This window comes from Microcaecilia unicolor, chromosome 14 (genome assembly GCF_901765095.1).
Source record: "Microcaecilia unicolor chromosome 14, aMicUni1.1, whole genome shotgun sequence".
NCBI lineage: Eukaryota > Metazoa > Chordata > Amphibia > Gymnophiona > Siphonopidae > Microcaecilia > Microcaecilia unicolor.
Genome location: NC_044044.1, coordinates 35,413,009 through 35,473,956, shown reverse-complemented (window position 1 = coordinate 35,473,956; position 60,948 = coordinate 35,413,009). Strand labels below are relative to the sequence as shown.

At 43.7% G+C, this 60,948-nt stretch overlaps 1 protein-coding gene across 4 annotated transcripts; it reads right to left on the bottom strand.

Moving 5' to 3' along the window:
* Positions 1-1,605: 1,605 nt before the first annotated feature.
* ADAR (adenosine deaminase RNA specific) lies at positions 1,606-59,256 on the bottom strand. Of its 4 annotated transcripts, none has more exons than XM_030186410.1 (15): positions 59,136-59,256; positions 53,188-54,506; positions 48,966-49,125; positions 48,635-48,765; positions 43,596-43,737; positions 35,036-35,256; positions 31,465-31,618; positions 27,146-27,317; positions 19,823-19,916; positions 16,462-16,581; positions 15,917-16,050; positions 14,884-15,066; positions 14,553-14,665; positions 3,039-3,166; positions 1,606-2,445 (listed from the first exon to the last, which is right to left on the bottom strand). In XM_030186410.1, exons 2-15 carry the CDS (start codon positions 53,880-53,882, stop codon positions 2,205-2,207), a joined length of 2,688 nt encoding a protein of 895 aa, XP_030042270.1. In that variant the 5' UTR covers positions 53,883-54,506; positions 59,136-59,256; the 3' UTR covers positions 1,606-2,204. The 4 variants fall into 4 exon arrangements, with proteins under 4 accessions (XP_030042270.1, XP_030042267.1, XP_030042269.1 ...); XM_030186407.1 differs by lacking the exon at positions 59,136-59,256 and adding an exon at positions 58,721-58,739; XM_030186409.1 differs by lacking the exon at positions 59,136-59,256 and adding an exon at positions 56,956-57,194.
* Positions 59,257-60,948: the final 1,692 nt, after the last annotated feature.

The following is a 60,948-nucleotide window of genomic DNA, read 5'->3' as shown; positions in this document are numbered from 1 at the left end:
AGGAAGCACAGTTCCCAGTGCTTCTGTCGCAGGAGTCACAATTAAATACTGTAGCCTTCACGGACTAAGAGAAAAATGAATGCTGTTTCTGCAGACAGGAACAAGAGGCCACACACATGCACTGACCTGGTACGTTGCCAAAAAGCATACAGCACTGCAGCTGGGGTGGGAATAAAGACTATGTTGCAGCTGCCCTCAGCATGTGGCAATTTACAGCACCTCTAGCAATGAATGAAGCAACCTAACCCACCTCTTCTATAGCCCTTATTCTGTTGCTGGCTCTTTTAACATGGATCCTCCCTGGCTTGTCTTACCTCTTCCACCTGGAAGCCACAGAGCTCAGAGCTATGCTAATTCGCCCCTGGCTTAGGCACCTTCCGTTTTTCTTGTCTTTCTGTCTTCCCGGGGTGTGTCTGTTTTTCTTTCCTATCTAATAGTTGAGTTCTTTTCTTTTTGAAATGAGATTTTTAGTCTAGACACTGCTTTGTACTTGATTGTTATTTAACCTTCCACAAGTTGATACTGGGAGAAGCTGGGATAGGCTTTGTATGTATAAAACATCAAAGACTAACATACTGCACTGTCAGCCAGAGTGGTCTAGCAAGTTTTAATAAACTATAAACTTCAGTGCCACCCTTAAATAATTTAATATTGTTTTATTGTCCTGTTGAGCCCCCCCCCCCCCCCTTCAGCCAATAGGGGGTAAGTGAGATGAGGGAAACAGTTCAGAGAAGGTGTGAGGAGGGCCTGTGGGTCCTCTTCAGGCACCTACCCACTGTCCCTACTGCAATATCCAGTCAGCCAACTCCTCCTCTCAGGGCTGAGGCACACATGCCAGAACTCTGGCACCAAAGCAAGGAAGGGGGTGAGGGTGGGAACATTAATAACTGCCCATTAACAGAAGCCCCAAGGAACCTTCATCAGGCCAGCTGTACAGAGCCCTCCAAGCTCCAACAGGGTTAAAGGTCAGTAGACTGATCCCTACAACTAGTCTCAGGCTAGAGAACTCAGCCATGAGGCCAAAGACTGCACCCTGGTTGTTAGGCTTTCTTCCAGAAATTCTGCTGCACGAGGCAGAAAAACAGTGATTCCAAGGTTGCACCACCTTCTTATACTGGTGCCGATGTCAATGAATTGACTGTGCTCTGTACCTCCATCAGCTACTTAGTGAATATAACCCACTCATCTGGGCTGATCTAACAGGATAAGTTATGTAATTAACCTAAATATTCAATATATGATTTTTTCCTTTACCCGCTCATTTTGTTTAAACTTGATGGTTATGAAAGATATTAAGGTAATCTCGAAAAAAGAACAGAAAAAATTACAGCAATTTGTGTAAAAACAAAACAACCCCCTCCCCCCAACTTTTTAAAGGTATTGAATTGGCCTCTTACACCTATATAAAATATTCCATAAAGAGTACATTTTTTTTTCTTATAAAGAATAGCCTATATTCACTGTTATGATGTAAGCCACAGTGACATATACTTAAGAACAATCCAGGTGCAAAATGAATGAACTTTTAAAGTAAAATCTATTGCTCGACACAGAAGTGATTATACAGAACCTGGCTTCTGTTCAGACAGGAAATGCATTACAGAGTTCTCTCTCAGGACTAAATCCCACAGATTTATTTTGAAGTAGCAACATAACATGTCAACATTACCTTTTCATTTTGTTTAAAATTCATGCAAGTCTGTTCCAGTCTTGATCACTGCCTAAAATTCTCGAGTGGGAGAGCAATTGTACAATGACAGATGCTCATTTAGATACATTGCAAATGTATTTGTGCTGAACAATTGGGGATGATAATATACAGTGTAGATTTAATGGGATTCAGACTGTAGCTCAAAACTACTCAGTTTAAAACTATAAGGGAAAACACATTTAACAACAAATGAAATAAAAAAAAAGCCTAAGAGAAAAAACACAATCTTCCTAAAAAAATGTCTAAAACCTGAACTTCATCTTTGTTTGGACTTTTGCTTCACCAATGACAGTGGGTCTTTACTGACATTTTATACAAGGGAATGGTCAGGGAGGGAGTGTCCCAGAAACATGAAGATTTGCAGTGCAGAATTCAGAGAAGGGGACACATACAAAAAGAACAGATCTCCCTCCCCCAAAACATACACTGCTCTGTCAAGCCTAAATAACATGGCTAGCTTCATTAAGAACAAACGTTGCACACAAAAACTGTATTATTCAATAGCAAGAGAAAAACTCTTCTCTTCTTGGGGTTTACATATCCAGCTCCCATATCCCATCGCCTCTACAGCTTTGAAGAAGTGTTCTTTAGCAGCCTGGTAGTCCATGGCCGCTTGCTTGACTTCACTATAGGTCGCGTACTCTAGCAGGTCTTGTCTGCTTGTTTTTTCACACAGCTCTTTGAACAAAGTGAACATGTTCAGCTTGGACACTCTGGAAACATCAAGCTTTGGTCTGGGGCAACAAAAATGGAAAATACATAGTATAGTTAATTAATACAGGGCTGTTAAGTCTAATCAATACTGCCATCACAAATATTAAGAACTGACTCTTCAACCAAAATACACACTTTTCAACTCTCGTTTGCTCATTGCTCGAACACCTGAAGGAGTAGGGAATGCATGTAGACCAAACCAGAGGTTGACTGTAGTAACACATGTGTAAATGCTCCTTTCAACACAATTTCAAGCGTTTACTAAGCTTGACTTTCTCTTACCAACTACTGAAATTACAGATCTCTTACAGACAGGCAACCTTTTGCTGAAACACGGATTGTGTCAAGTCTGTAGTATCTGTTTTTCTAAGTAAATACATATTACTACAATCAACCTCTGGAGACCAGTTTGCTGGATTTGGCATACATCCTTCCTTGCTCATTGCTCTGCCAAATGCAGTTTTTTTGGGATTTAGCCTTGCATTGAAGGGGCTCTGCTCAAAACTAAATTCTAAGGAGGAGGTAAAATGTCATCAGGAATACTGTCTACTTAAGAATACAAAACAGTTTCCTCCCTTTGCTACAGTAAGTGAAGTATTTGGTCCTTTCTTACCCATCAATTTTGCCCTTTGTTCCATCCAAGACTTCTACACTGACATCATCTGCAAGACACCAATTCACACTGGATTCCTTGGTCTTGCCAGTCTGTCTGGTAGAATCATATACACTAACTCGACCAACCTAAATAAAGAGGGTATTAGCAAAAACAAATGTTTTTAGCAAGAGACTCGTGCCACAAAATTAACTGAGAAACAAGGGCTTTATAATCATCACTTTTACAAATCAAGTTAAATTTCAGATAACAGTTGACAGGTCACTTGCCCATAAAACTTACAATTCTAAATTTGTATTTGAGGTAGCAGTGGTGAGTGAAGCAATCCAAAGGTCACAAGGTTCATCAGTAAGAGCTGCAGGATTTGAACCTAGGCTTTCTTAGTTCTTAACTTGCTGCTCCTACTCTAAATCAAGTTCCCCCAGTCCAGAACAAATACTTTACAACCGTAAAAGTAAATAAGACAATATCCAAAGCAAAGTACTCAAGTATAAAGCATTTTGCATGTTAACTGGTTGTCTCAAAACTGCTCCTTCCTCCCCCTTCCCCAAAATTACAATGCCACAAACCAGGAGTGGTTCAGGTTGGAGGAGGAACCATATGCACACAGATGGCATTAACTATGCACATATTTTTTTAAAGAGCATTTTACCTGCAGGAAAAAGCAGAAGCTACCTGTGACAACTGTCAGAAGTACGGAGAAATTGGATCTTACCGTTAGACCTTCCCACTGCTCCAGAGCCTGTGGGATAGTTGTGTTCATCAACCAGCAGGTGGAGATAGAGAATTGAAAACTGAGATAAGAATATCTCTACTGGCATCCAATCTATCAACTCGCTAACCTAACAGTAACAAGACAAGCAAACTTCTCTCATCTCTGGAGATATATCTAGATTGTAAGCTCTTTGGGCAGAGACTGTCTTTCTGTGTATGGTGTACAGTACTGCGTATGCCTTGTAGCACTATAGAAATGATAAGTAGTAGTAGTAGATATGCAGGAAGCACCATGCAAGGTGATAGTCATTACTTGACTCATTACCTCGCACTGACTAAACATCTCAGAAACCTCAGGCAGGCCTCGAATAGTGGCAAGGACTAATGGAAAGAAAATTATCATCAGGTAAGACAAATTCTCCTTCCATTACTAACTTCCCACTATTCAAGAACCCGAGGGATATTCAAAAGCAATCCCTAGAGGAATGGATCAGTGCTGGCGGAATTGTAGAGCAGCTCACCAATTTTGGATGGACATTTTACAGCTACTACAGAAGATATTTCATGTTAACTATCCTCATAATGTAGTACATTTCAAACCATGGGCAATAAAAAGAACTCTCATGAATTAGCTGCCAGTCTTTTTGTTGCAAGTAAATTGGTAATTGCATCGGTCTGGAAACAGCCGGAGATGCCAGCACTCCCCAGAATCCTTCAAAAATTAGCCTATATATGCCAGATGACTACGCTAACTGTATTGCGCTCTAGTGGATTATTGAGCTTCCACAAAATCTGGGATGTTTATGCTGCGCGGAAGAGCACTTCGCTGACTAATTAGGCTATGTTTTTTTTCCTTTGTTATGCTGACCTTTTCTTAACCACAGACAGGTCTCTACTCTCCTGATAATGTGGTAATGTTTAGAGGGGGGGGGGGCTTTTCTTTTGTACTGTGAACATTTTGGCATTTGCTGCAGTTTTCATCATTGCTGATTGTAATGTCTATTTTCTTACTAAATGCAAAAAAAAAAAGAAAAAAAAAAACCCAAAACAAAAGCAATCCGTAGGGTGGGTGAGATCCTGGCACTGCCATTCGAGGACCGAAGTCCCCAAAGCTGGCTTCAGAGTGGGCCACAATGTACACCTTTTAGTGCTTTGCAAGGGTATACAGCATCCAGAACACAAGCACGGTGTCCAGCCAAAACCAAATGCCCAAGGCAAGCTACAAACAATCAACTCATAATAAACGTCAATGGCCAAAAGAAATTGGCTCTTAAGACCTTGACCAAATAAGCCTTCTTGGAACACAATTCTCAACTCATTCCCCTCCCCGCCATTTATATGAATGCCAGACTCTCCTACTCAGGGATCTTATAGAATCTTTGGATCCGGGTTCTCTGTTCATCTCAGAAACGTCAATAGTCCAATACTGCCCCAGTTATACCCTCCTGGCTAAGACATTCTTCATTCCTCAAGACAGGGTAAAAAAAGGCGACAGACTTGCTCTTATCTATTTTTCCATATTTCTCTAATAAGTTCTGGGGTTTTCATGCTATGTAAATTCAGTGACGATTTAATTGACGCAAGACAAATTATCCTACTTCTCATTTACCAGCTGCCAGGAGCCTAGTCCAAGGCAGAACCTCTACTAGCAGAGACTGCTTCCGCTGCCATGTCCAAATTTTCGAGGGTCATCTTCCTGGGAGACTTAAATCTACACTTGGAAAATCATTCCTGAAGGTCTGTGACCTAATTATATTTACCAAAGGTGCAACTCATGAATAAAGCCATATGGTGGACTTCATATCCTACTAGTCTGGTTAGCTCATTCAAATGGAAGCCAGTACCATGGTCTTATCACTTCCAACTTGACTTCACTATGGATATCTGTATGTAGAGGTCATCTAAGCACAAGCCTCTCAATTTCATATCCACAGGGTGCAAAATCAATGAGCCCAGCATCTGGTCTGAGTTAAAGGATTCCTTTATCCCCTGGACCAAAAAATCTCCATGGTTTTCAGAAGAACTAGCCAACTTGAAACGAGAGTGCTTACACCTCAAAAAGCAATGGAGAGGAGGAAGTGACGTCACGGAGCTGGATGGCTGCCTGAACTTCTGGCTCCTGCACTGTCTTGCACCATAGTGCTACCATCTGGACCCATCCGCTATAAAAATCGCAAATTGACCTACCGGCAGGTAGTGTAGTTACCGCTGAACAAGATGAGCAAAACACCGGGGTCGCAGCAACGAGAGGGGGAGCGGCATTCCACCCGACAGTTGGCGAGGGGCCTTTCCCGCCGCGAGTCCCCGGAAACGCGGAGATCGTCCGACTCCGATACTGCATCTTCCCATGTTGATCGTCAAAGTACAGTTATAAAAAAGAAAAGTCATCCTAAAGACTTAACTAAGTGCCTTGAGGCGATTAGGGAAGAAATTAAGGCCTCGCGTTTGGAGATCTTGGAGCACGTGGACGCCATTAGCCTAGACCTGCGAGAGCTGGGTGGGCGCGTGGAGGTTCTAGAGGAGCGAGTAGAGGAGCAGGCAGAAACGGCAGTGGCGATGGAATCGCGAATGTCACACTTGGTGGAGCAAGCAGAGGACCTACAGTACAAACTAGACGACCTTGAAAATCGGGGTCGTAGGCACAACCTGAGATTCCGTGGAGTGCCGGAGAGTGGAGGCGGAGAAGATGTCCCTACCATTATACATACCCTGTGCGAGAAGATTTTAGGCGAAACTGTTGTCCCTAATGAGCTACAGATCGAGCGAGCGCATCGGTCCTTGGGCAAGGCACCGGGTAACAGACCACGAGATATAGTGGTGCGCTTCGCCTCCTATCCTTTTAAGGAACGAGTCTGGCAGCAGGCCCGAAAAAACAACACTTTGGAGTACAACGAGGCGAGGGTCACTGTTTTTCAGGACCTATCGAATTATACACTGGCGCAAAGAAGGGCTATGAAGCCGGTCCTGGAAATTTTGCAAAAAGAGAAGATTGCATATCGCTGGAGCTTTCCCTTTGCGGTGTGTTTCGAGCTCAGAGGCAAACAGCTTCGGTTTCGCCGAGTCCAGGAAGCATGGCAGAGCCTTCATGAAGCTGGGTTAACTGCAGCGGCAACGCCACCGATGGGATTGGCGCCAGTTACACAAGCAAAGCTCCAGAAGTGGAAGCGAGTGGGGCAGAAGTCATCGAAGCGAGGGACCTGAATTGGTTTGCATGGCACTGGATTTGAGCAATATCTTAACCTTGGGACATGTAACACAGGTTGGACTCTGGACAATATACCAGTGGTAATTATTAATACAGTGGTGGATGGGTGTTGGATGAGTGGGTAACATGTGCGATGGATAAAAGAGGATGTGGGTGTAGGATTGATGCGGGGGGGGGGGGATGGGTGGCTAGATGGGTCAGTGTATTACTTCCCCTATAAATCCCATTCAGTGCCGGCAGGCATTGTCTGGTGGATGGTTGGAAGGGGGGAGAGGGGAGGAGGGGAGGGGACTGGGGCATATCATGGGAGGTTAGATATGGGAAGAGGGTGGAATAGACGGATAGGGAGGGGGGAGGGGGATGAAGTGTTGCTAGGGGAAAAGGTTAGAGACAATGGGGATATGACCTGGAGGACGGTTATACAAACAGTGATTGAATATACAGTTATTTGGAATGCAAAGTTAAAGATAAAAATGTTGGAAGCATGTTCATTTTGAGTTAACTTATGAATAACGACTTAAAAGTATTGTCTTACAATGTAAAGGGCCTTAATATGCCCCAAAAAAGGCAGAAAGTATATAAAGAGCTGCAGCAGCTCAAACCACACGTGGTCCTTTTGCAGGAGACACACCTTCAGCGTAGATATGAAAACCTTCTCTCCTGCTCGGGTTACTCTGGGGTCCATTGTGCTTCCACGGAAGCTTCCAAAACTTGTGGTGTGGCAATTATGATTCATTCATCAGTTGGGGCACAGGTATTGGCAGTTAAGAAAGACCCGGGAGGACGCTTTATTTTTATGCATGTTCAAATTAAACAAGTAGACTTAACGATAGCGTCTGTATATGCCCCTAACTCTGGACAGATTGAATTTTTTACAAAGGTGAGGAACTCCTTGGCGGGGTTTGTAAGGGGTTCGTTAATAATGGGAGGTGATTTCAATGCAGTTATGAACCCTGCTCTGGATCGTTCTGGCTCTCCAAAAATTGACGGAGGGAGGAAAGAGGCGCTAGCCCTAGAATCCATGGTGCATTCCCTGGGAACACTAGACTTGTGGAGGTTGACACACAGGGCGGATAAAGATTACACATTCCATTCTAGAGTCCATGATTCATACTCACGCATAGACTATATATTTGTAGATGTGGCACTGGTAGAGAGGGGTCCGACGGCGGGACTGGGCAGTGTAACAATCTCAGACCATGCTCCCATATGGGTTACCATACCAACCATAAGAGCTGAAACTAAAGAGAGGAGATGGACTTTAAATACTAGTCTACTATATGAGCCAGAGGTGGAGGCGGGTTGCCGAGCAATGTTGCAAGAGTACCTAGAGCTCAATCTAGACTCAGGGCCCTCTCTTGCTACTATTTGGGACGCTCTGAAAGCTGTTTCCAGGGGTTACTATCTGCAAATTGCTAGTAAGCATGCAAAGATACGTAGGCAACAAATAACAAGCTGCCTAGAGCGCATACGTCAACTTGAAGGTCAGCACAAGGTAGACAAGTCACCCCAGATTATGCAACAGTTGAGTGGGGAGCGGATGAAGTTGGATTCTATCTACTCAGAGCAACTTAGTATGTTGCAGGCAAAGTATAAGGTGGGAGCTTACGAATTTTCTAATAAGGCAGGTCGGCTTCTTGCAATAAAATTGCGCAGGCAAAAAGTGGATAGAACGGTGCAGCAAATACGGGACGAGCACAATACGGCGTTATTTACATCTGAGCAGATCCGTAAACGTTTTGCGGAATTTTACACAACATTATATGCCCAAGAGATAAATCCAACTAGGGAAGATATTGAGGAATATTTGGAGAGTTGTCCGCTATCTTCACTGGCAGGTAGTCACAGGGATTTGCTTGAAGAGGCAGTTACGCCACTTGAGGTACAGACGGCCATTAAAAGCCTACCAGCAAATAAATCCCCTGGGTTGGATGGGCTTCCCAATGAATTTTATAAGAAGTTTGCTCCTGAACTGGCCCCGTTGCTTGCAGACCTCTTTAATCAGGTGGGAAGGGGAGGGGAATTGCCCCTTTCAATGATGGAGGCATGGATCGCGGTGGTGCCCAAGCCGGACAAGGACCCAGTGGAATGTGGATCATATCGGCCAATCTCGGTCCTGAATGCAGATGTCAAAATTTTGGCAAAGGTCCTGGCAAATAGACTTGGACCTATAATGCCGACGCTCATTCACCCAGATCAAGTGGGATTTGTAGCCCATCGTAAGGCCATGGACAATATTAGACGTACTCTAGACCTTATGTTTTTTGCGAAGAGAAATCAAAAGCCATTATGCCTTCTTAGTTTAGATGCTGAGAAGGCTTTTGATAGAGTACACTGGCCTTTTATGTATAAGGTACTGGAGGTTATGGGGTTTGGTGATCAATTTAAGCGGTGGATTGAGGCATTTTATGTAGCTCCTAAGGCGTGTGTCAGAGTGAATGGGAGTAACTCCGCTCTGTTTACCTTGCACAGAGGGACAAGACAAGGGTGCCCGCTCTCGCCGTTACTGTTTGCCATGGTCATAGAACCATTTGCAGCAAGAGTGCGGGCAGACCCGGGCATCTCGGGGGCCCTAATAGCGGACACCATGCATAAGATGGCCCTTTTTGCGGACGATATTTTGCTGTATGTCACTCGCCCTGAGACTGCTTTTCCTACTCTGATGCACCTTATGAAGGACTACTCAGCTGTGTCGGGGTTTAAGGTCAACATGACCAAATCGGAAGCATTGAATGTTACGCTTCCGACAAATGTAGTGGCCTCTCTGAAAACATCGACTCCTTTCAGATGGGCATCTAAGCGTATCAAATACTTGGGGGTTAATATACCATCTGATCTTTCTGAATTATTCGCAGCTAACTACACGGGACTGGTTCGTAAGATAAAGGCAGACCTGGAAAGATGGGGGGATCAGGAATTTTCTTGGTTTGGGCGAATAGCAATAGTCAAGATGAACGTGCTACCGAGATTACTATACTTGTTTCAAGCGCTGCCTGTGATGATGCCCAGACGTTTCCTTGCTTCCTTGCAGGATTCTATAATGCGTTTCGTCTGGGCAGGCAGGCGTCCGCGGTTAGCGCGTAAGCTTCTCTATCAAGACAAGAGAAGAGGGGGGTTAGGTGTCCCAAATCTTACCTGGTACTATAGGGCTGCCCAGGGGAAGGCTGCTATTGAATGGTACCAGGAATATCCTGATAGGCAGTGGGTGTCTATGGAACAGCATGCCTTGGGGTCGATGCCACTGGGGGCGCTTATGTGGGTGCCTAAGAAGTTTCGGGAGATAGGGGAGGGGGTGTGTCCGTCCATGTGTGTCACCTTTCACTATTGGGATAGTCTATTTCCTAAGGGGCAATGTGTCCTTACAAGGATGTCACCTATAGCATTCAACCCACTGTTCTTGCCTGGGACTGAAATTGGACCGTTTACACGATGGTACAAAGGGGGCTTGAAGACCTGGGGCCAGCTGATGGAAAATGATTCAATATTGTCATTTACGGCACTGCAGACCCGATACGATGTCGGGGAGGGAGATGAATTTGCGTATCATCAACTTAAACATCTCCTTACAACAAAAGCGATTAGTCAGGTCTTTCAACGGGAAGCACTAGAAGTGGAAGAGATATGTGCTAAGTCTGTTTCTTCCAGGGGATTGATTGGCCGTATATATAAAAGCATTAATGCACAAGGTGCTCGCTACACTCTACATAGGACTAGTTGGGAGCGGGAGTTGGGTGTGGCCCTGGAGGGGACCGAGTGGGAGAGAATAGAAAGAGGGGCGTTAGGTGTGTCTGTACATGTGCCCCTTAAGGAGAATGCGGTGAAGGTACTGTTTCGGTGGTATCTTACTCCGGACCGTATTCGACGCATTTTCCCTGGTACATCGGGATTGTGCTGGAGAGGATGTGGTCAGCAGGGGACTATGGGTCACGTGTGGTGGAGCTGTATTAAAGTACGAGCTTACTGGAAATCAGTTCAGATCAGGTTGCAGAACTGGGTGGGATGTGCAGTTCCATGGTCCCCTGAGTTTTTCTTGTTTACTGCAAGAATGGAGGGCTTAAAACTGCATCAGCGGATCTTGATGCGGCAGGCATTAGGGGCAGCAAAGATAGTTATAGCATCCCATTGGAAACAGACAGGGGTCCCTTCAATCAAAAAATGGCTTCATAAGCTAAAATATATTTGTGAGATGGAGCGATTGCTTGCTGAAAGAAAACACCAGTTAAATAGATGGCATTCCATTTGGGAACCGTTAACCAAAGATTGAGAACAATGGTCTAACCTGTTAAGTGTATAAAATAAGATATGGTAATGACTGGGAGGGTATGGGTGGCAGGGGAGGGGGGTAGTTGGGGGGAAGGAGGCCTTATTGATAAGTAAAACTATAGAAAATGTATCTTAAAACATTGAAGTTTATAGAGGTTTAAATATGATGTCTGGATGACGTACTGAAATGAATAAGGAATGTTATATTTGTATGTTTAAAAAAATATTGGTAGTTCACTTTGTTTGAAATGTATGAGGCAATATTGTACCGTTGTCCTGTTCAATAAAGACTTCATGCAAATAAAAAAAAAAAAAAAGCAATGGAGAAAGAACAAAGATAATACTGATAAAAACCAAATAGAAGTTTAATTTCCACCGCTATAAAAAGAAGGTTGCTGATTCAAAAATGACAGTACTATAGCAGCATAATAGGTCAGGACGCTTATGACAAACTTTTCTCATCAGTCAGACGTCTAACATCCACTGTAACCAACGACAACACGCACCAAGCTCAACCATCCACCGAAGAACTAGCCAACCATTTTGCCAACAAAAAATCAAAATTAGATCAGAACTATCCAAAGCCACTCCATCTGTGGAAAATGATCCAAGTCCTGTTCCAGTGTCAAACACTGATATTCATCCAATCCAGGGACTCAGATCTGGGAATGATTTCAACCATTGACACCTGAAAATATAAGATTGCTATCGAAATGTTCACGAGCTCACTGCTTCCTGGATCACTGCCCAAAATTCTTATTCCAAACCATCCATATTGAGACTATTAACTGGTTACTATATGGCTTCAATGGTTGTTAAAATCTGTCTCTCTTTCTCCAGATATGGGCAAAATTGTTCTCACTCAGTTACTGAAGGGATCGTGTTTAGACACATCACCTGCAAATTATCGTCCAAAGCTAGAATACCCCTCTTCACTTAAAATGTTGGAAACCCACATCAGGAAACAATTTTCCACACACCTTGATAGATTCACTATCTTACATCGGTCACAATTTGGTTTTAGACCAGCCCACAGTACTGAAACCCTACTACTAGTCCTAACTACAGATGTCGAATACCTATGCAAAGGAGATCACGTAATACTACTCCAAATCGATACCTCGGTGGAGTTTGATGCAGTTGACCACACACCACTACTTCAACGCCTGAATCAAATAGGAATAACAGACCCAGTCCTCAAGTGGTTTGGAGAATTCCTAACAAACTGAAGCTATTCCGTTAAACAAACCAATCAACTCTCCAACTACTGGTCCTCGGACTGTGAGGTACCTCAGGGATTACAGCTCTCCCCTATACTAATCAATTTCTTCATGTCCTCCCTTGGCTCAATACACCTGGTACTACTTTCCTATGCCAGATGACATCTTGCTTCTCTTACCAATAACCTCTCAGTTGAGTCTGAAACAAGAGTACTACGGGTCTTCCTCGACTCCTTCCTAACCTTTTCCTTCCACGTTAACTATGGAAAATAGCTGCCTTCAGAATGAGACAGCTTTGTCTAATCAGATCGTTCTTTGACCAAAAAGCCTTTGCACTGCTAGTTCAAATGTTAGTCCTACCGCACCTCAATTACTATAACATCTTATTTCTTGGTATTAAGTGTCAATATCAGAAAAAAATTGCAAATTATACAGAACACAGTTGCTAGACTAATTTTCAATCTGAACAGATATACTAGTGTATCATCATACCTTATCAAACTGCACTGGCTTCCCATAACAGAAAGATTAGGTTTAAAGCTGCCGTTTAGTCTTCGAAATCTTACATGGCTCCACATCAGATCTGCTAAATAGTGTTGCTTCACTCTGTCTGGTCCAGTCCAACAAACTAAAAGATCAACTTATGCTATCTTCACCATCTCATAAAGGAATCTGATACCAGAAGATCTTTGGCTCACTATTCCCGGTGCTAGGCGTTACATTATGGAACTCATTACCTACTACTGTTAGATCTGACAATAACTACCTTAGCTTCCGGAAGAGGATAAAGTTTTTTTTCCTCAAGTCCATATCATAATAATCCATTACTTTTACCGTGGTCCTCAAATCATCCACAAGACTTTCCAATAATGATCTTTGTCATGCTTACACTCAAGACAGTTTCTAATACAGCCTCACCCAGGATGTAAACCGCACTGAACTCTGGAAAGGGGATTGATTTGAATTCAATCAACCACGTCGCCATCTTGAAAATATCTGCTGAAAACAGTAAGGTAGTTGCCCAGAATGTTGCTGTATGCCCCGCTGAATGAGCCTACTTCCTCACAAGCAAATAAGCTGACATGATAATCTCTTTCAGCCATCTAGCAACTGTGGGCTTGGAAGCCATGAGGCCAAGATTCTGTTTACCAAAAAGCACAGTCTGTCCAACTTGTAAAACTCATTTGTGACTTCCAGATATCTAATGAGGACTTGCATAAGGCATTCCGCACTGTGCCCTGAGCGCCAAGCGATTTAATCGACCACCGAGACTCCTGTTCTGTCCAGGTGCCTTGTGCCAGATGAACTTGTAACGAGCTCCCAACACAACTTGCTGGCGTCCAATGTCACCACATACCATTGTGTTATCAGAAAGGGAGCTCCGTTGGTCAAATTCTGGGTGACAACCATCACTACATACTCCATCTGGCAACCACCATCCAAATGAAGATGAAGGTCATACTTCTGTGACACCACAGACTAGCGGCTGAGAAGAGATTCTTTTAACAGTTGCATATGCACCCTTGCCCATGGCACCACTTCCATCGTCCGTCCTATGCTCTCTAGCAAACCTCTTTCTTTCTCTTTAGGTTATTGCGCTGGAAAAGGAGAGCTCTACAGGAAACAGGGGAGAGGTGAAGGGAGAAAAGAAAGAAGTAAATTCACAAGATACCAGAGCCAAGGATCTGAAGACCTCCAGATATGACTCCGAAGACTTGAGCCAGAGGATGAAAAGTACGTCCTTCCACCCGCTGGAGATAGAAAATACTGAGGAGCTGGACTGGATGCCAAGAGAGATACGTGTCAGATCAGTTCTCTATCTTCACCTGCTGGTTGATGGACATAACTATTCCATAGTTTCTGGAATAGTGTGTAGTTTTCATCTCCGTGCAGACAACTGGAAAATTACCTGAACCAAGTAAAGTGGAGAACTGTAAAACACTTCTTAGAACAGCTGTGGAGGTAGAGAAGCTGGGCAGTAGGTGTGGGGTTTTTTTCTTGCTGTAATGTTCTCATTCATATTCCATGTGAACAGCACTGGCTGGGTGATCTTTGATATGTAATGTGCATGTAATGCTCTGAAGCATAGCCCAGAGGATTTTGGTACAGTACCTCTGGATGGTTTACAGTGAATAATGGAGGAAGATCCTGCTTGAAAGTATCTCCATCTCTTGACATACGGCAGCAAACCGCACGTGTCAGATGACCCTGGCTGTACAAATAACCTATTAGCAAAAATAAGAAAAAAATTCAAGTACATAAAAGAAAAAGAATGAATATACTGCAAGTCAGTGTTGACAAATTATTTCATTGCTTGGACGCTACAACAGCAGATCAGAATAGAATGATTTACTCGTCTCCACTGCTGCTTTGTAATACGACTAACAAAAACACAAAAAAAACCACAAATTGGACTGTATAATCAGTGAAAGAATCACCATACCGAGAGTGAGCGAGTGGAGATAGACAGGCTGCAAGAAGTGTGTCAGAAGTGCTCCCTGCAAACCTAAGACATTCCAACGCAGGATTTTATCACTGCAAGACATAGTGCGCAGTCTTTCTCCATGCTGAATACCATCCCATGTTGGCACAATGTCACTGGACTCAACTGGAATAGTGCCCTCTCCTATTAACAAATAACATGTCATCATTGGAAGAAACACACATTATGTTTCAAGTTTATTTCAATCTTGCTATCCCACAAGTCATAAAAATACATCTATGTGGCTTAAAAATCCAAAAATTCAGTGAGAGAGAGAGAAAAGTAAAATGGGAAAAATAGTAGGAGGGAGGGAGAAACAAAACTACAATAAAAACAGAAAAGGGGGGGTATAAGCAGTGTCAGAGGGAAGGATAAAGCATGTGTACTAACTTACTAGCCCACAGGCTGACCCACAAATGTAAAAGCATCTTCAAAAAGAAATGTTTTAACATCTGTTTTAAATTTAGCCAATGAAGTCTGTGATCTAATGTACAGTGGTAAAGCATTCCATAGAGTGGGATTTACAACTGAAAAAAATTGATTTGTGTGTCACTTCATGTCTGACATGGCAAAAAGATGGTACCACCAAAAGGTGCTGTTAAGCAAACAAGAAGGAAAATACCCAGTCAAACGGGGAGAGGGTTGGGGCTAAAAAAAACAAAACACTAATAAAAAGCATCTGAGAATAAGTACCACAGTTACAAAGAAGACTCACCATGGTTCGCAAAAGGCAGGTAGACACACATACAAGCACAACCCTCTTTATAAAAATATACATTTTAATCAACACTAAACTCTACACATGACCAAAATTTATACAATCATCCCCTTCTAAAACATAAATCAAAGCAGCTAATAAAGCAAAAATATTTATAGAACCTTTAATTTCTTCCTAAAAATCAAATGCCTACCTCACTGGGGAGCTAAGAAGAAAAATAAAAGCTTCCCTATGCTACATGGGAGGAGCTGTGTGAGAAGCTTGTGTAGAGCTCACCATTCTCCACTTTAGTACGCAGTTTACCCTGCTTGGGGTTCTCAAAGAGTGGGTGGTGGGTGTTATCTCCTTCTCTGGATGGAGGGTCACTGCAAGACTTATCAAAAAGGGCACCATCACCACAGGGAGCAGTGCTAAAATACAAAAGCAGGTTATACTGCATATTACTGTCACATTTACTTTTTGCATTCAGTATTCACACACTTGTATTTTTTTGAACCAATGCAGGTGGGTTCTTAAAAAAAAACAAAACAGAACAGCTTTCATTTTAATGTATTCTGTTATTTTGTAGTTTATGTTTTGTTTTTAACTTTGAGACTATGCCAATTCTCTGTCAAACTACATGGAAGCACCTGGGCACTTTGAATTAATACATTTACATTTTTATATGTAAAAAAAATACATAGAAATACAATTAAAACAATACATTTTTATCCATAAAAAATGTGAAAGCAAGAGGCACAATTAGAAGTCTTTGTAACAATTCCACTGTTACTAGTAAAGCGAACATTGATAAAAACTGCAGCCATGATTTTGATACAAACCTGACATAAAGGTGGAAGGTTATGCTATCTTTTATCTTCAGCCTGCCATCCTCTGCAATTTCAAATAGGCTGTCTTCAGATGCAGATGAGTCGAACTTCATCAGCTCACTATAAAGGAACCTGAAAATCAAAGTACTACAATTACATCAGACTCCATGTAGGCAAGTTGGGTTCCACTGTATCTGATGACAAATAGACGGTGTGCCTTTAAAAGGTAGGGCAGCTACAAGGGTTACGCAGCGCTGTACTGTTTAACACAGAAGGACAGTCCCTGCTCAAGGAGCTTACAATCTAAAGGATGAAATGTCAAGTTGGGTAGTCTAGATTTCCTGAAGAGAGGTATAGTGGTTAGGTGCCGAAAGCGACATTGAAGAGGTGGGCTTTGAGTAAGGATTTGAAGATGGGCAAGGAGGGGGGCCTGGTGTATGGGCTCAGGGAGTTTATTCCAAGCATGGGGTGAGGCGAGGCAGAAAGGGCGGAGCCTAGAGTTGGCGGTGGTGGAGAAGGGTACTGAAAGGAGGAATTTGTCTTGAGAGCGGAGGTTGCGGGTGGGAACGTAAGGGGAGATGAGCTCTGTAGAGATGTGGTAAATGCTGAAAAGGACACTTTTGCTTTGGAGTGCTGCCAGAGAATAAAATATTCAGATTGTCTGGTTTGATTCATAGGTTCTAATCTGCTCTTACCTGTGGTCCTTCTCTTAATATGTCCTTGATAATCTGCTGACCTTACCTCCATCTATCCTACAAAGAAAAAGAAAACCCTCCCTTTCCTCTTACTTGCAGAGGTTCTGGCCTCTAAAAATTCCTATATCTGTCTTCATCCTGACTCAAGGATTTATTGAATAGATCTTTACAGTCGGGAGAGGTTCTACGGGATTGGAGATGAGCTGATGTGGTCCCTCTTTAACATATTTGTGACAGACCTTGCTGATGGGTTAGAAGGAAAAGTTTGCCTTTTTGCAGATGACACAAAGATAGCCAATATCCTGGAGGGAGTAGAAGCCATGAGAAGGGGATCTCCAAACATTGGAAGAATGGTCAAGACTCTGGCAGTTAAAATTTAATTTGTTTGTAAACCGTTCTCACCTGATATTCACTATTAAACAGCTGTTAATTACTTTTTTATTTAATTTTTATATGCAGTGCTCAGTATTGCTATTCTGCTTCTATCCATAACATAGCATTCCAGCACAACTGCCCTCCAACACCATAACACTGTACCTGCCTTCCTGTGAATAGTATCACTTCCTTTGAATAATAAATGAGTGACTCTTAAAGAATGGTAAAAGCCTTTTGGGAGAGCAGGGAGGAACATGAAGAGACATCCCCCCCCCATGTTGTAGATAAATTCCCTTGAAGACGCCGTCATGGTGAAACCCATCCGTGGCAAGTTCACATGGTTGTGCCCCATTAGCCCAGCACCAGTTTAGTGGATCTCTGAAGGATTCGTGAAGAGCTTAGCAGTGGCTTCTGCTCATCAGTTTCTTTTCTTTTTTTGGGGACCCTCTCCACCTTGGGTCTGATCTGGAGCAAATATTGGGCCATGTAGCGTGTCTTATGCCGGGAACAGCAAAGGGACATTGGTTTTATTACGCGAATTGAGAATACACATAATTGATCTGCATCAGCACAACCAGCCCCGGCACTGAATAGAACCGCCCGAAGCTAAGTACGTCTACCATTCTTTAAGAGTCACTCATTTATTATTCAAAGGAAGTGATACTATTCACAGGAAGGCAGGTACAGTGCTATGATGTTGGAGGGCAGTTGTGCTGGAATGCTATGTTATGGTATAGAAGCAGAATAGCAATACTGAGCACTGCATATAAAAATTAAATAAAAAAGTAATTAACAACTGTTTAATAGTGAGTATCTGGTGAGAACAGTTTATAAACAAGATAGCTTTTACACCAGTTAAAGGGATTTGAGCCTGAAGGTAGAAGATCGAGTTAAAATTTAATGCCAAGACGTGCAGAGTGATGCACTTAACGTGCAGAAATCAAAAAGGGATGTACCGGATAGGAGTAAGCTCGGCCCAGGAGAGGGACCTTGGAATGATAGTGTCCAAGAATCTCAAGCTGACAAAACAATGCAACAAGGTGGTGGCTGCGGCCAGAAGAATGCTAGGCTGCATAGAGAGGAGTATAACCAGCAGAAGAAAGGAGGTTTTGATGCCACTGTACAAGTCATTAGTGAAGCCCCACTTAGGAGTATTGTGTTGTTTTGGAGGCCGTATCTCACTAAGGATGTAAAAAGACGAAGCAGTTCAAACAGAAGTGATAAAATGGTATGGGGTTTGCATAGTAAGATGTACGAGGAGAGATTTGATCTGGAGCGGCCACGCTGAAGGCAACCCATCGGCGTTTACAGACGGGAGAGGATCCGGAACGGATTGAACCGTAGCCGACCACCCATACTCGTGACCCTATGCTGGGTGAAGAGACCGCGAGCGGAGCCCGAACAGAGGAGTCGCGTGAGACTAAACGCCGGGGACCCGGAGCGGACGCGAGCCGACGACCACGATGGAAAGACTCACCAGCATCTGGGAAGGGAGAGGATCCGGAACGGATTCGAATGAAAGCGGGTTACCCGCACCTACAACCCGGCGGAGAAGGGTGTCTCCCCATTGGTCTCTGCCAGTGACCAGCATTGATCCCCTACCTCCCATAGACTCTGTCAGCTGGAAACGAGGCGAGAAGGAGAGCACAGCCTGGAGAAAGGAAGACCCACATGGAGGTCAGTGAACAACACGCACTACCCCCACAGAACAACGCAACAACCCTAGCAGAGGTTGCAGCACAGACTTCAAACTGGTATTATTTTCGTACAGCGCAGTGAATGCCATGCAGCGTATGATAATGTCAAATAATAGTATTCTTAAGCAGGCTTTGGTAAACTGCTGAGCATGCCATTCAGCACTATGGTATTAACAATTAGTAGTAGAACAGCTAATATTGTCTAGGTACAGAGTTGTGTATGCCATGCAGTGCAATGACAATGTTAAATAATAGTAGTCCTAAATAGTCTCTGTATAGCGATATGTGTACCATGTAACGTTATGGTAATGATAAATAGCAATAATCCTAATTAGTTTCTGTACAACGTTGTGCTAACCACGCAGCGCTGTGGTAGTGATAATTAGTAGTAGCCTTAAGACCCAAATGTTTACCGAATGCTCACACCGTAACATACTTACTACCACAGACATTAAAACGCCAATATGATTACTACCAAACTACTCCTAATAATCTATTCCCTATCCCTAACCACTCCCCTCACAGAACCATAATTTCCAATAGACTCAATACTAGTTTAAAAAGCTCTCTACAAGTGCATAACTTCTGGAGTAACATTTTTCTTACCTTATGAAGCCTCTGCGGGAAATGATTTCTGCATGACAATCATTTACTGTTTCTCCTTTCAGACTCAACTCTTCCCCCTTCACACAACGATTACCTGATTTTAACACAATAAATGCAAAATGATAATCTAAAATCAAAATGCTTTAATTAGCTTTAACAAAAGGAAACATATCATTAGAAATAATCTTTTCTGCATCGATCATCCTCATTAGGTAAAGTGGAAGTACATCAGACCATGGCCAGAGCAGCAAAAAGAAAAGTGGTTGAATCTGGTGGATTTGGTGAAGCCGATTTGGTGGTGGTCCTTAATCAAAATGTTGGTGCAGGATTTAGATAAATGGTTTAAATCAAAACTATCCTGACTAGCTCGAGTGACTGTGGTAGAGATGATCCTTCGTGAGGTATAGTACCTTTTCCAAACCCCTCCTGTAGCTCTCCCAAGGGCACTAGTCAAACTTATGGAGAGATGAATATTTGGCTATATTTGGAGAAAGTGTAACACCAATCCAGGGAGGTGGGCTGGGGGGTGTGGACAATTCGTGTGAAGCAAACTTTGGGAGCACACATGTAATCTGATGCACTGCAAACCTGAAAGCTAAGCTCTTCTCAATATACATTTTTTCAGATTTTATGTTTGGTTTGATTCATGGATCCTAAACTGCTCTCATTTGCCCCTCTCATTCTGCCTTCCTAGAAAATTACTTTGCCTCAATGTATCCTACACAGAAGAGAAAACGGGTGTGTGTGTGTGTGGGGGGGGGGGGGGGGGGGGGGGGGGACATCTAACCTTCCTTTCCTTTCACTAGCAGAGCTGCTTGGTCCTATAAACTCTTATATTTTCTGTCCTTTTACAGATTAATTCCCACCCACCTTCCCCATAGCTTGCTTATCAAAATCATTTCTATCCTGCTCTATTTACAATTCTTACATCATAGACCCCCAGATACACAACTGTCATTTATCATTCAAGTGCCTTCGTGTACTTAAGTTTTAACCATGTGGTACATCTTAGAGCGGGGTAATCTGGGGAATTAGCTCAAGGCATCCCCAAAACACAGATAAAACAGCAAAATCTTGCTGCTAGGGGACTATTATCAGAAGCATTCACCTAGGAACACACACCATAGATACAGTAAAATGAAATGCCTTCTAGAATTTTCAGCAAGCATGCAAACCAGGAATGCAAACCAAAGGTGAAATTAGGCCTTACCTGCTAATTTTCTTTCCTCTAGATCCTCCAGACTGTTCAAGACGCTTGGGTTATGCACTCCTACCAGCAGAGGGAGACTGAGAACACTAAAACTTCTTATACAAGTAGCCTGTGCAGACCTTCTACTAACCAGTAAAACAGTAACAAAGCAGAGGAACAGAACACCTCCACCTAAACAAAACCACTGAATCCACACTCAGATCTCCTCCCCTTAAGACGGGGGAATTCAACTGCAGATGGGCACAAACGGTACCAACAAACTGCCCTTAGTAAAACTCCAGGACCCAAACCACAGGAGCTACTAGAAATATCAGCAACTGAAGTATAAAAAAAATATCATACTGACCTGTTCGATACACTGGGTGGGTTCTTGAACGGTCTGGAGGATCTAGAGGAAAGAAAATTAGCAGGTAAGGCCTAATTTCACCTCTCTCAGCAATCCTCCAGACCGTTCAAGACGCTTGGGACATACCAAAGCAGTAAACACATCTAAGGGTGGGACCTGCGAAGCCCAGAGGACAGGACTGCAGCTCCAAAACTGGCATCCTTCCTTGCCTGTACATCCACTCTGTAATGTTTGACAAAAGAATGCAGGAAGGACCACACCGCCGCTCTACAAATGTCCACCGGTGGAACAAAACAACTCTCTGCCCAAGAAGCCGCCATCCCCCTAGTGGAATGTGCCTTGAGCCCCACCAGCACCGTACGGCTATGCAATATGTAAGCCGAAGAGATGGCATCCTTCAACCACCGAGCTATAGATGCCTTAGAAACAGCCGCTCCCTTTCTGGGTCCCCCATGAAGGACAAATAACCTGTCCGAAGACCTGAATTCCTCCGACCTGCGCAAGTAAACCTTCAACTCTCTGCGCACATCCAATTTCGCCAAATGACGCTGAGAAGCATCCCCAGTCCGGTCCCCCAAGACCGGCAACGAAATCACCTGATTGACATGAAAGGAGGATACCACCTTAGGCAAAAACGAAGGGACTGGACGCAGCGAAACCTTTTCCTTAGAAAACCACAGAAACGGAGGCCTACATGAAAGAGCCTGAAGTTCTGAAATCCTGCGAGCCGACGATATAGCTACCAAAAAGACCACCTTCATAGTAAGGTCTTTTATCGAACAAGACTCCAAGGGCTCAAAAGGAGAAACCGCCAAAGAGTCAAGAACGCTATTAAGATCCCACTGAGGCACTACCGGCTGCTGAGGACGACGAAGCAACTTCACCCCCCTCAAAAAAACGGACCACATCCGGGGAAGATGCAACCGACCTGCCCTGCACCTTACCCCGAAAACACGCCAAAGCAGCCAGCTTCACCTTCAAAGATGACAATGAAAGGCCCTTCTCAAAACCATCCTGCAAGAAATCTAAAATGCACGACACAGAAGCTGTCAAAGGGACACATGCCCGGTCCCAACACCAATCTTCAAATATGCACCACACACGTCAAACGTTTGCGAGACTGCAGCATCGTCTGAATCACCTGAGGAGAAAACCCTTTCCTTCTCAACCGTTCCCTCTCAAGGGCCACACCGTAAAAGAGAACCGAGCCGGATCCGGCATGACAACTGGACCCGGACACAACAGCACAGAGCTCCCCCCAGCCGCAGAGGCTCGCCTTCTAACAGGCGTATCAGATCCCCGAACCATGGCTGATGCGGCCAATTCGGAGCCACAAACAACACCGGACCCGCAAGACATTCTGTAGGACTCGACCTATCAAGGGCCACGGGGAAAATACGTACAGCAACACCCGCTGAGGCCACGGAAGGACCAACGCATCGATCCCTTCCGCTCGCGGATCCCGACGCTGACTGAAATACCGAGGAACCTGAGCATTCTGTGCAGACGCCATGAGATCCACTACTGGCATTCTCCACTTTAGAACTATCTGGTCGAACACCGATCAGTGCAGAGACCATTCTCCGGGGTCCAACATGTGTCTGCTTAGAAAATCCGCGTTCACGTTGTCCACCCCGGCCACGTGTGCTGCCAAAATCTGCACTAGATGCCTTTTCGCCCAACTCATGAGCAGAGCCGTCTCGATTGCCAACCGCAGACTCTTTGTACCGCCCTGCTGGTTGACATATGCTACCGCTGTCGCGTTGTCGGACATGACTCTTACCGCCTTTCCGACCACACTTGAGCGAAACGCCAACAGTGCTAGCCGAATCGCCCTCATCTCCAACCGGTTGATAGACCACTGAGCTTCCTCCATCGACCACTGCTCCTGCGCGAACCGACCGAGACACTGATCTCCCCAGCCCAGCAGACTGGCATCCGTTACCAGAATCACCCACTGAGGAGGTTCCAAAGGCATGCTCTTTTTCAGATGGGCCGAGCACAGCCACCACTGGAGACTGCGCCGAGGAGCCCCCCTCAATGGCAACCGCAACTCCAAACTGTGTACCTGAGAGACCACAGGGACAACAGAGCCGCCTGAAGCTGACGCATATGCGCCCTGGCCCATGGTACTACCCTCTATTGTCGCTGCCATGAGGCACAGAACCCGAAGGTACATTCGAACCGCCGGACTCTGAACGGACATTAACAGCTGGACCTGCTACTGAAGAGAGGCGATCCGAGAATCCGGCAGAAAAACACGACCCACTGCCGTGTCGAACCGCACTCCCAAGTACTCCAGACTCTGCGATGGGATCAACTGACTTTTGACTACGTTCACTACCCATCCGAGCGATTCCAGAAACACGACCACCTGAGCCGTAACACTGTGAGACCGAGACTTCGCCCGGATCAACCAGTCGTCCAGATACGGATGCAGCAGAATTCCCTGCCTCCGCAAAGCCGCTGCTACCACCACCATTATATCTTGGAGGTGCGTGGAACCGTTGCCAGACCAAAAGGCAGAGCACAGAACTGAAAGTGCCTCCCTAAAACAGCAAAACGAAGGAAACGCTGATGGGCCTCTCGAATTGGCACGTGCAGATATGCTTCCGTGAGATCCAGTGATGTGAGAAATTCTCCATGACGAACAGCCACTATGACCGAGCGCAGAGTCTCCATGCGGAAGGATGGCACCTTGAGCGGCCCCCATTGACCCTCTTGAGATCTAAAATGGGTCAAAACTGGTCCTCCTTCTTCGGCACCACAAAGTAAATGGAACAACAACCCATTCCCTGCTCGTGCCGAGGAACAGGTACCACAGCTCCCAACTGGATTAAGCGACCCAGAGTCTCTTGAATAGCCTTTAACTTGACCCGAGAGTGACAAGGAGAGGAAAGAAACAGATCTGGCAGCGGGTGCTCGAACTCAAGCGCATAACCGTCGCGAATGACCTCCAGCACCCACTGATCTGAAGTAATTTGGGTCCACCCCTGATAAAACAGATGAAGTCGCGCCCCGACCTTCACCAGAGGCTGGACCCACACACCTTTATAAGGAGGACTTACCACCATTTCCGGCACCTCCGGAGGAGTCCCGACCTCCTCGACGACCCCCTCGAAAGGACTGCGTCCACTGGAAAAACCGGCTTTTTAGAAGGAGATACAAATCTGCCCGGCCTGTACCGCCTTGCGTCCTTAAACCGACCTCTAGCCGAACCCCCTCGACTAGCCGACTTAGGCCGTAACTCCGGCAACTGTGAGACCTTGGTATCCCCAGGACCACTCATCAGTTTATCCAAGTCCTCTCCAAACAACATAGAACCTTTGAAAGGTAAAGAACACAACTTTGCTTTAGAGGCCGCATCTGCCACCCAGCCCCTAAGCCAAAGAGCCCTGCGAGTCGTCACCGCCAGAGCCATATTCTTAGCCGAAGCCCTTAGCAAATCATAAAGGGTGTCCGCCAAAAACGAAGACCCCATCTCCAATTTGGCCAGCTCCTGAACCAAACCAGTCCTATCTAACGCAGGCTCATCCAAGAGCTTCTCCGCCAAACGGAAACAAGCTCTGGTTACCAAGCCCCCACACACCGAGACTTGCAAGGCCAAAGTCGACAAATCAAAGCTGCGCTTCAGAAAGGACTCTGGCTTCCTATCCTGAGGATCCCGTAAGGTTGTACTACCATCCACTGGAATGGCCGTAGCCTTAGTAACCACTGCATCCACAGTATGTGGTTTCAGCAGGGCCAAATCTTCCGGAGGCCAGGGATACAGCCGCGCCATAGCCCTAGACACCTTACAAGCAGCCTCCGGCACAGACCATTCCTGAAAAACCACATCTCTAATGTCTGAAGTCATGGGAAAGGTACGGGAGGCTCTCCGAATCCCCTTAACCAAGGGATCTACCTGGGGTCCCTCCACAGAGGGAGTGGCCGCCGGAGCAAATGTCAAAGTAGAGATCAATGAGCTCTAAGAACTCCTCCTTATGAAAATGTGAACCACTGAAGAATCTTCCCCAGGCCTTAGCCCATCCTGATCCTCAGACTCATCTAAGAGATCCTCCTCTCCTGGGTCACTCCAAACCTCTGATCCAAGCAGAGAAAGTATCTCCATAGGCTCCGAAATAGCCACCAGCGGGCGCTTAACTCCCACTGAGCTAGTAGCCTCCGGGGAACAAACAGCATGAGAGTGGCCAGCTCTCCAGGCATTATACCGAGATCAAACAAACTCAGGAGGGAAACCAGACCCCCCCCCCCCCCCCCCGATGCTGCTGAAGCCCAAACAACACTTCCCGCAGTCTCCGCGACAGACCCCCCTCGCTCCCGCGGCGGCAGGTTCATCACGTGATCTGCGGCTAAACTAGGCGCGCTTCCCGCCACACACGGGTCCCCTGGCGCGAGTACGGAACGCAAAAACCGCTCAGTCAAGGCCAACCCGGGACGCGCAGCCAAAATGGCCGCGTTTCCTGCCAAAACCGGCCCCCGCCGTTGCCAGCCCGGAATATGCGGTCAAATCGCCGCCCAACACCTCCACCGACTCAGGGGAAAGCACGGGGGGGCAAGAGCGCTGACAACATAGGCTCCCCACAAAATTTACATTGGCCACCTTTCACTTCAACGCTGCGCTTCACGCAAAACCAACACCTCGCCAGCTTAGACATAATGGCCGCGAACACAATAAAAAACAAACAGTTGCTTTGTGCCCTGACAGACTAATAGGCAAAACCGCCTAAGGCAAGAACGCCCTTAAAGACGTTTTATCTCTGGACTGTCACAAGAACGGCCAAAATAGCCGCCTTTTAAAAACATTTATTTTTTAAACCTCATTGCTGATGCCTAAACGTCTCAAGGGTACAGAACGAGGTCTGTAGCCGAGGTCAAGCAGTCCTCCAGAGGAAGAGCACAGGGGGAGGGACCCGGCCACCCGGGTGTGACACCCCACAGGGAATAAGCCCCTTAGGACTTACACCCTGTAATAGAGATCCAAATGTGGGTTCTTTAACATTTACAACCCAACCAAGAAACCCCAAACGGGCCTACCAGACTGAGTACATGGCACAGGCTGCACACATCTACCCTCTGCTGAGACTGAGAAAATACTGGTTAGTAGAAGGTCTGCACAGGCTACTTGAATAAGAAGTTTTAGTGTTCTCAGTCTCCCTCTGCTAGTAGGAGTGCATAACCCAAGCGTCTTGAACAGTCTGGAGGATTGTTGACGAAACAAATGTTTGGTTAGTTTTAATATTGATACCTGTTTGATTTACCTGTTATTGTTACTATATTTTCACCATATTTTCCTCTTACTGTTTACTGTTCAATTTCTTCACAATAAACCTTATTAGTTTATTGACTCTGCTGTCCTGGACTGACTCCTGGTGGTTGTGTTTTGGTCTGTGGGAGCTTTCTTGGAACTGTGGGACCCCATGGGATTGTGGGCCCCAGTGAATTTAGAAACCACTGTGGGACATAACTCGCAGGTGGGACCAAGCAGGCAGGTGGAAGGGCGTGGAAGGGTATGCCAGGGTAGAGCATGTGCGCGGGTGGTAGTGGACCTGAGCAACATTGGGACATACCCTTTAGGTGGCCACAGGGTTAACGCCCCCAGGTGGGCCCTAGGCATTTTGTGACAGTACAAATAGCTACAGATGTGTTCAGTAACACATTAGAGACCAGTTCTACTTACTGTTGAGCCTGAAGAGCCACTGTACAAACCCAGTCAAGGGTTAGTGAAAGTGCCTAAGTCATTACAATACCAGATCTTTATTCATACCTGTGCCGATGCTAACCACGGTGCCTAGGTCCTCTGCTCCCTTCCTCATGATGATGGCAGCCAAGATCTTCCTTCCTAGTAGGCTGTGCTGAATGCATGCAGTCAATGAGTTGTAACGCTGGTGGCTCAGCATAGCTAGCTGATCATGTGTTGTACTGCCAGACACGGGAAGCTAAAACCAGAAAGCAAGATAATATTTCTAAATCTAGCAAGGATGGTAAATAAATATCAAAATCCTATGACAAAATGTTGTACAAAATAAGTTACATGGTTACAAAATCCATACCCAAAAGGATTTACAATTTAAATCTATGTAAAGGGGGGGGGGGGGGGGGGGGGGGGGGGGGGGGGGGGGGGGGGATGGGACTTATATACCACCTTTCTGTGGTTTACATATACAAGTACTTATTTGTAACTGGGACAATGGAGGGTTAAGTGACTTGCCCAGAGTCACAAGGAGCTGTAGTGGGAATCGAACCCAGTTCCTTGGGATCAGAGTCTGCTGCACTAACCACTAGGCTACTCCTCCACAAGTTTACAGTATTGATCAATAACAAGTATCTTGGGCAATGCTTCTCAGCCCTTTACTAGTGGTACATTATGACGAAACAGTGGGTTTCCAAGCATATGGCCTGTATTATTTTATGAAGTGCATTTCCCTTGTTTGGCAGCAGATGGTGACTGTCTTTCGTTTGTAAAGTTGTTACAGAACTGAGTTTCCTTTTTCCCACTGAAGCTGTAAAGTAACCTTTTAGTCTCAGTTAAGTAGACAGAGAAAGACCTCTTTACCGAGGCCCTGTGAGCTGTTGCATTTCATAACCTGAACTTTCCAGATACTACTTAGATAGTAAACAAAAGTTTAGACAGTTTTATAATTGATCCATATTCAGTTAACTGTTATTGCCTGTTACATTTCCATCTGTTTTATATGGTTCACTGTTCAAGTTCTGTGATAATAAACCTAAAGTTTATTAACCCTGCTGTCTTGGACTAAGAATCTTGGTGGTTTGTGTTTTGGTCTGTGGGTGCTTCCTGAGGGTGTGGCTCCGGTAACCTAGAAATCAATGGGGAGTAACTTGAGAGTGGGAGACTAGCCCAGAGGCAAGTGGGACCCAGCAAGCGGGCTAAAGGGTAAGCCAGTGTAGAGAATGTGCACAGGTAGTAGCAGACCTGAGAAGTGCAGGGGACAGACCTTCCAGGTGGCCACAGGGTTAGCCCCAGGCGGGTGCTAGGCATTTCACGACACACATCTATGCATATTTATCTCTTTTGAAAACCTAACTGGCTGATATTCCTAGAGGAGGTTTCACAACACAATGCCCATTCGATCTGTACTGGCTAAGGGTCAAGCTCATCCCCATCCTTACCATCCTCAGGGTGAAAGTATGCTTCCATCACATCACACACAGACTCTGCACTGACTCCAGATGAGATCTATTTATTCCTACAGAAGCATTACCAGTATGTGTTCTGCAGGCTGAACATCTTAAAGTATATTACTAGCTCTAATACCTATTCAACAGTTAGCTTGGTTCTAAGGGTTACATATTGCAGTTAGCACAAGCTATTGAACACACAATACAAAATTTTGCTTATATTGACTAAGAGCAAAACAGATTATCAGACAGATATATTCTTAAAGAAATTCAACTGTTGAAGAGGGGCTACAGTGCCTCACCTCCAATCTTGGCTACTATTACAGGTTGCACATGAATTAGCTTAGAACCATGGAGCAACAGAAAGCAACTCCACTGTGGGCTCCGCCCTCCCCCCCCCCCCCAAAAAAAAAAAAAAAAAAAATTGGACATAAAGTCACATGATAAACTGTTACCAAGGTCAATAATAAATAAAAGGCCACAAAACCTCTACATTGGCTTATTTGTATAACCATATTTCACATCATCGGGGAATTCCTTTCTTCAACTCCGAATTATCTAATATGTGCCTGTGTACAAAAAATCCCTGACAAGAGCCCCACTGTTTCATTATGCTGAGGAGGAATGAGGGAGTGCTCTGCCCAGGACGAAGTGGGCACCTCCTTCCCCGACAACAGGTATGAAGATGAGATTGCTTCTTTACTCCATCGAGCAATGGAAGCTTTGGACACCGCCTCCCCTTTCCATGATCCTCCGAACAACACCCAGAGACGGTCGGATTTCCTAAAGTCGGGCATCCGGCAGACTTAACAGCGCAGCGCCCGACGAACATCCAGCTGTTCCAACTCATCACCAAAAAGAAGCTTCTCCTGGAAGGGAAGCTGACTCAAACACACCTTGGATGCTACATCCGCTGCCCAGTGCTAGAGCCATAAGAAGCGGCGCTCTGCAACTACCACAGCCAGGTTGTTTGCAGAGGCCCGAACTAAGTCATACATGGCATCCGCCAGAAAGGTGGTGCCCATCTCCAAATTAATGACATCAGCAGCCTCATGAAAGGAATCAGCAGAGACATCGGGAAGACGCAAAGCCCAGCGAAAACACTAAGCAGGTCAGAGTTTAATAGTCCCTTTTACAGGAGCACTGCTCAATAATTCTCAGTCTCCCTCTGCTGGTTGCACAGTACCCACTTCATCAGGAATGGTCTAGAGAAAATGATAAGGAATTAGTAGTAATAATGTGTATAATCTCTAGCAAGGGGACTAGCACATCGCCGGAGATCCAACAAATTCCATCGGGAATGAAACTGGAGCAACAAGGCTCGGTCTTCACGAGCATAACGAATCTCCAGACTAGCATTAAATGTCCCCTCCCAACAGAAGAATTCCCTCTATATGTCTTGGGAGCAAGTGATCCAAACACTGCACAAATTCCTCATAGTCTGCATTGGGAGAATAAACATTTATAAGAGTATAAGAATGACTGTCAAAGAGGAGCACTAGCAATATGTATTGGCCCGCTGGATCCCTGACCACCTGTTTCGCTTGCCGGTTTCCTAGAGGCTGCTAAAGCCACCAACACACCCTTAGTTTTACTACATAAGGTATTAGAAACAAAATACATGGAGGGATACTTAACACATCTGCAGTATCATTCATGGTCCTGTCTCAAGTGTGTTTCCTGTATAAGTGCAATGTCCACTTTTAAGCACAATTCTCAGAAGAGGAAACTACGCTTTGTTGGCGAGTTAAGTCCCTGCACATTAACGGACATCATAACAAAGTCACCCATGCGTGTATTACAGGTAGATAATTGCACACGGCTTCAACAGAATATCATAAAGATGGGCACATTTGAAAGACAGTTTTCCCCAATTTCCTAGATACCACAGCCCCGTTATCACCCCTTATCCCCACCCCTTGCTAGAAAAGCATGGATTTCCTCCATATAGGAGCAAATCCACAGAAGGAAGAAGAGAGTCATGAGCACAGACCTTATAGCAGCACCAAACACAGTACAACAGAGTCCCCACTAATACTGGAGCAAAGGTCACCAACAGTGCCATCTCACCAACCAAGAATGGAGTGCAGGATGCACAAAAGGAGAAGTGTTTCAAACAATCTCCCCAGTCCCTATGGTGGCAATAACCCTTAGACCACTGTCAGGGAAAGAACTGCATTGGTACAAAGACCTGCACTCCCAGCTGTTCCCAACAAACATAGCAGCACTGCCTGGCCAGCCCGACCATGGGTTCACTTTTCTCTCCCTGGCACCTGAATGCTGGCTTCTTGTTTTGTTTAAAAATCACTGGCTAATAGCCAAACCTAAAATGGGAAAGAGGTGAGAGAAGACTCAAGACTCCTCCAAGTGACCCCTCGATGTTATATCAAAAACCACTATTGCTGGGGACCTCTCTGCTCAACTGGCCACCAACTCTCCAGCTGGGCCAGGAGCTTTCTCAAAACAGTCAAGTGTTTGTTACCCTCAGCTGCAGACAAAATACTGAAGAGCTCAGGCTGCATAATGCACTTACAGGGCAGAGCTCATAATACATTTTTTCTGTCTCCATCTGCTGGTTGAAGTGCATAACCCACAGGTTCCGCACTGGCTTGGTGAGGGCGCTGAGGAACGAGAAATAAATTTAAAACAAACTGTAATGGAACGGAATTCATTGCCAGAGAATGTGGTAAAAGCAGTTAGCATAATAGGGTTTGAAAAAGGTTTGGACAAGTTGCTAAAAGAAAAATCCATAATAAGATGGACTTGGCAAAATTCACTGCTTATATGTGTGATAAGCCGCAAAAAATATGTTTTATTCTACTGGGATGTAGCTAGGTACTTGTGACCTGGTTTGGCCACTGTTGGAAACAGTGGTCTGTGCCATGCGCTATACTTTCTCTTCAGGGTGGTTTGTGGAACGATGGCAATGAAAGCTCTTCTCACCTCATTCAGGCTTTCTCCAGTACGGGCTGCTTTCTCTGCTTCTCCAATCAGTACTCGAAGGGCTGCATCTGCTGCTTCTTGTTTTGCTTGTTTTTTGTTATGTGCGCTAACCGCTGGGAACCAACGTCCTCCAACCTTAGCCTGAAAGACAAATCTAGTAACAAGAAAAAACAATTACCTAGACAGGTAAAAAAAAAAAAAACATTTACTTTACAAGTGATCTAGTAGTAAATGCTGTCAGTTTCTCCAGCTACACAATGGTTTCATGATGAAACTAGCTGGAAAGGAGTAGAGAAGTAGAAAGAAATATCTTCATTCAGCTGATTAATCGAATTCTATACTAAAAAGTAGCTATATTCCTAGAGAAAAAAAAAGTCAGCACTGTATTTATGGAACAACACAAGACCTAACCATCTTCCGAAGGCTACTGAAAACAGACCTTTTCAAGAAGGCATACCATAAACATCCATCTTAAATACTATATAATAAAATTATACACGATCTATACAAAACTGAACTTTTATCGAATGACTGCTTAACCTCTTTGCTATTAATGATCAAGCACTATCACTTTAAACCTAAAGTCGAATAGGGTTATCTCTATAGTCGACAACCTAATGTATGTTACAATCCAATTTATTACTCAGGAACTTCTTGCAATACCATAATGTATTCTTCCTTAACATGTACGTCTGTTCCTTATATATTATGTTCCATGTATGTTATCATGTATGTATGCACCTTAACGCAATACCATCTGTAATTCTGTTACCCGGAAATGGCAACCGCCATTACGGCAAATGTAAGCCACAATGAGCCTGCAAATTGGTGGGAAAATGTGGGATACAAATGCTACAAATAAATAAATAAAAAACTACTGGATTTTTGGAAATTTGAGTAAATATGCCAGGAAAATTACAGAAAGAAGTGGTTCGTAAGGGTTAGAAATTCAATGGGAAAGAGTCGAACCATTTTAGAGATAATTTCAAACAGTGTAATCATGGAAAATATATTGAAATAAGCTGCTAAACACACATATTTGAAGAGCGTGACCGTATGCTGTCATTCTTTGAAGTGCATTTATAGACTCCGTCTTGGAGGAAATCTATCTGCTGTTTTTTTGTCCTGTTTTGCTTTAGTTCGCACCACATTCAAGCCCCTGACGCAGCCCTTGTGGGCGAAACACAGTCTGTGTTGGGGCAATTTTACAATAAAGTTTAAACTGTACTACTGATTGATCTGCTTTGTCTCCACAAGAATGGTCAACTGCTTATTTGAACACTTTCTATCTCTCCATTTCAGCCAATTTGCTTGAAAATGGAGTAAAAATACCCATAGATTGTTACTGCTTTCCCTCCCAATGTGGAGAATAAATGCTGGAGAGGGTGTGTGTTGGAGGGTACGTACAGACATACGTGGTGGGAATGCCCCCAAATCAAGCAAACGTGGGAGGACTATGCTAAGCTATTTTCTGACATATGCTCTATTCCTATTGTAGCTGACTCAGCTCTTTTCTTACTCCATGTACTGTTCCACAAGAAGTAGTAAAGGTGATGTCACCTTATCTGGCGTCTATATGGCACGATGCCACAAGACACAGACTTAGGACTTTTCACCATGTATTTATATACTTGGAGCCTTTGCATTTTCTTTTCCAGAGTCCCATTGCGGATCAGGACACTTGCCCGATTCTATTTTGGTCCTTCTAGGGGGAGGGAAGGGTATGGTGGGTTTTAGGCAGATACTATAATGTTTTTTTTCTTGTTCTCAATGTACATTGTATTGTAGAAGTTTCTTTATAAAAGCAATAAAAAAATAAAAGAGAATCCCACAAGGCATCCTGCCTGTCCTCCACAAGCATTAAGGGATGAACTGGACGTGTACATGGCTTCTTTGTGAGTGGGGGCAGTCCCACTGAGCCCTTAAGCTTCCGGGAGGGGGAGGGGGGTGTGGCACAATAGCAAAAGGCAGCAAACCACTGCCCGTGCCACTTTCCTCCTCTAAAACCCTGCATACACAGGCAGTAATAAGGGGACCCAAGGCTTCCCACCTGGGCACCCCCTGTAGAGACTGGCCTTGCATGCTTCACGGCCTCGTGGGACACCCCCCCCCCTCTCAAACTGCCCATCTATAGCCACAATGTCCCTTGTGGTTGGCTGCATTTGAGCCAAGACGGCTGCCATTCCCACCAAAGTAAGGATTTCGTTGGCCAACTGAAACTGCTCAGGATCAGCTGGGAGCAAAGACTGCTCTGCCAGTTCAAGGAATGAAAGACAGCAGAAACTGTATGTAGGGCAGAGGGAACCAGCCACAGTACTAATCCGCACTCTTGCCTGCTAGCAATCAGTTCATGTGACCAATAACAGAACCTCCCAACCACACCCTACTAGCCCAAGGGTCTCGGACTACCTGCATATAATATATGTAAACCATTTTTGGTTGTACCACTGAAAGTCGATCAAATCCATGACACCCCCTCCTCCTGGGCTGAGCATTAAGACACCACTGCCCTAAAATTGATGCCTGAATCAAGACCCCTTTTTGTTTTTACCATATTGCCCAGCAACTAAGGTAAACGTTTGCCCTATTCTTTATTTTTTTTTTTAATTTTCTTTCTTTGCAAGCGCCACCTGAGTTAAAGGGAAGAAACCTGCTACCCCCTGGCTGACAGGGGCCCCCACATAGACCTCTGCCAGATTGCCTCAATGAGCTGAAGTCCACAGGCCAAAGCCTGAAGCTGAAGAGTCTAAAGTCCTCCTGGCTTGACCATGGTCAACTTCTGGAAGCAAAGCCCTACAGCACTCAAAACCTTGACAGATACAGGAAGTGTACTGTGCCTCACAGAGTTCACCCTATTTAGCATACCAGACGTACCTGCACCATCTGCTGGAGGTAGACAAACATTGAGGGTTTACCAGCCCTTATACCAGTGATGTCATTAGTTTGAACCACTGGTTGAAATCACTTTCTCTACCTCCATCTGCTGGCCAGGAAGGGTCAACCCGCTGCTTTTCTGAACTGGTGTGGCAGGATATGGAATTATGGCTTAGGACAAAAAGTTAAGAAATTGTAACTCCATAGTGCCTCTACAATTATTTGTATTGAGAGACTTTCTTGTGGATTTATTTAGGTCAGGGAAGTAAGCAGCACATGTACATTAAGTTTTCAAGTGTACAACATTTTGCTGCCTCCTCTACAGACTGCACAGATAGGCATACAAGTAGGCAGATCCATTAAAAAAAAAAGTGTACAGGAAATTTCAGCAAGCTTTCAGAGTTAAAAGATTTAGATTCTGTAAAGACTTCTAGAAAGGTTTCAACTACATTTGAAGGATGGCACTCCAGGAAAAGGTATTGCATTTTACACTTCTGGCCCTACAGGACTAACGTCTCAACTGCACAGACAGAAAACCCCTTTTAAGCAGAAAGAGAAACATAGGACTGTATACATCAGCACATATATGGTTAAGAAAAAGGCAACATTTGTGCAATAAAAGCCTCAAGATGTTCAAATGTAGCATATCCTGCTCATGTCAACACATATATATATCAGTATGAGTTCCTGCACTCACTTGGGGTCATGGGGTGGTCCAGATTGATCAACCAATTTGAACTCAGCAGCAAATCCGTTGGCACGTGAGTACTCCAACAGGCCACTCACAGGATTTGCATTCAGGTACTTGATCAGATCACCAACGCTTGTTGCCTTTGCTGCTTTCAGTTCCTCTTGAGTCAGTTCAGTCACAGAAGAAATCAGCAAGGAACTATCAAAGGAATGACATTCTACACGAGGCTAAAGCATTAAAAAAAAACAACAACTTCTCAATATCTCAACCAACACACATCTGTTTCTATGATGGTACATCAGTATTGCTAGCAAGAACATTTCATCAACACCAAAAGCACTGAGCAAACACTCTTTTTCCAGCCAGGAAGTCCTCACTAACTGGGTTAAGAAATACAAAATTTCAACAGCTCATTATTCTCTTAAGCAATGAAAAACTCAACTGGCAATTAGTTGAAATAGACCAGTTTGACATAGCATAATTTTACTGCTACAACCAATAAACTAAAATATTGACTTTTGTTAGCATAACTTCTACTTTTTACTCCTGTTACTCCTGCAATGAAGGTTGAACTCTTCGTCCCAAGTTACTTTGCTTGTTTTTTTAAGTTTACATGGTTCTGACCCTGAGCACTCTTCTTTCCAGATTCAGGTACGGTCGCCTATAAGAACTCTACAGACAATAGGAGTACGATTTAGTGAAGCTGTATACCTATAATGGTGCATACAGTAGGAAAAACTCAGCTACAAAACTGGTGGTAATGACATACAGGAAGACACACACAATTACAGAACTCAAGAATGCCGAAACCCTAGACCCCCCCCCTCCCCCAAAGCAAACAGCTAGGCGAACTTAGTAAATTCAGTGGTTATATGCATTCTTGAAGTGGAAAGTTTTGAGGTTAGATTTAAGTCTGTTGTAATAATGTTCAAAAGGGCAGCAGGAAAAGTGTTCCAGAGAGTATAGAACCTGGTGCACTAAAACGAAACGAAAGCAGATATGCTTGAAGGCTGGCACTATAAGGCAGCTTTGTTGAGAATATTTATTTAAATTTTTTCTAGACCATACACAATTAAAATACCATAGAAATAACAAAGGAATTACAAACTTAACATACAAACTAAAAAAATATTGATCTCTGCATTACATCACATGACTACTACAGCTGCTTCAAAAATATGCTGTCACAAATAAACGAGTCTTCAGATATTTCTTAAACTGCGTCAAGCTGCCACAAAGGCAAAGTTTAAGTTGGTCAGGAAGTGCATTCCATAGCAAAACTGCTGTCAACACAAAGGCCATAGCCTATGTGTCAGCATAATGTGACCGATTCACAACATCCACTGAAAGTCTCATAGCTGTTTCTTATCTCAATACCCATCGCGGCTGATAGACAAAGATTCCTTCAAATGACATGGGGCCATGAGATACGAAGTCTGATCAACAAGTGTTAACTTCTTAAATTGGATCCTTTCCAACATGGGTAATCAATGTAGTTATATCAAAAAGCAAATAAAGAACAACAACAACTCCAAAAGGGGAGGTGGGCAGGTTGGTGAGAACAATCAGCCTGCTGTCCTTGGAGAATACCAGTTACAGGTATCTTCGCTTTCTCCGAGAACAAGCAGGCTGCTTGTTCTCACATGTGAGGTATCCCTAGCCCCCAGGCTCACTCAAAACAACAAAATAAGGTCAACTGGGCCTCGCAACAGCGAGGACATAACAAAGATTGACCTACGAAAAAACATCAGAGTGCTGCCTGGAACAGAACAAAAAATGGGCCTAGGGGGGTGGAGTTGGATTCTAAACCCCAAACAGATTCTGCAGCACCGACTGTCACATCGGGAATCCTGCTGACGGCAGTAATGAAATGAGAATGTGTGGACTCATGACTACATCGCAGCCTTGCAAATCTCTTCTATAGTGGCTGACTTCAAGTGAGCCACCGACACTGCCATGGCTCGAACACTATGAGCCATGATATGACCCTCAAGAGTCAGCCCTGCTTGGGCATAAGTGAAGGAAATGCAATCTGCTAGCCAAATAGAAATGGTATGTTTCCCAACAGCGACTCCCCTTCTGTTGGGATCAAAAGAAACAAACATTTGGGCGGACTGTCTGAAGGGGCTTATCACATAGAAGGCAAATGCTCTCTTGCAGTCCAATGTATGAAACTGATGTTCAGCAGGGCGGGTATGAGGACGGGGAAAGAATGTTGGCAAGACAATTGACCGGTTCAGATGGAACTCCGACACCACCTTTGGCAGGAACTTAGGGTGAATGAAGTATTTGACCTGGAAGGTCATTTTCTTGGTGGCTGTTACTTCAGCTCGTAGAGTCAGTGAGCTTCAAGCCTTGGTAGTGCATGCTCCTTACCTCAAGTTTCATCACAACAGAGTAGTCGTGATGAAACTTGAGGTAAGGAGCATGCACTACCAAGGCTTGAAGCTCACTGCCTCTACGAGCTGAAGTAACAGCCACCAAGAAAATGACCTTCCAGGTCAAATACTTCAGATGGCAGGAATTCAGTGGCTCAAAAGGAGGCTTCATCAGCTGGGTGAGAACGACGTTGAGATCCTATGACACTGGTGGAGGTTTGACAGGGGGCTTTGACAAAAGCAAACCTCTCATGAAGCAACTAAGGGCTGTCCGGAGATAGGCTTACCCTCTACACGATAATGAAAAACACTAATTGCACTAAGATAAACTCTTACGGAGTTGGTCTTGAGACCAGACTCTGATAAGTGTAGACGGTATTCAAGCAGGGTCTGTGTAGGACAAGAGCGAGGATCTAGGTCCTTGCTGTCACACCAGACGGCAAACCTCTTCCATTTGAAAGAGTAACACCTCTTCGTGGAATCTTTTCTGGAAGCAAGCAAGACTCAGGAGACACCCTCTGAAAGACCCAAGGAGGCGAAGTCTACGCCCTCAACATCCAGGCCGTGACAGCCAGAGACTGGAGGCTGGGATGCAGAAGCGCCCCCTCGTTCTGAGTAATGAGGGTTGGAAACACTCCAATCTCCACGGTTCTTTGGAGGACACCTCCAGAAGAAAAGGGAACCAAACCTGACGTGGCCAAAAGGGAGCAATCAGAATCATGGTTCCGCGATCTTGCTTGAGTTTCAGCAAGTCTTCCCCAGCAGAGGTATGGGAGGATATGCATACAGAAGGCCCTTCCCGCAATGAAGTAGAAAAGCATCTGACGCTAGTCTGTCGTGGGCCTGAAGTCTGGAACAGAACTGAGGGACCTTGTGATTGATCTGAGTGGCGAAAAGATCCACCAAGGGGGTGCCCCACTCTTGGAAGATCTTGCACACTATGCGCGAGTTGAGCGACCACTCATGAGGCTGCATGATCCTGCTCAACCTGTCGGCCAGACCGTTGTTTACGCCTGCCAGATACGTGTCTTGGAGAAACATGCCGTGACGGTGAGCCCAAAGCCACATTTGGACGGCTTCCTGACACAGGGGGCGAGATCCGATGCCCTCCTGCTTGTTGATGTAGTACATGGCAACCTGATTGTCTGTCTGAATTTGAATAATTTGATTGGACAACCGATCTCTGAAAGCCTTTAGAGTGTTCCAGACAACTAGCAACTCCAGATTGATTGATCTGAACAGCTGATTCCTGGAGGGACCAAGCTCCTTGAGTGTGGAGCCCATCTACATGCGCTCCCCACCCCAGGAGAGATGCATCCCTTGTCAGCACTTTTTTCACCTTCCCTCCTTTCCCATCTACATGCGCTCCCCACCGTTCCATCTCCCTCTTACCCTTCCTCTCCAAGTTACTTGAGCGTTCACAGCCGCTGCCTTGATTTTCTCTCCTCTCATGCCATCCTTGATCCGCTTCAATCCGGCTTTCGCCCTATACATTCGACTGAAACAGCGCTCACCAAAGTCTGTAATGATCTATTCCTCGCCAAATCCAAAGGCCATTACTCCATCCTTATGCTGCTCGATCTAGCCGCTGCTTTTGACACTGTCAATCATAGTCTTCTTCTTGCCACACTGTCCTCGTTTGGATTTCACGGCTCTATTCTTTCCTGGTTCTCCTCTTATCTCTCCCACCGTACCTTCAGAGTATATTCTGGTGGATCATCCTCCACCCCTGTCCCACTCTCAGTTGGAGTTCCTCAGGGATCTGTCCTTGGTCCCCTTCTTTTTTCCATTTACACTTCTTCCCTGGGCTCTCTGATCTCATCTCACGGTTTCCAGTACCATCTTTATGCCGACGACACTCAGCTCTACCTCTCCACACCTGACATTACTGCTGAAACCCAGGCCAAAGTTTCAGCCTGCTTGACTGACATAGCTGCCTGGACGTCACACTGTCACCTGAAACTGAACATGGCCAAAACTGAGCTTATTGTCTTTCCCCCCAAGCCCACCTCGCCCCCACCCCCATTCTCTATTTCAGTAGATGGCACCCTTATCCTCCCTGTCTCATCTGCTCACAACCTAGGAGTCATCTTTGATTCCTCCCTCTCCTTTTCCTTTAACATCCAGCAGACTGTCAAAACCTGTCGCTTCTTTGTCTACAACATTAGCAAAATTCGCCCCTTCCTCTCTGAATACGCTACCAGAACCCTTATCCAAACCCTTATCACCTCTCGCTTGGATTATTGCAATTTGCTTCTCACTGGTCTTCCGCTCAGCCATCTCTCTCCTCTCCAGTCTTGTCCAAAATTCTGCGGCACGACTTATTTTCCACCAAAATCGTTTTACCCACAGTAGCCCACTCCTCAAGTCACTTCACTGGCTCCCTATCCGCTTCCGCATACAGTTCAAACTTCTCTTACTGACCTTTAAATGCATCCATTCTGCAGCCCTCCATTACCTCTCCTCTCTCCCTACATTCCTCTCTGTAATCTCCACTCGATGAACAAATCCCTCTTGTCGTCCCCCTTCTCCTCCACTGCTAATTCCAGGCTTCGCTCCTTTTCCCTCGCGGCACCTTATGCCTGGAATGGACTTCCTGAGCCTGTACGCCTAGCTCCATCTCTACCTGTTTTCAAATCTATGCTGAAAACCCACCTTTTCACCACTGCTTTTGGCTTCTAACCTCTACTCAATTCCCCTATCCTTGTTCCTTCTCATCCAGTACTTTCCTTGCCCTTAATTGTCTCGTCTGTCTGTATTTTTAGATTGCAAGTTCTATTGAGCAGGGACTGTCTCTCTGTGTCAGGTGTTCAGCGCTGCGTGCGTCTGGTAGCGCTATGCAAATGTTAATAGGGACGTCCCAAGGTCAAATTGGATTGAACTGTCCACCACTGAAGGGAATTGTGAAATTCAGAAGACAGCTGGATCGCATCCTCTAGATTCCCTGCAGCTTGATACCACTGGGAAGCTAGGGTCCATTGAGCAGATCTCAGGTGAAGGCGGGCCATGGGCATCACATGGACTGTGGAGGGCATGTGGCCGAGAAGTCTCAACATCTGCTGAGCTGTGATCTGCTGAGACGCTCTGGCCAAGGAAACTATGGACAGAAGATTGTCTGCCCTCGCCTTGGGAAGATAGGCGCGAGCCATCTGTGAATCCAGCAGAGCCCCCCTCCCGTTCATTTCTACCTTTTTTTTTTTTTTATTTCTTTCCCTATCTATATATTTGTCTTTTCTTTTCTCTATTTCAGTTTTTGATTTTATTATCATTTTTTTAAAATAATTTTTTCCTTTTCATCACCGCTGGTCAGTACCATGATACAACCATCACTAATCACATACCATTCATTCAGCATACTTTTGACAAAGTAAAGCTTATGTCACCTTTAAGATAAATTACCTATTTATTTTTCACTCTTTATATATATGACGTATATAAGGCAAGTGTTTTGTCGCTAATATTTTTGACCATTGGTTTTAATATATGTTTTTATCATTTGTCCATAATTTGTTTATGATTATTCTTTTTGACTTATATACTCATGAATACAAATAGCCATGCGAGATATGTATGTATATATTCTTTGTCGTATCTTTCTTTCTATATATTTCTTATGTTTAAAAAAAAAGTAAGTGTCTTTATGGTACATACAAGGCATATTTCTATTATGTTATTATTACTTGTTTCGCCTTACTCGAGATGATTTGCATATTAAAGCAAATAATTTTAATATTTTTTTATTTTAATTTTCAAACAACTATACGATGACATTATTATATATTTGTATATGTAAGGGTAATTGTCTCTTATTTATTTCATTTATATTTTACATTTTTTGAGAGCATATACATTTTATTAACGCAAACAAATTCTGTTATGAGAGCTTTCTGTATGTGTTTATACTCTGTCATTTCCAATACAAATATATATTTTTTATATATTTTAACATATTCGTGCTTAAGTTAAAGTCTATAACATAATTCTATGTCCTAATATTCCTTTTCTTATTCTTTTTATTCTCATTTTATATGACGTCTTCATTTTTTAAACTGTAAATACATACATAAATATGTTTTTTTCTGTAGACTGCTGATGCAGGCCTAGCAGCCGAAACACAATGTTTGTGTCCAGTCTTTTGATTTAATAAACGTTTGTTTCTTGAAGAATCTACCTTTCCAGTGTTTGGTTTCTTTGGTCAAACATCCCACTCTCTCTTCTATCTCCCAATGTCGATGCCATCCCCAGTACCGATGTCGACGCCGAGAAATCAGTCAGAGCTTCGAAAAGACGGTCCCGAAGAGCTCTTCTCGACGCCTGTGTCCGCTTTTTCAAGCTGAGACAACTTACAAGCGTCTGGGCGATGGTCGGGCCCAAGGCACTGGATGCACCATGCTTACTGGAGATCGACCGCTGGCACCGAGCACACTTTTTGAAACCGCTGGGAGTCTTCAAGGACATGGGCGGAAAAATCGCAGCAGCAAAATCAAAAGGTTCAATTGTGCCAAAAGAGGGGCACAAAATGAGAACCGCACGACAAAAGCAGAAGGGGAAAAAACAAGAATATAAGGTTTGTTTTTTTTAACTGTAAAAAGAAAAAAACGAAAGAGGCAACTAAAACAAAAAAGAAAAGGCAAATAAACAGCGCTAAGACGCCAAAGTCTTTCTCTGGGCCTGAGGGAGAAAGACAGACACATAGCCGCTCTCCGCCGCGGAAAAAAAAAACTGAGGCGGGAACGGATGCGCGGTGTGAGTCCCTCGCGCTCCGGAAGCTGTCACAAAGCTTTTTGGATTTTTGTTGGGAAAAATGCTCCATTCCTGGGCCGCCGACCCACATGTGAGAACAAGCAGCCAATCCAGGTCATAAGTACCTGGCAGAATCCCAAACAACAGGGTTACAAGAGTTTTAACTATTCTGTTTAATCAATTTCTGAAGGATTCGTCAGCCTGAAGTTAGATTTGTATTCATATTAGCTTGACTGTACTTTTGTGGGACTTGTCCCTATATCTTACTTTTGTGATCCGCCTTGAGCCTCTATAGGTAAAGTGGAATATAAATGACCATATTAGATAAGATGCCTTACCTTTGGAGTGGGACTTTTTTTCCCCTTTTTTAAGTCGCCTGGGGATCTGCGGCACACTGGGGGTGCTTTGAAGTCTTACAGTGCCATGTTTTGTGCTGGGGGGGGGGGGGGGGGTATAGGATCAGTGGGAGGCCTGCTGTGTTCCCTGCTGGGGAGGAAAAAAAAAAAAAAAAGAGAACCCTCTGAAGTAGTGGAAAGCAGAGAGTTGGAGAGACGCTGTACCTTCTCCAGCTGTGCTGAAGCTGGTTCCTCAAGGGAGGAGGTCTGTGAAGTGTCAGGTCACTTCTCCAGCAGTGCTGGTACTTTGCCCTAAGAGGAGATGGGTGGGTGAGGCAGTCAGCTGTGTGTGTGGGGACTTCCTTCTGAAGCTTTCCGCTTTGGCTAGATGATGCATCTCCCCCACCCTTCAAGAGGCTTGGGATGTACAAGGTCTTCCCGTTTTAAGTTGTTTTTTTAGTGTGGGGGGGGGGGGGATTTAAAGGAGCAAGGAGAGCTGTGACTTGTCCAGTACGGAGAAGAGCAAAAACTGAAGCAGGCAAGAGGAGCTATACCAAGCGTGGGAACTTCCATGCAATGCTCTGCAAGCCAAAAAGGCTTACTTAGCTAGAGGAGAACTATGGCAACACGGCTTTGTCAAAAGACGTTACCATCAAGTATGCTGTTTATCTGCGAAAAAATTAAGAGTCCACAACTCATTCCAGATAGCCCACAAATACCTGTCAGGCAGTAACTAGGTTTGGATTTGAACTGACCCAGTAATTTGAGTCATCCAGTCCTTCCATCATTTATTTGCTGAACAATAACAAATCATATAAAGTGGTATAAAAGCTAAAAACAAAGGAGATGCATTAAACGGTTAGTTAAACATATCGTAAGGCTATCTAAAGACAGGATCATAGTGACAGAAGTGTAAATCTGTCAGCAGTTTTCTTATTAAGTTTTGCACAGCTGAATCAACACCAAAACATGACAAAAAATGACACCCCAACCTGAGTTATTAAGAAGTGTTCAGCACAAGTCAGGCAGCTAGTGTTTTCCAAAGTTTTCAGACACAGTGAAAAGAAATTGCTTTAGTTCATGCATCTTGCAAGTCTGTCCGAATATTACCTTTTCGGGATACTGGATTGTTGCGGATTCCCCTCGGAGCACCCTGACAGCTGCCTCTGCTGCCATTAGTTTTGCCAGCTTCTTACTGTTTGCAACCACTGTGGGGAATGTCTGGTTGCCTATTTTTGCACAGTATGTGAACCTACGACCACAGAAAAGAAAGAGCACACAGCATTCCAAATGGTCAACAGCTCAAGATAATTGCTTTCAGTATTTTTTTATTCATTAACTTGGTCAAATATTTATATTTCACATTCTCTCAATACTTTAATTGTATTACATACAACATAGTCTAAATCAAATAAAAACCAAACAGAAATAAACAGACCTAATTAAAAAAATCTGACCAGTCCAAATCATATCACTGTCCATCTTGTTCATTAGTTACAGTCTAAATTTGTGTCATATGACTGCTGAAAGAGAAAAAAAGTTATCAACTCTCTTAAATCATCCTATTGTTTGAAACTCCCGTATTTGCACAGGGACCAATTATAAAAAAAAACACAAAAGGTCTGTATGTCTCTAGTCTAACAGAACTGGTAGTAGAAACGTCACAACCTCTTATTTTGGAGGACGATATATTTTCAGATCTGATGATACCATCACTGAGACCTAATTATACAACACCTTAAAAATCAACAGTAAAACCTTCTGCTCAATTGGCAACCAGTGTAACTTCTTTAATACTGGTGTGACATGGGAAAAACACATACGTCAAAGACTCTTGCTATGATATTTTGAGTCACCTGTAATTTTTTAACAAATTTTTAGTTATCTCATCCCAAAAATCTATTGTAATAATCAAAAGATGGACATACCATGCCCTATACCACTTTACGGAAGTTATGCTTAAGTAAATCCCTCAACTTCCTAACAATTTTCAACTTGAAAACAAAACTTAATTTATTCTTAAAATTTGTGTTTTCATGGTCAGTGATGAATTATTCATAACCCCTATGTTACAAAAATATTCTCTACAATTGCAATAGATATTGTACCCATTGAAAAGTGGGAATGGGGCATCCTGTAATGGATAACTAGAAAAGCAACAACATTTGGGTTTTAGCCACAATCAATTTTAAATGGTTCTTCATCTACTGCTCGTTAGCAGTCAACACAGTCCCAACACAGAAAAGCATTTCTCAAATGACTGATCTATGCCAAACAAACGTTTTAAATATCAGCATAGATTATCAAATTCAAACCTAAACAGTACAGTAACTTACATAAAGGCAACAAAAACGATATTAATACTACCGAAAGACAATCTTTGTGCGACACCAGAACAACATGCTAATTCAGAAGATCTAATACTGTCCTTCATCACACACAACTTCCAGCACTAAGAAAAGAGTTAAACCAATTCAAAACTGTACCATCAAGCCCAAGTGCATGCAGACAATTGAACATTATTTCATGACTAATCATGTCAAATGCAGCTGACATATCAAGCGTAACCAGCAGATACTGACTAGTACCCTTATCAAACCCCACCTTGACTAAATCAAGAAGGGAAATGAGCAGTGTCTCAGTAGTGTGTTGGTTCCTCTTATCTAAGACTTCTGGGTATCTAGGCAACCTACCAGCTGGTCATAAACTACCCTTTCAACCACTTTAGCAAAAAAGGAGAGTGATGACATTGGCCTATAGTTGTCAACTGCATTATAATGAGATGTTTTGATCTTTATAACCAGCTAAAGCAAAGCGGTTTTCAAGGACACCAGCATAAAGCCCTCTTGCAGGAAATTAACCATCTCTGTAAAACCAGTGATAAATGGATCTTTCAGTGTTTTAATAATAGAAGGATGTACCAGATCCAATCTACACAACTGTGGATGGGGAAGGGTGATAGAGATGTTGAATTCGGGAGTGGTGGGGGAGAGGGAGAGAGGCCCGGCTGAACCCAGAAAGGGAGGGGGAGGATCTGCCGGCAGGGGCAAAACCTAGGCACCAGGTCAGATATTTTAAGTGCCATGGCAACTTGGTGCCTGGGGTATGTCGAGCCCTGGCCTAAAATATGCATCTTTCATTGACATTTTAATAGGTCACAGCTGCTACTTCAACGCATTTGGGCTATGAAGCTTGTGCAGAACACATTTGTCACAATAAATAACCATTCAGGTGGTTTTGGGGACTTACAGAGAGGAGATGCATTTTATTCTCTTGCAGAATTGTCTAGAGGACCTGCAAATCTTAACATATGAATATAATTTCCCCCAAGAAAGAGATTGGTAAACTGTATCCACTAGACATTTTTGTCTTTTAATGCAAGCACACGTTCACATATTTACAGCTCCATTTTAGATACAACACACAAACTGGAATTGAGATGTCTAGGTTGGAATGCAACAATTTTTACGTAGAAAAGGATCTGCCAATGTAGAGTCTATTTTTAAAAATATACAGGAGAGAACATAAGTGCTCCAGTTACACGTGGTTACAAGCATCAATTTCTACACAACATCGCAACACAACACACAGGCCCTTAAAGAAAACTGACCAGAGTACTTGAAGAAAAGGATCTCCCCCTACACATCTCCAAGGTCACTAAGGTCCCCCCCCAAGCAGTATCCCTAACCACATCCTCTCCAAAGGGCATCAAACGATATGATAATGAAAGAACTAACTTCTAGTCACCCCTCAGCTGCACATACTATAGCAGGACATGTTTATTCACTCCTACCCTTAGCTAAGATAATGTTCAAGCACCATTTTGATTGAACGTGCAAGTTTCTTTAAATTAGAGTAACAGGAATAAGAAAAAAATGGGACTTTATGTGTACCATCTTTGCTTACGTCCTATGCTGTCTATTAAAATGTTTTACTGCATATTGTTGACATTGCATCGTTGTATACTATGCTGTATTTTCTATTTTAGTTTGAATATTATTACTGCTGTAATTGTCTATCGCTTACACTTGATTTGTTCAAATCAAAGCAAATCTTATATACCACCAAACTCCCCTTTTCCAGGGTTCAGTGTGGTTTACAATATATATCTACTATAATAAAAGGCACCTCCGACGTTCTGAAGCTGACTCTGTGGCTTCACTCAAGGGTTCATGGGTTTCGTGACGGTGTAGATCGCTCTCTGCCCATGTCTCTCTGCCCTGCCCTTGCGTTTAAACATGATGACGTCATGACATCAAGGGTGGGTAAAACACCGTAACGAACCAACAAAACCTTCAAGGAAACCATGGAGTCAGCTTCAGAAAGTTGGGAGGTGCTTAAAGTTTTGCAATGGTATGAGGAACACTGCTGGGTGGCTGAAGGGGGGGCAGGGGAGAGAGCAGAATTGCTGGGTGGCTGGAGGGCGGGCCAGGGAAGATGAGAATCACTGGCTGGCTGGAGGGGGGGGGGGGGAGGACAGGGGAGAGAGAACAATCACACACATACTCTCTCTCTCATACACACACATACAGTCTCACTCTCTGTCACACACACACATACTCGCACAGCACTGCCACCCACGCAGAGGGGGGGAGAGGCAGGGTGTCCTGAGACCACAGAGGGAGGGGGAGGTATCTCTGTCACACACACACACTCACAGTCAATGTCTTTCTATCTCAAACATTGTACCACATTCACTCTCTATGTGTCACACTCGGTCTCACACGCTCTCTCGGACTCACAGAGAGTCTGTGTATTGCACACATACTATCTCACACACAGTGTATCTGTGTGAAACACACTCTCTCTCACAGTCACTGTCTCTCAAATACGCACTCGCACACACTCTGTCTCACACACACACTCACACCGACTTACTCTCTCTGACACACACACACACTCGCACATTCACTCTCTCTCACACAGCCACTCACACACACTCTCTCAAACATACACACTCCCAGGAAAACCTTGCTAGCGCCCGTTTCATTTGTGTCAGAAATGGGCCTTATTTACTAGTAACTAATAAAACAGGCCCGTTTCTGACACAAATGAAACGGGCGCTAGCAAGGCTTTCCTCGGAGTGTGTATGTTTGAGAGAGAGAGTGTGAGTGTGTTTGAGAGAGAGAGTGTGAGTGTGTGTGAGAGAGAGATAGAGTGTGTGAGAAAAACAGAGAGTGAGTGTGTGTGGGTGTGGGGCTCCAAGTTCCATGATCCCCTCCTTCCCTCTCCTCCGAGTTCCAGACCCCCCCTTCCGTCTGAGGTGCAGGCCCCCCTCCCTCTCTCTCCTCCCCTCCGAGTTCTTGGCCCCCCCTCCCTCTCCTCCCCAGCGTGTTCCATGCCCCCCTTTCCTCGGAGTGTGTATGTTTGAGAGATAGTGTGTGGGTTAGAGATGGAGTGTGTATGTGAGAGAGAGAGACAGAGTGTATGTGTTTGTGTCAGAGAGAGAGAGCGTGTGAGAGAGAGTGTATGTGAGAGACAAAGAGTGTGTAGAAAGTGAAGACTTCAAGCCTTGAAGCATTCGTGCGCTCTGTAAGGCTCCATCTCCTCAAATGACGACACGTAGTTCCGGAACGTTGCAGGAATGCTTCAAGGCTTGAAGGCTTCACTTTCTCAGCTTCAGAATGTTGGAGGTGCATTTTATTATATAGGATTATTGTTGCTGTACACCACCTTGAGTGAATTCCCTGAAAAAAAATCGGAAATAAATCCTAATAAATGTGTGTGTCACCATTTTAGAAAACTACACACCTTCCCAAGCTTTGATAATGCCTGAGGGCATTTGCCATTACTGCGTTCCAGGAGGACAGAAAACACTGGGGATTAAGGTGATGACCATCCCCTAATCCCTCCAATAGAGCACTGCACAAAGTGAGCAACTTTCTCCATTCTAATGTCATCAGGAGCAAGTATAAATCCTAAATTATTTTCAGAGGACATTCTGAAATTCGGAATGTACTTTCTCTTTTTGCTAGGCCTAGTCCTACCCAGACCATGCCTCCTTGCTATACACACATTTTCATGATATGAACATGCACCTCCTAGCTTTATAAAATGTAATATATACAACTAAATGATGGATTATGCATGTCCAAATTGCAAACAGGGCTTCTAACATGAACATTTTAGTAAAAATGAAAACGTCATACTTGGGATCATGGGGTGGTCCTTCTTGAGATAAAAGCTGAAACTCACACACATTGCCCGATTTTTGGCTATGCTCCATTAAAACGCTAATGGGATTCTTCCCAAAGTAAGTCAACATCTGCTGTACTCCAGGCTAAGAAAAAAGAAGACAGGAAAGTCACTGATAAAAGAAAAGTACCAATGGACCTCTATGGATCAGCTCCTTCAATCTGCTCCCCTTATCCTGGAATTATAGATGGAATCAGACCTGCATCTTACTCAGTGCACAAAGACAGTGGTAACGAGGAAGACAAGTATGTCTAATGTAAAAGTGCTTGCTGCCTCAGCATCTACCTGGGATGTTTCAGACATTTCCACTTCCTCAGGGCCGCCCTCTGCTTCACGGAGAAGGATTTTCAGGGCTATGGAGGCTGCTTCCTTCTTGGCTGTTTTCTTACTGCTTGCTTCTACGGCTGGGAACTTTCGTCCACTGACAACAGCCTGGAATTTAAATCTTCCCAGAAAAGAAAGCAAAGACATTATACAGCTTTGAATAAAAAATACACATTTGTAAATTTTATTCTCAACAGAGGACTTGGGGCACATCTAACCAGTGATATTTTCAGTATGTCCACACTGACTATGTATAGGAGAGATTTGTGGGTACTGTTTCTATTGTATGCAGATCTATTTTTATAGATATACATTGTGCAAATCCTGACTGGCTAGATGTATCTTGTTCCAAAGACAGGGTTGAGAACCCTTGTTCTAGAGCCCAACTGAACTCTAAATTTTTGGTTCCTGTCGAAACTGAATCTGTGTGCCCCCCCCCCCCCCTCCGACACTGGGAGGTTTGTCCCCAGGCCTACCTTAGGAAGCCTTGGTGGCCTAGTGGTCTCTTTGGGGGCAAGAACAAACTCCACTCATTCCTGTCCCGTACACTACTCCAATGGAAATGGCTGCCAAGACTGACGTGGGAGGTCCCAGCAGCCGTTTCCATTGGAGCAGAAGCACAAGTGGGATTCGTTCTTGCCCCCAAAGAGACCACTAGGCCACCAGGGCTTCCTTAGGCCTGGAGAGGGCCTATCAGTGTTGGGCGAGTGGAGGAGGAGCAGCTTTGGTTTCAGCCAAAAATGCACAGGCATTTTTGGACAAAACCTGAACCCAGATTTCAGGTTGGTTTCGGTGTCGAATCTGAAACTCAACTGGCCTCCACCTTGCACAGTATGAGTGTGGTTGTGTTCTTGTCCACTTGAACGCGCAGAAAGGTTAAGAAAGAAAAGATTAATGATTAGGTTTTATATGCTGGTACTCCCTTCATTATGAGAAACAAAGTGTATTTAGTCCAATAAGAAGTATCACTTGTTAACCTTTGTTTTTTGTGTATTCTTTAAATTAAAATGCAGCTGTAAGAGACACGAACTTCCAGGTGCTTACAATACATATCTTTGAAAGACTTCAAGATCAAATCACCAATATCTGGGAGGCTCTGCCAGAGGTAAGACAGTCTATGGAAGTTTAAATCAGGGCTGGAAAAGACACCAGGATTCCTAATAATTATGCCCTAGCACCCAAAAGAGATGGGTGTGTGCTTAGGCCTTCAGCTAATTAAGAGGTTGTGTCTAAACTGAAGGAAAGGAACATGAATGCCTGGTGGATGGGAGAATACTTGCAGAAGAAAGAGAGCAAGGAATGTAATAAGTAGAAAAATAAAAAAAATTAAGAAAGTTGTATGAACACAAGATAGTTGAGTATTTTATGTTTGTCTAGTTAGGTTTGGGCTACTGTATTTTGTGCACTGCTTTGGATGATCTGGAAACGTTCAGGTGGGTTGTATACAAGGCTCAAAAAACAAACAAAAAAAAAATCTATTTTAATTTTGCCCATGTTTCTCAAATTTTTCTACAGCTTTCTTCCCCAAACTACACACTGCTAGTATCATGTTGACTAAAAGTAAAATAGCCAGGGGGAGAGGGGAAGGAAAGAAAAGCAAAAAAAAAAAAAAAAAAAAAAAAAAAAAAACTCATAAATCTCTCTAGCTCCCAAACATTTTTCATTGGTACCTATGAGTTTCCACCCCAGTTTAAAATTATTACTTTTTGTGTGTGTGGGGAGGGGGGGGGGGGGGGGGGGGGGGGGGACGACGACAACAAAACACTTCTCGTTTACAGGATCAATAGTTGCTTTATCTGCCTACTTTTTAAAGGGTTCATTTCCTTGAGAACATTTAACACTGTTTTCTTTTTCTGTGACTTCATTTTGGAAGTATTGAGGTGACACACAGGGAATGGAATAGGATGAGGTCTAGTGTATAACCCCCCCCCCCCCCCCCCCCAATGTGGGTCCAGCGACATTTTGAATTAAGTTAAGGTCTGAAGAGAAAGCTAAGAGATCTTTACAAAACAGGGAAAGGGAGTCATTAAAATGAATATTAAAATCAACTAAAATGATAGGATGTGAAGAATTAAGACAGAAGATGGCCAGTAATGAATGTAAGAGTTGGCAAGATGCAGCTGGGGGTAGTAGCCCAGAAGAAAAACTTAAGGTGGAGTGTCACTGAGTCAGAGAAATTTGGCAAGGCCAGTTGAGAGTAGATAACAGTTATCCCACCCCCTCTGTGGATAGTATACCAGTGGATCTATAATTAGGACAGAAGAAGTTGCCTATCTTTGTCAGTCAGTATATCTCTTTCTCCACCTGCTGGTAGATGGGCACAACCCACCAGTTTCTGGATTCATCTGCTGCAGATCCTAAGAGCCAGATGACCAATTAGGGCTGAATTCTCAGCTCCTCACAAAGGAAAAAGGTAAAAAAAACCAAACTCCACAGCACTTGATCAATTAAGCACTTGTCTGATTGTTTCTTTACAATTCAGCGCAGGTCTTGCAACTCCCCCGTTTACAAAGCCACACTAGCAAGGCAGCTACTACTGCCTATTAGCTCTCCATTCCCACAACAGCGACATAGAAAGGTCACAGTGATGGCAATGTAGACTAACAGCACTGGCCAGCAGAAGCATCAACAAGCTGAGATGGCTGAGAATGGAGAAAACTTGTGTTGGGTAATGGGGGTGGTGACCAGTTAGTTACCGCATGGAACGAGGACTGTCTGGATAGAGAGAGATGAAAGAAAAGCACAGACCAATGAAGATGATTGCAATGGTGGATAAAAGCAGTAGGGGAGGGACAGCTGGATTGGGGGTTGTTGCTGGTGGGGATGAAGGTGGTGAAAACAATGGTAGGATAAGAAGGGAAACTAGAGTGGGGAAAAGACAGGTGAGAACTTATAAAGACAGATTGAAATATGAGTGGAAAACAAGAGAATAATGTCTGAAGTTAGTATGCTCCCCCCCCCCCCCCCCCCCCCCCCAGACGGACACAAAATCAGGAAAAACAAGGACTTAGCAAAGGAGAGGGAACTAACCACTGGAGGGTATCTAAAACTTTGCCATTGACCTCTTCTCACCTTTCAGTGAGAGTCAGAGTTCTCATCTGCTAGTGCTAGATCCAAAGAAAATTCATCAAGGCCTGAATGAATCAGTAATACTAGACACAGTGATGGTGGGGATTTCATGTCATTCATCAGCTATGTGTAAAATTAGACTTTAATTCATAGGCAGAATCAAGACTCCGCATGAATTGTTTTTTCGTTATAGGGCCTGCCTCAGGAGTCTCTGTGAAACTCCCGACAAGTAAAATGAATCGCTTTACTTGACGAGTCATTGCTTTAATTGCCGACATTTCACTCTGTTTCTGAAACAGCACGTGATGTTCGCTTTATACTGATATTAACCTGAGCTCAGCAACACCGCTGTTCGACAATACCGTGGTGATTTCACAGAAACTCCCGAGGAAGGCTCTATGGCCGAAACATGATTTGTGTCGAGAGTCTTAATTCTGCCCATGAATGAAAGCGTAATTTTACACCTCGGTGTGGATTTAGAGTTATTTGTAACCATTGTTGTGTCTGGTATTCTTCATTCCAGCAAAGATTTTTCTTCTTGTGTCTTGTCCGTTTCCTAAATTAATCTGTCATTGCAAAGAGAGGGCACTTTATAAAAGAGCTTTTTTTTTTTCCTGATGCCTTCGGCTAGGGTCTTGGATTCGGGCTCCCCGCTCTTTATTTTGGTTTTTTATACATTGTTGATGTTTCCCCTGCCCCTTAGATTATCCCTTTTTTTTTATTTTGTTGTATGAATGATTTTACTGTCCTATCAAAATTCTAGTTCTCTTATTTGCTCACCAGTTAGAGCAGTACCATAAATTTAATAAAACTGTAAACTGTAGAAAATAAAACCCATAAGAAATATAGTGTAATGGTTTCTCAACATGGAATACAAAATTTTCCATCTTACGTCCAACTTAATAGAAATTTCCCCTTACAGTAGGGGAATGGTCAGGGATCATAAGCAGGAATGAAACTTGTCAAACTAAAATGACAGCCTCAAGATCCTTCTGATGTTGGATAATTGTATTCAAACCTTTAAAATTACCTCCTATATTTTTTAAAAGAATGGCTTATCCAGAAATAGGAATGCAAACAACAGCCTCATAGAAAACTAATGAATCTTTCTTACCTTGGGTCATGAGATGGTCCACTTTGATTCAGGAGGACAAACTCACAGTGCTGAGAAGAATACTGGGAAAATTCAATAAGTCCACTCACTGGGTTCTTTTCCAGGCAAATCATTAACTTATCCAAATAGGACATCTCTTGACCGCCTTCAAATTCACCCAAGGGACTCTCCATAATACCTTGCAGCTCATCAGTCTCTTTACTTATGCTGTTCAAGTCCTCAGGAATGTCATCAGTGGCAAACTTGCCATTTTCAAAGTTATCGTAAGTTGAGTTCTTTAAAGGGTGCACCTTAAGTGGACCTTTATCTGCAATATCACTGTCATTTACGCCTTCCTGTTCAGTCACTGTTTGCTGCCCATTTTCCACATTTGGCTCATTCTCCATGGCTTCATTCTGCTCATTCTCTGGCATTTCAGTGCAGACAACTGCAGCCACAATCTCTTCTTCCTCATCTAGCACTTCACTTGCCTTCTTTTTCATCTGCATTCTCTCTCGTTTCTTGTCAGAGACTGACCATTTTGGAGGGGCTGTACCCTCTCTGTAGATATCTCCCAGTTTTTCCAAGTTATAGAGCACATGATTAACTTGTCTTGTATTTGTACCAGTCAACGCAATATTTTTGGCAATAATGTTTGCTGTTGACTCTGGATTATCAAACAAATAGTCAAGGATTTTCTCTTTCATCTCAGCCATGTCAAAGGCTAGATTATCTTCTGAGCAGTTTACAGCAGTTTCTTTAGAACTAATGGAATTATACTCAAATGTGTGTATCTTAGAATTTTTTCTACTCACAACTCTAGACGACTGTCCTGCAACTTCTGTGTTTTCTTTAATTCTCCAGTATGGGGGTCTATCGCCTTCTTTATATAACTTGCCCTCCTTATGCAGTTTGTAAAGATGACGATTGATATCTCTCTTCTGGATTTTAAGATGCTGAGCAATGAAAACAGCTGAGTATGATTTACTCTGAGTAAATTCTTTTAAAAACGTTATAATTTCTTCCTCATAATCTCTCACTTCAAGATTCTGAACATTTAAAGAAAGCTCATCAACACTTTTTTCTAAATTTTTATAGTAACTCTGAGGCAAGAAAGGATAGGAAAAAGTATGGGCTTGGTGGTTTTTAAAAGATCCTTTTCCTTTTGGCCAACTGTGGTGAACACTTCTTGATAAATTCTGCGCAGTAGGTGGATGGACTTTTGTGACGTTTTGAAATGCTGGTGATCTCTGTACTGGGCCTGAAGACACTGGAACCTCTGTACAACCTCCTAGGAGGAACTGCACCTGCTGTTTTCTCAGTCTGTCAAGACTAAACCCCTGTAAAATGAGAAGATTATTAGAAGAGGGTGTATTAAGAATGCAACCGAACTTAAACTTCTTGTGCGTTTGCCATGAACCTCGGCCACAACCTGTACCTCTGTTCATAACGTATTTTTGTAATATAATAAGATGCACACAGTCACCAAATAAGTGGCAGCAGTAATCCACTCCCCAACTTTTAACACCTGCTGCAGACAAGCTTGCATAAAGGAAAATAAAAAGTTTAAACCACGATTATACACACACAAAGTCCAGCTGGACCATTCTAATTCTTTATATTCTGGTATTTCATGAAACTGAAAAACAAATTCAATTGATACAGAATACAGATGCAAAAATGATTCATGGATCCAAGAAATTTGAGGAAGCTACTCCTTTGTTGATGAAGTTAAATTGGCTTCCCTTTGAAGCTAGAAAAATGTTCAAATTGGCATATGATGTATATAAAATCTATGGCCAGGTACCAGTACATTTAATGAAGCTTATTACAGCTTCTCACTTTAGGTGAAACTTCTGGAATGACTGATTCTTCTAAAAGGTGTACATTTTAAGAAGATTTTTGATAGTCTCTTCTGTAGCAAACTGTTTTTATTTGATATAATCTTCTTTTACTTGACATTCATACTTGTTTTTGTAAACTTTTGAAAGCATACTTATTTCAGAAACACTGTGTCCATAATCAAAATGTTTTTATATTGTTTGAAATTTTTTGTGAACTCGTGATGTTATAATTAAGGCATCTGCCCTTGTTGTACACCACTGAACTTATAGGAATATAGTGGTTTATAAATCTCAGAGAATATAATACAATTAAGGGCCAACAGAATAACATTGGTAAATAAATATTTTGTCATTGAAGGTACAATTCTATAATTGGCCACTGATTTAGGTGCCCCAAGGATGCGTGGGGAAAGTCTATTCTATATTAACATCTGAGCATCATCCTGATTCTGTTCAACAAATACTGGCTTATGCTAGTTTTCTGTATCTTACATTTGTGGATCCGAAGTTACTCCAACAATAGACCTAGTATAACTGCAGCCATGTAAATATGACAGGGCCACACCTAACTTAGAAAGTTGCACATTTAAGTGGGAGTCTTGCCCATTGCCCACCTATGCTATACAACTCCCTTGCATTTATGCACTATGCCACTTATGTACCACATTGAAACCAGCACTTAGGCACCCTGTTAGTACTTTCACAGGGAAGTGTACACTTAGCACAAAAATGCCGGCATTCTGTAAGTTTAATGCAGACACCCAGTTGAAGAGGACACCACTGGAGAATGCCCTATCAACTCTGATCATTTTACAAGTATTCATTTTACACATTCGTTGTAAGCTGTCTTTTCCCTGGTCAGACAAGGAATAAGTTCAATTTGCAACGCAAGGAACTGGCTTCATCCAGGCTTGCAGAATAACATTTTACTTTGGCAGCGGCAGCACTGAGACTTCATTAAACACCCTCATCCTCCCCGTCTCATCTGCCCGCAACCTCTGAGTCATCTTCGACTCCTCCCTCTCCTTCTATGCCCATATCCAGCAGACAGCCAAGACCTGTCGCTTCTTTCTCTATCAGCAAAATTTGCCCTTTCCTCTCTGAGCACACAACCCGAACTCTCATCCACTCTCTCATTACCTCTCGCCTTGACTACTGCAACCTACTCCTCACTGGCCTCCCACTTAACCATCTATCCCCCCTTCAATCCGTTCAGAACTCTGCTGCGCGTCTTATCTTCCGCCTTGACCGATATGCTCACATCACCCCTCTCAAGTCACTTCACTGGTTTCCGATCAGGTACCGCATACAGTTCAAGCTTCTCCTACTAACCTACAAATGCACTTAATCCGCTGCCCCTCATTACCTCTCTACCCTCATCTCCCCTTACGCTCCTACCCGTAACCTCCGCTCACAGGACAAATCCCTCCTCTCAGTACCCTTCTCCACCACCGCCAACTCCAGACTCCGCCCTTTCTGCCTCGCCCCACCCTATGCTTGGAATAAACTTCCTGAGCCCATACGCCAAGCCCCCTCCCTGCCCATCTTCAAATCCTTGCTCAAAGCCCACCTCTTCAATGTCGCTTTCGGCACCCGTTGTACCTCTATCCAGGAAATCTAGACTGCCTCAATCTTGATTGACTGCACTTTTTGTCCTTTAGATTGTAAGCTCCTTTGAGCAGGGACTGTCCTTCTTTGTTAATTGTACAGCGCTGCGCAACCCTGGTAGTGCTTTAGAAATGTTAAATAGTAGTAATTGGCCTTTCCTATGATTATCTACAAGGATTAGTTGCAGGTCTTAGCAGGAATTAACTACATTATAATTCTGACCCTTTGCAGCAGCAAGTTCAGAATCTAACAAGTATCTATAACATTTCTGTAAGAAAAAAAGTTACCTGAGATTCATTTAGCAGAGCAGAATATTAAAAGCAATGAAGACATTTACCTTAGATTTCTTCTCAGCCAAAGCACAATTCATTTCACAGGCGGTATGAAAACATTTGATCGCTCTACTGTTACACTGACCAAGCCTTTATTCTACCAAGGAATTAAATTGTTTGGAAAATGATGAGATTTCACAGTATCTCGGTCGGTCTTACAATTACATTTTAAAACACACTCTTAAAAGCAAGAAAAGTAACCCCCTGGCTGCAGAAAATGGCCCCAGCTGAGTTTCAGTTTCTTTTCTTCTTCTTTTTCTTGCAATCTGCCCAGGCAAACGTAACTAGCTACAGGGTGGGAGGGGTGCGGGAAGGTTGCAGCCAATCAGCGCTCCCCTAGTCCAGCGAGTTACCGCCCCACACACGACAGGAGCGCGTCCCTCAGCATTGACGTCATCCTCGCATGCACTACGGTGAAAAACATTTAGCATAATCGTTGTAAGCTGTCTTTTCCCTGGTCAGACAAGGAATAAATTCAATTTGCAACGCAGGGAAGTGGCTTCATCCAGGCTTGCAGAATAACGTTTTACTTTGGCAGCACTGAAACTTCATTAAACTTGCGCGTTTTACTTCTCCATAACATAATACCGCCCTGTTGAAGATCCTTAATGAAGGGCTCCTCACTCTCCAAGTACAAGCACTAGACAATGAATCCCCCAACTTTATCCTCTAATAACGCAAGAATTTTAAAGATAGCTAGTTACAGTGTTTGGGCTTCATTATGTAAAGTTTGCGATGCTATTGTTTTCGTATAATATTAAAAGAAAAACATAACAATGGTTATGTACACTTGTAGAGTATGGCTGCAAGACTCTGATATACTTTACCACTGCAAGTATTAGCAACACGTATAGATAAATATAAATCATTGATAACGGATGCCTACAATACTTGGGACATGCAGATTTTTATCTTCCATAAGGCTAGTTTGCTACAGTACTTGTTGAAAAAACATTTTTCAAAGCTATATATTTTGGGCTGAGTCACATGCATAACTATGCACGTAACAAAGTCGTACAATGTTTTAAAGTAATTTCTAGTCCAATAGGAAACAATTTTGATAGAAGCCATGGGAATAGAAGATCTTAAAATACCAGTTCCCAAAGCAAGTTTTGTAAATGTCCCTTCCTCCCTTCTCACCCGTAACTGTCTTGTCTGTCTGTATTATTTAGATTGTAAGCTCTTTTGAGCAGGGACTGTCTCTGAGTCTTTGTATCAGGTGTTTAGCGCTGCGTGCGTCTGGTAGCGCTATACAAATGCTAACAATAATAAAAAAAATGTACAATTGATGGAAAATATCTAATATAAACTATGCACAAAAATTACAGAATAAGGTTACCCAGTTCCACCTATAGCAACTGGAATGTACTGCTTTCTAAAACAAAAAAAGCATTGAGGTTGTGAAAGAGGAGGTTATTTTATAAAAGGGGCGTAAAAATATTAACATAGTAGATGATGGCAGAAAAAGGCCCAAGAAATGTGCCATTTTTTGTGTATACCTTACCTTGATTTGTACCTGTCCTTTTCAGGGCACAGACCGTATAAGTCTGCCCAGCACTATCCCCACCTCCCAACCACCAGCTCCGCGGCTCTGTTATTTATTTATTTTTTTTTGCAAAGGCTACAAATGGTTGCATATGCCTTCATAAAAATAGGCTCCTAAAAGAAAAAGTAGACACAAGCCTTATAACGTCACTTGTTCTGCTGCACTGAAACGGTTATTGCGGCTACATATCTTTCCTATAAAAGTGTAAATAGGGAAGAATATACCTGCATAACAGTTATCGTCCCATGCAAACAATCAATCTCATCCATCCATTCATTTCAATTCTGCGAAGGTGGTGTCGGATAACTATTACCTATTTCCGCCACCCGGCTATTTATGTTCAAAGTATTTTTCAAGCGGGATCATTTGAAACAATGCAAGAGAAGCCGATTTTCAAAACAAAATAACCCCCCTCTTTCGGTGTTCGGGCTACAAACGGTGGCATCTCTACATTGCACCAAGTGAAGAAAAAGAAGCCAGCGTCAGCCGCTGAAGGATTCGTAGCCGGCAGCACTTGCAAGGCAGAAGCACAAGGGCCTAATGGCGAAGAAGGCCCGGAGGGGGAAGGGGGGGGGGTGGGCTGAAAACGTGCCTGACGTAAAAGGAGAAAGCGTGGCGGCGGTTGGGGTCTGCCCTTACCGTGCCCGAGGCCGCGCTTGCCTCCGCCGCCGTCCTTTCTGCGCTCCGGTGCTGCTGCCGTGTGCAGGCCGCAAGGAAGGAGCGAGTCTCACTCTCTTTCCGTCCGCGCGCAGCAGCGACCAGGCGCAGGCTGATGACGTCACGGGGACGCTGAAGGCGGGAAGGAGGAGGAGAACGGTTGTGACGTCGACGGAGGGGGCGGGGAGGGGGAGGAGGAGGAGGCGGCGCCGCCACAGAACGAACGAGCGAGGGAGAGTGAAATAATTAGTGTAAGAGGAGGAAGAGGAAGAAAGAAAGAAAGCATTTTTCTGGACTCAACGGACGAACTTGCACAATAGTGGGCGGTACAAGTGAGTAATGTTTGTTATAATAACCTTAAATGATACATTTCCAAGTAAACAATGTCCTGCGTCACTCACCTTATTCCACAACTTAAATGGTGTTTGGTCAACATCTCAAAATAAGCGTCACAATTACACGTATCCTTCCACTTGCTTTTATAACAAATGTGAAAACCTTATTAAGCTCTATAACAAAACAAATAAAATACCTTTCAAGTAGCAGTTTATGTATTTATTGCATTTGTATTCCACATTTTCCCACCTCTTTGTAGGCTCGTGAACGGTGGAGGTTTGTAAGAAATAAACATTTAGTATTATAGAAAAATCTTGGCTAATATGATAGTGATATAAAGATATAAAAAGTACCAACAAACTGTTAAAACATATTTGTTTGCATCTACAGAAACCTCAATTCCTCCTCAAAGAATGAATAAAAAGCAGAAAGGGGCATTTTCCAGAAAACCACCGTAGAAAAAAAAAGTTGATTTTGGTGTAATCTCAGTCTAAACATGGACCCTATCCAATTCCAAGCATATTGTAAAGTACCTGTACTAAATTTGGGGGTTCATTTTCAAAGCACTTACAAAGGTCTATAGATTACTATCAGGCATATTTTCAAAGCACCTAAAGTTGCATATTAGCCTATGGAACTTTGTAAGTCTCTTTGAAAATACACCTAAAAGCCTACAAAAAAATGTATGGCAGGAAGGCACCTGTGCATGCAAAAGTCCTCTTAAGAGACAGTGCACTGGGCAGCAAATGCAGCAGGTTCCATAGGATGATATCCAGTTGTGAGAATGATTGGTCTGCTGTTCTTGGAGAACATCTGGTACAGGTAAGTCTCTTCACACTCTGTTCCTCCCCTCGGTTTGCAGTGGAACCTGAAATTGGTCCTGAAGATGCTCCAGAGTCCTCCCTTTGTGCCACTTAAAGAGGCTACTTTAAAGGATCTCACTCTGAACTTGGTATTTTTAGTGGGCATTACAGCAGCCAGATGGGTTTCAGACTTAAAGAGTAGCCTAGTGGTTAGTGCAGTGGACCTTGATCCTGGGGAACTGAGTTCAATTCCCACTGCTGCTCCTTGTGTCTCTGGGCAAGTCACTTAACCCTCCATTGCCCCTGGTACAAAATAAGTACCTGAATATATGTAAACCGCTTTGAATGTTGTTGCAAAAACCTCAGAAAGGCGGTATATCAAGTCCCATTTCCCTTCCCTTTCTTTGTCTTTCCTGAAGTTGGAGTTTCACTTTGGACTATTCTTTCTTCTTAAAGTAGTGTGTCTCTTTTCATGTTAGTGAATCCTTACTTCTGTCATCCTTCTAAAAGGAGGATTGGGGTAGAGACTTTTCCATTCTGTCAAGTTCTACTTTGATACTTGGAGGTAACTAATGAGTTTAGAACATCTGGCCATCTTTCTGTTCTGCTTGTGTGTTCAAAAAAGGGTCTTCCTGCTTCCAAAGTTACAGTGAGGC

Coding starts and splice junctions, on each gene's coding strand:
- ADAR (XM_030186406.1), bottom strand. CDS start 54,614: ATGAACAGAGGTACAGGTTGTGGCCGAGGTTCATGGCAAACGCACAAG. Junction 31,619..35,035: donor GGACCACCCCATGACCCCAA/GTGAGTGCAGGA, acceptor TCTTGTTACTAG/ATTTGTCTTTCAGGCTAAGG. Junction 15,067..15,916: donor GCGTACTAAAGTGGAGAATG/GTGAGCTCTACA, acceptor ATTTGTTAATAG/GAGAGGGCACTATTCCAGTT.